Source organism: Muscardinus avellanarius (assembly GCF_963383645.1).
Source record: "Muscardinus avellanarius genome assembly, chromosome: 1".
Classification (NCBI taxonomy): domain Eukaryota; kingdom Metazoa; phylum Chordata; class Mammalia; order Rodentia; family Gliridae; genus Muscardinus; species Muscardinus avellanarius.
The window spans coordinates 228,233,050-228,305,138 of NC_137786.1; positions in this window are offsets into that span (position 1 = coordinate 228,233,050).

The window sequence follows — 72,089 nt, forward strand, 5'->3', positions numbered from 1 at the left end:
CGCACGCTTGTAATGCCAGCATTGTGGAGGCTGAGACAGGAGGACCTCGGTTTACAGCCAGCCTCAGCTACGGTTTACAGCCAGCCTCAGCTACTTAGTGAGGCCCTTTGCAACTCGGCGGCGAGACCCTGTTTCAAAATAAAGAATAAAAAATAGGGCCGGGAATGTAGCTAGGAGGTAGAATGCCCCTGGGTTCCATCACTAGTACCAAAAAAAAAAACAAACCAGGAAGGACTCATGCTATGGAAGCCACGGAGGGAGCATCTGAGAAGACAGAGAGATGAAAGCGGGGTGTGTGTGCTTGGGCCTGCTCGCCACCTTTTGGGAACCCTGGGTGTCAGAACTACCATCTCCAAGCTTCTAGATTCTTCTGAAGATGTGGCTCGGTCTTTGAACCTTTGTTGACCAGGCTTCTGGCTCCCCGCCCCCTCCAGTCCCAGCTCCTCGTGACTGTGAGGAGGAGGACTTGGCTGGCTTCCCAGAAACGCGGCCTCCCCAGGGCCGGAGGGAGGAGGGCGGAGGCAGGGACCGCGGGCCAGTTGTTTCTGGGGGGTTGCAGCTCTCTCCTGAGGGGAGGGGGCCGGCTTTGTGGTGACTCAGCAGTCTGCTCTTCGGGAAGGTTGGGCTCAAAAGTGCCTTGTCATGGAGGGGAAGGGAAGTCGGAAGGCTTGGAGGGCTGTGGTTCCTCTGTGAGGAGGAGAGAGAGAGCCATTTTCTAATGGGTCAAAGGCCAGAGAAGGAACAAAACTTCTTCTTCATCACCCAGCCAGGCCTCCTGGGGTGTTTTTGCCAGAATGGGGGTGTCCCTTTTCCTGCCTCAGTGCCCCTCTTTGTAAGTTCTCGGCGGCTGTTGGGTTTCTTTCTCTTGTAGAGCGCGCTGCTCCGCAGATTAAATCGAGGGCTCCGCAGCAGAGCATCCACAGGCATTTGGAATATTAGGGTTTGGAGGGACTTTAAGGGTTTCCAGATCTCATTTTCCGGATAAGGGGATAAAACCCAAAGAAGGCAAGGTGTGCTCAAGGCCATAGAGTCAAGCCGAAAATGCAGGTAGGACGAGCACAGGATGGAACTTGGTGTGACCTTTATATTTTTTACTTTTTTCTTTTTGTTTATTTATTTATTTTTTTTCCCCCTCGGTGTGATCTTTAAGCAGGATAAACACGCTGCCGGAAGTATAGATGGAATAATATTATGGAAAACATCAGAGCCCCCAGTAGTTGCCCAGTTTCAATGAAGAAAAACCGTGGCTGCTGGTGGTATAGATGAGGTTTGAATGAACATGGGTCGAGGGCTATTTTAACCGAAAAGCCAATTTTGTAAAAGTTTGGGGATTCCAGTGAAGAAGTGTGTAGGAAGTTACCATTTGGAAATTCAGGAATTGCAGAAAGAAAGAAAAAGAAAGGAAAAAAGGAAACCCCACCACTTGGTCAGATTCGGGTACATTTCTGGATGATGCAATCAGCTGATTCAGATAGCTTATTCTTTTATTTCTTTTCCTTTTTTTTTTTTTGTGTGTGGTACTGGGGATTGAACCCAGGGCCATTCTACCTCCGAGCTACATCCCCAGCCCTGTTTTTTAATTCTTTGTTTTGAAACAGGGCCTCACTGAGTTGCAGGGGTGGGGGGCTCACTAGCTGAGGTTGGCTGCACACTGCATCCTCAGGTCTCAGCCTCCCAAGTACCGGGATTACAAGCCTGCGCCACCACGCCGGGCTATTAAATCATTTCTTAAGAGCCCTTGAGGCCAGGTAGACACCAAGTTTAGGGACTCAGAAGCCTCCTGTTTCACAATATCAAAGAGTCAGGCTCTAGAACCTCAGAGAACAACTGCGTATGAAGGCAACCCAGGCCTTGCTGCCTGGGGGGGCTTTGTGGATTCTGATGGGAAAGCAGGTGCTCCAGGCCTTGCTGCCTGGGCAGGCTTTGCGGATTCTGATGGGAAAGCAGGTGCTCCAGGCCTTGCTGCCTGGGCAGGCTTTGCGGATTCTGATGGGAAAGCAGGTGCTCCAGGCCTTGCTGCCTGGGCAGGCTTTGCGGATTCTGATGGGAAAGCAGGTGCTCCAGGCCTTGCTGCCTGGGCAGGCTTTGCGGATTCTGATGGGAAAGCAGGTGCTCCAGGCCTTTGCCAGTGACTGTATCTCCTGGGTCCTGGGTGTTTGTTTTCTCCTCTGCCCTCCCTCTGGACTTTGAGCTCTATTATTTATTTATTTGTTTATTTATTAATTTATTTTTGCGGTACTGGGGATGGAACCCTGGGAACAGGAGGAATTAAAGCAGCCCCCTGCATCCCCCTTTCGGTGAGGTTGGGGAGGTGAGCAGGAAGGTAAGAGACTGATGGGGTGCCAGGGAGCCAGGGCCCTGACCGGCCCAGAGATGATCATTCAAATTAAGTGTACCAGTATTGGGAATGGCCTAGGAAGATTTGAGAAAGCTATGACTATTAATCTATTCCAAAAATTGGGTGAGGGGCAAGTCTGTGCAAGGACTTGGTTTCTGCCTAGAAGTAGGCAATTATTCCAATGTAAATTAACCTAGCTAAAGGTAATTAGCAAGTCTATAGGAGAGGGGAACTAGGACTTCCTCATTCTAAAGACAGGTTTACATAATAATTGGTTAATCTAGCTGGGATGGGAGGAGGGGTCGACCTTCCTGAAAGGAGACACCTTGCCACACCTTGCTGGGGAAGGAACCTTACAGGGACGTTTACTATGTCAGAATTACGTAAGCAAGATGGAGGTCATGGGTATAAATAACCCGGTCCACATGTTGTATCTTTGGTGGGGCATTCATTTGAACCACTCCCCCATGCCATTCTGGCATGGGGCTGTAACTATCTTCTGTATTTCTTTCTTTTTAATAAACTTCTTTAAATCTTCAGCAGAGTCCGGGCTAATGTGTATTTATCCTTAGCTCAGGACAAGAACCCATGTGTTTTTTTTCTGTTTTTTTGGGGTTTGTTGTGGTTTGACAGAAATTGTGTCCGGGACCCTAACGGGGATCCCCGGGGACAGTTTTCCCAAAACCATAACATTCCCAAACCATAACATTAAGGATTGAAACTGCAAAAGTCATTGGTTCCCCAAACCCAATTCTGACCAATCATAAAAGAAGAGAGAGAAAAGTTCAAAAAGGTTTAGAAGCCCATTCCCCAAGGGCGTCAAGGCCACTCTCTTTCTGGGATCCTCCCTTTCGTGTGTGGTTTCTTTGTCATCAGGCTTTCCATAACTTAAAACTTTACCCTTCTCTGGGCCTTGGGCTTTATGCATCAAGATCCACTGGACAGGCACCCTAATAAGAGGCGACATCCTGTTTCAACAGGACCCTGGAGGTCACAGATCCTGCATGTGCTGGTTCCCATGACCCCCTGCGTATCAGTCCACATCCTAGAAGCTTCTAAGGGGACAACTGACCTCTCTATGCTTTGCTTCCTGTATTTATCCACAGTATCTGGAGACCCCCTTCCCCTTTGGGTGTGCTCTTTACCATCTGCTGGGGCCCAGCCACATAGCTTGTCCACATCATAGACATTTGGAATATTAGGGTCCAGCCACACCCATGCCAGGCCCAGGTGCGCCCGCCATGGCCAAGTCAGGAAGGGGGCAGGTGGGACGTCTCGGAGGGAGTGAAAGAGAAAAGTGATTGCAGGCGTTGGCAGGGCCTGGGCAGCTGGCCTGGGCATCCTCTTCATGGAAATGGGGACTCTGGGCCTTTCCCCATGTAGACACTTACTTCACCTACACCCAAGGGAGGCTGAGCAAGCCCAGTGCCTTGAATGCTAGTGAAGGAGAAGATTGAGTTAGGTCTGGCCGCACAGCATCGGAACCTTCAGCCTTCCTTGCAGCAAAGTGCGGGGCAGAGAGGAGGAGACACAGATGCTGGAAGGAGCCAGGCATGGTGATGCCTGCTGGTAATCCTAGTACTTGGGAGGCTGAGACGGGAGGGTTGTAGGTTCACAGCCTGCCTAGGCAACATAGCGAGGCTCTCAGTGACCTACTGAGACTCTATGTTTCCAGATAAGAAAGGAAACCGGGCTGGTGGTGTAGCTTGGAGGTACAGTGTCTCTGGGTTCAATCCCTAGTGTGCCGGGATTGGGAAATGGCTTCAAAATGTTTTTGAAAATAACTTTGGTATTATTGTGCTGGTATTGGAAAATGGTTTCAAAATGTATTTGAAAATAACTTGGATATTAAAAGCCAGAGCTTAGAGACAGAGCAGGCACGCAGACAGGGAAAGAGACCTGCAGAATTCCAGGCACCAAGGGTGACTAGCAAGAAAATAGAGGAAGCCCCTCCCCTTTTTTTTTTTTTTTTTTGGTGGTTCCTGGAAGCCCTTCTACCTCTGGGCTACACTCCCAGACCTATTTTATACTTTTTTATATTTGGAAACAGGGTCTCTTAAGCCAGCGTGGCTGGCTTCAAACCTGCGGGATCCTCCTGTCTCCGTCTCCCAAGTGTCGGGATTACAAGCCTGCGCCACCAGGCTTTGGGGTCTGTACTGGAGACAGAGCAGGCCTACAGGAAGGAATCCCACATCAAAAGACCTGCCCCGGAGAAGGGGCAGATCTAGTCGGGTCAGAAGATTCATTGGTAGAGCAAGATGAAGGACCATGTATCTATAAAAACTTCTCCATCCAGAAACCTTTGGTGACTTCTTTTTAAGTCGCCCCACTATGTCACCCTCTATGGCACAGTGCTTTAAGTTCTGTCCCATCTTTCCATCTTTGTAATAATAAAATGGCTTAAGCGTTACAGAATTCTTTTCTTTTTTCTCTTTTGGTGGTACTGGGGTTCCTAGAAGCCCTTCTACCTCTGGGATACACTCCCACAGGCTACACTCCCAGACCTATTTTTTTACCTTTTTATGTGGAAACAGGGTCTCTTAAGCCAGCGTGATCCTCCTGTCTCCGCCTCCCAAGCACGGGGATTACAAGCGTGCGCCACCACGCCCGGCAAAGGGGTATTCTTTTCTACAAATAGTTCAGAACAAGTACCCACAGCTACATCTCATTGTTACGGTTTGGGAGCCCAACAGGGCCCCCATAACAGTCTCACCGTAACACCTAGTTCAGGAAGAAGAGGAGGAGGAGGAGGAGGAGAAGGAAGAGGAGGAGGAGAAGCGGTGGCGGCAGAAGCAGAAACAGAAGCAGTGGCGGAGGAGGAATCTAGAGGTTGACAGCCTGGGGCAGAGGGGTCAAAAGCAAAGGGCAGACTTGGGTGGCCAAGTGGGAGGTCAGGAGAACGAGGCAACTGGTGTGAGCAGCCAGGCAACATTCCTTCCAAAAATAAAGACTTCTTTGGTACAGTTCAGGCCAATGGCATGTCTAGTTGGGCCAGCAGATGAGACTTAATGGTCCCCAGAGAGGAATCTTGAGTGTCCTGTGAGGTGATCAGGACCCCAAAGACCTCACCATAAGCAACGGGAGAGGCCTCAGCCAACCTGGGGCAGCTACCAGTATCCAGGTGACTCAGTTCTGAGGTCTTGCACTGTACTAGCCTCATGAAATGCAAAGATAAACTTTCTGCTTCTCTGATTAAAATCCTGCAAGCTCGCCCTCCCCTCCCTTCCCTCCCTGACATAGGGTCACAGTTGTAACTCCCCAGTGTAGCCCAAGGCCCACCCTCTTAGCTGGCCACTTCTCCCCCCACCCCTGGGGCTTTTCTGCAGCCTCACGTGTCCCCTCACACCTTGGGACTTGGCACAGCTTGCTGTGCCCAGACTTCCTGCCCCAACTTCTCAGTCTGAAGATCTATCCAATCTTCAATACCCAGCTCAAATATCCTGGTGGGGTTTCTCTCACTCCCCAAAGACTTGAGGATTTCCATTCTGCGGGGTCCGGGACACGACTCCACTGTCCCTGCCGCCCTACAGTGGTGACCTGACACATACTCACCTCCCCTGCTGGAAGGGAGCTCCTGCTCGCTTCATCTTGACGATGTCTTTCTTATCCTCATCTCAAAAGCTACCAAAGTGCCAGCCTCATATTACCGAGAAACCTGGGTTGTATTTACCTTGGCTTTAGCCCCTGGCCTAGCGCTTACTCACCCTTCCTGTTATTGAGGGATAGGACACCCCCACCCCCACTCCTTGCCTCATAGGTTTGGATTTTCCATTTTTCCTTAAGTAAGACAAACTCTTCCTCCTAACCTCGTACAAAACACAGAAAATAATTTAGGCTTGAGAATTACACCCCCTCAGAGACCCCAGGATCCTACCAGGCAGAGGAGTTGGGACCAGATGGGTCTTAGGGGGTAGTGACAGCGGGTCATGGGCTCTGTTGCTCTGACAGCCAGTTCCTTTGCCTGCTTTGTGACCACCAAGTGCTTCCTCAACTGGAGGAATTCGTGAGTGGTCACAGGGGCGCAGGGAGGAAGCGAAGAAGGGTTGGTGTGACGACGAGCTCACTGCTAGAAAAAAACCCACGCACTTCCTGCCGCCGCCCTAGAGTATTCTGGTGTTGTTCCAGAAGTAGACCAGCCTTTGGGCTCCACGCCAGAGTTTATACAAGTGAGTTGACACCTTTGTGGTTGAAACTGTCAACACCTTTGTGGAGGGGTCAGATGGGTCACCTGTGCAGAAACAGTCCCTTCAGATGGGGAAGTATAAGGTCAGAGTGGCTGAGTGCGTGCCTGGCTAAGGTTGTGCGGCTGGAAAAAGACTGGAGTCCTGCCGGGGCGGGGGTGGGGGGGTTTCTCAGTCAGTGCCCCGACACAGCCATGGTGGCCACATCCTGAAACTCAGGACCCTTCGGCCAGAGGCGTGGAGGAGGAGGACCCCTCAGATTTCACGTAGCTGGGCCTGGTGGCACACACTTGTCATCCCAGTACTTGGGAAGCTAAGACAGGAGGTTTGTAGGTTCGAGGACAGCCTCAGCTACTAAGTGAGGCCCTTTGCTACTCAGTGAGACTGTCATCAACCTAGAGACCCTGTTTCAAAATAAAAATAAGCTGGGCATGATGACACACGCTTGTCATCCCAGCATTCAGGAGGCTGAGACAGGAGGATCACAGTTCTCAGACAGCCTCAGCTACTTAGTGAGGCCTTTTGCAACTCAGTGAGACCCTGTTTCAAAAAAATAAAGAATAAAAAAAAAAAAAAAACCAACCCTGGGTTCCATCCCTAGTACTAAAAAATAAATAAATGAAAATAAAAATAGGTCTGGGGGATGTAGCTTGGAGGTAGAATGCCCCTGGGTTCAATTCCAAGTACCACAATTAAAAATAAAAAAAGATTTCTTTTTTTTTTATTGTCTGGAGACTTCCGAAATACAGTTGTCTCTTAGTGTTCACAGAGGAGAAATGCCAGGACCCCTGTGGATTCCCAATTCCTTGGATTCCTGTCTCTTATACAAAATGTCCTAGTCATGTGGCAGAGACGGGAGAATCACAGGTTCGAGGCCAGCCTCAGTGATTTAGCAAGGCCTTTTGCAACTCAGACCTTGTTTTAAAACAAAATAAAATAGGTCTGAGGGTATAGATCAGAGGCAGAATGTTCCTGGGTTCAATCTCTAGTACCAAAACAAACAACAAATCCTGGGGCCAAGGGAGGGACGGGGACAAGCATAGGGTTAACGGAAAGTTGGTGATGGAGCCAAGGAGCAGAACCTAGGCCTTCTGGCCCCCAAGCAAGACTTCTGTTGTTAAGCTCCTTTGCCTCCTCTGATTAAATTTTTATGGCAGTGTTTACATAAGGTTAGGCAGGCGTGGTGAAAAATCACGGGGTAGCCTATGCCAAGCAGTTGCCTTTGATTTTCTGGGCAAAGCCAAAGTGAGGAAGGTTGCAGAGGAAAGTAGAGAAGAGAAGGAGTAAGGGCAATGTCATGACTTGAATTTGGAACATTGTCCCTCCCTCCACCCCCAAACCCCTCATGCATTGAAAGCATGTCCTCCATGCAGCAAGGTTCAGGGTGGGGCTGGCTGGAGGGGGAGTGGCTGGGATGGCCTGGCCTGGACGTCCATGTCTGTCCCTGGTTCCCTCCTCTAGCTCTCTTTGCTTTGCTATACTCCCAGACCTATTTTCTATTTTATTTGGAAACAGGGTCTCACTAAGTTGCCGAGAGCCTCACTAAGTAGCCGAGGCTGGCTTCGAACCCGTGGGATCCTCCCGTCTCAGCCTCCCAAGCGCGGGAATTACAAGCGTGCGCCACCACGCCCGGCTTGAACATCTCTTTTCTGTCAAGCCCTGCCGCCGTTCTGCCTTGGAGCTGGCCCGTGGACGAGCCTCTAAAACATGAGTCCAAATGTACTATCCCAGGCCAGGCGTGGTGGCGCGCGCTCGTAATCCCAGCATTCGAGCTGAGGCAGGAGGATCTGGGTTCACGGACAGCCTCAGTTACCTTGTGAGGCCCTTTGCAACTCAGTTGAGACCCTGTTTCCAAATAAAGAATAAAAATAGGGCTGGGGGTAGAGCTTGGAGGCAGATGCCTCTTTGTTCCATCCCCAGTACTGCAAACAAAACAAAACAAAACAAACCCACCACCACCAACACCATCTTTTCTAAACTGTTCTTGTCGGTCTTGTGATTACAGTGATGAAAAAGCTGGTTAAAACAGCAAAACTGTGGGATATGTACACAATGGAATTTTACTCGGCCATAAAGAAAAACACAATTACGTCATTTTCAGGGAAATGGATGGAACTGGAGGACATTATGCTGAGTGAGATTAGTCAGTCCCAAAAAATAAGAAATCGGATGCTTTCCCTAATATGTGAGAGTTAGGGAGAAATGGGTAACTGGAGGAACTCTAGATGAAGAAGGAGAAACCACAGGTGAGCAAATAAGGCGACCTAACTGAGGGGATGGAGGGGGAAGAGGGACACTCTAAAGCACATGATGTACTTAAACTTATCAAAGTCAATCGCTGAGCCAAACATGGGAAGGAGGGAAGGGGAGGGAGTGGGGCGGGGGTCGGGTAAGGGCTAACTGGGTGATGGTTGCACGTATGTCTCCACCATCTTTTATCCCATCAAGATGTATGACTACAACGCACCAATAAAAAAAGTTAAAAAATAAATATTTATAAAATTAAAAATAAATAGGAGGTAAGGATAAAAGTAGCAAGAAAAAAAAAAACATATGAAAAATCGCGTGCCCTTATCGCGAAATAAATCCTCCAGAAATCACGCTCCGCACGAAGATATTTTGGTCAGCAAACAACTGTAGCTGTGACAGTGGTCCCAGGAGATTAAAATGAAGCTGAAAAATTTCTCTCTCAGAGTGAGGCCACAGGGAAAAGTCATTACTTACGTGTTTGTGGCAATGCTGGTGTCAGCAACCCTGCCGCACGGGCAGCCCGAAAGTATAGCTTGTACAGTTGTGCATGGTACGTAATGCTTGATGGTAATAATTGGCTATGCTATGGTTTACATATTTATTTCTTTATTTTATTTTTATTTATTTATTTATTTATTTATTTATTTATTTATTTATTTTTTGGCGGTACTGGGGATGGAACCCAGGGGCATTCTACCTCCGAGTGACATCCCCAGCCCTATTTTTTATTCTTTATTTTGAAACAGGGTCTCACTGAGTTGCAGAGGGCCTCACCAAGTAGCTGAGGCTGTCACGAACCTGCGATCCTCCTGTCTCAGCCTCTCGAATGCTGGGATGATAAGCGTGCGCCACCACGCCTGGCTGGGTATTTAATATACCATACTTTTCACCTTTCTTTTAGGGTGTACTCTTTCTGGTCCTCAAAAAAACAAAGCTTATTGTGAAACAGTAGGCCAGGTCATGCTGGCAGCAGGTTGAGTGATGGCCCTCGACCATCCGGGTGTGTGTAGACACACTCTGACACGCACAACCGCGAAACCCGCTGACGACTCCCTTCTCAGAGCATAGACGGTCGTTAAACTGCGCCGGTCTGTGTATATACATGAGAACCACACGCGCAGCGTCCCTGGCGCATGAAGGGAAGGTCTGAGTGGAAGAACTGAACAATATATTCATTCAACAGGTATCTAGAGAGTAGCCTGCGCTGGGCCCTGGGGTCAGGCCTTGGCGACACCGTGATGGGTAAGATTCTATGCTGCCCTCAGGAGCTAGCACACATTCCTGGTAAATGGTTTTAATAACTACCTTCCGGCCACACCTGCTTGCTGGCAAGGCTGGACTGGGCCCAGACGTCTAGCTCCACTCTGGGGCCTCTGAGAGGGCAGACAGCCACGGCCAGCAGAGCCCGGCGGAACGCCGTGCACTGATCAGAAAACACTCCAGGTGCCCAGCCTCGCTCCCCGGCATCCCTCCTTCGGGCTCCATTAGCTCACTGCTTCATGCACACCAGTCCCTGGTGAGACAGAGGGGACTGGCTGAGCCTTACTTACTAAATTGGTTCATTCATTCATTCAGGGGTGTGTGTGTGTGTGTGTGTGTGTGTGTGTTACTGGGGATGGAACCCAGGGACATTCTACCTCTGAGATATACCCCTAGCCCTAATTTTTATTCTTTATTTTGAAACAGGGTCTCACTGAGTTGCAAAGGGCCTCACTAAGTAGCTGAGGCTGTCTGTGAACCGCGATCCTCCTGTCTCAGCCTCCCGAATGCTGGGATTACAAGCGTGCGCCACCATGCCCAGCTCATTCGTTCATGAAACTGGGGATTGAACCCAGGGGGTAGTCTTTCTCTGTGCTTCACCCCCAGTCCATATATATATATATATATTACAGTTCAAACAATTTCAAATTATATATATATATAATATATATATATATACATATATACATATTCTTATATATATTGTTTTGAAACAAGGTCTCACTAGGTTGCTAAGTACATTGCTGAGGCTGACTTCTAACCTGCGATCCTCTTGTCTCGGCCTCCCAGGTACTGGGATTGCAGGCATGCACCCTATGCCCAACTTTGCTCTAGAGCTAAGCAAACCCAGTTTATTGGGATCCATTTCACACTGGTCAACTGCCCATTCTAAGCCGAGCTCAGCAGAAAAGACAGCGCTTGCTAAGCCAGGATCTCCGTATCCACAGTGGCCCGGGGAGGCTGACTTGGCAGTAGCAGGGACAGGTGTGGTGGGATTCAATGAGCCAGCTGAGAGCTTGAGAGGTCCGTGGAAGAGTGGAACAGTGGACGTGTCTATTTTTTTTTTTTTTTTTTACTAAGAAAAGTGGAATAGCCAAACCGGGTCAAGCCATTAGCAATAATCCAGGGTGAGCAGAGGTGCAAGGGCCAGGGCCGCGGCGGCCCTGTGAGCCCCGGTGTGGCGACTCCCTGCTTTCTGGGGTCGCCCATGGCCCTTTCCCAACACACTGAGGCATGAGGTCTCCCTGCCACAGGCACTGGCTGCAGCCGGGTGCACACGGCCGGCCTTTGACAGGTCATCAGCCAGGATTGCTCTGCATGGGAAAGGTTGGGATAAGTAGCCAGAGGAGGAACCTCAGCCTCTTTATTACAAGGATCACTTAACTGAAACAATATCTGGGGGTCAAGAGCAGCTGTGCACTTCTGTCGTTCTAGCACCTGGGAGGCTGAAACAGGAGGATCGTAGGTTCAAGACCAGCCTCAGTAACTTAGTGAGACTCTCTGCAGCCTAATGAGATCCTGTTTCAAAATAAAAAAAATAAAATAGGACAGGGGGAGTAGCTTGGAGGTAGAATGCCCCTGGGTTCCATCCCTAGTACCACACACATACACAAAAGAAGCAGGGTCTCTCTAAGTGAACATATTCTAGCCTCGACTCTACCATCCTCCCATTTTAGCCTTCCAACTACTGGGATTACAGGTGTGTGCAACCATGCCCGACAGGAGTCACTTTATTTTTATTTTTATATGTATTTATTTATTTATTTTTGGTGGTACTGGGGTTGGAGCCCAGGGGCTTTCTACCTCTGGTCTATACTCCCAGACCCATTTTATATTTAATTGGAAACAGGGTCTCACTGAGTTGCCGAGAGCCTCACTAAGTAGCTGAGGCTGGCTTCGAACCTGCGTGATCCTCCTGTCTCACCCTCCCAAGCGCGGGGATTACAAGCGTGCGCCACCACGCCTGGCTGTCACTTGATTTTTAAAAACCCTTTTACAGCTGGGCGTGGTGGCACACACTTGTAATCCCAGCATTTGTGAGGCTGAGACAGGAGGATCGCGCAGGTTCGAAGCCAGCCTCAGCTACTTACTGAGGCTCTCAGCAGCATAGTGAGACCCTGTTTCCAAATAATAATAATAATAATAATAATAAATAATAATAACAATAATAATAATAAAAAATAGGTCTGGGAGTGTAGCCTGGAGGTGGAAGGCCCCGGGTTCCATCCCTAGTACCACACACACAAAAAAAAAAAAAAGAAAAGAAAAGAAAGAAAAGAAAAGGAGAAAAAATGAAAAAACAAAAATAAAAGCCCTTTTACTATTAAGAATTTCCAATAACTTGCCAAAATAGCACCGCACAGTGAATTCCCATATATCTGTGGTGCATCTTCAACATTGCCCACCCACAGCCACCCCTACTTACGTATACCCTCACCCACTTCCCACTGCCCGCGCCACAGTATTTTGGAGCCAATCTCAGACATTTTACCATCCCATCTGTTAATAGCTCAGTGTGCATCTCTAGAAGGGAGTGAGTCTGCTTTTGAAACATAACCACAGGTAATATCAATTCAGCTCAATAGTCACGTTTCCCTACAAATGTCTTTCTAAAAAATTAAGTGCCTGTTTGAATCAGGATCTAAACAAGACTTGCGATGAACCAAATATGCATTTTTCAAATCTTTTGGTAGATTTCTTTACGTATTGTCTTTTTCCCTTCTTGCTCCTCCCTCCGTCTGTCCCCCTCTCTCTCCCTCTCCTTGTGCTGGTGATGAAAATTAGAGCTTTTAAGGGGGGGCGGGCCGCCCCCACTGAGCCCGCACCTCCCAGCCCTCTCCATGTCCTCTCTTGATTCCCATCCCCAGGCAGCACAGCCCCAGCCAGGATCTTGACTTTGTGGAATTATTTAACATAATGATCCCCCATCTCCTGCATTTCATGTAAATTGGTGGTTAAATCCAGAGACCTGATCAGATATTTTGAACGTAGTTCTTGGCAAAATTACATCTCAGATGCCATTTTGTCCTTCTGTCAGGAGGCGCGTGATGTCTGCCTCTCTACTTGCTTGTAGCTGTTTATCTACTAACTTAGGATGTGCAAAGGATGATATTCAAATCGACTTCCCCTTCTTTATTTATTATGCAGAATATTTCTTTTTTCTTTTTCGTTTGGTACTAGGAATTGAACCCAGAGGGTGTTCTGCCACTGAGCTACACCCCCAGGCCTTTTAACTTTTTTTTTTTTTTTGAAATAGGGCCTCGTTAAGTTACCCTGAATTGGCCTGAAAACTGTGATCCTTCTGGCTCAGCCTCCCACGTATCCGGATCACAGGCGTGTGCCACTGTGCCCAGCTGTGTGGAATATGTCTATGGAGAGAACTTCCCTTTATGAGCTAACTGGTTACCTTGTAATATAGTTCTGTAGTTCCCAAGAAGGCAGAATAAATGTTTGATTTTTCTCCCTCTATTTTCCAAATAATAAATTAGGTTTTCAGCCAGGTGTGGTGGCATGCACCTATAATCCCAGCATTTGGGGGGCTGAGACGGGAAGATCACAGGTTCAAAGACAGCCTCAGCAACTTAGTGAGGCCTTCAGCAACTTAGCAAGACTCTCTTAGCGAGTTTCAAAATTTAAACAAACAAACAAACAAACCGACAAATAAAAAGGGCTGAGTGTTTGGCTGAGAGGTAGAATGCCCCTCGGTTTAATCCCCAGTACCTCAAAGAGAAAAAAAAAAAAAAAGTATCCACTGTAGCTGTCAGCTTCCCTTTATTATAATGAAATTCCTGAGACAATTAGCTTATGAGGAAAAAAGGTTTATTCTGTCTTGTGGTGCTGGCGCTTACAGTCTAAGAAGGCGTATGGCCCCGGCGCTCGCGAGTCCGGTGAGGGTACACGTGATGCAGGGGTGTATGGCTGAGCCAATCACTCCCCTGTGAGCCGGGAAGCAGGGAGAGGCAGGGCGAGGAAGAAACTGGAGCCCACGGTCCCCTTTGAGGCCATGTCTAGGGATCTAAGGACTTTCCACTGTGCCCCATCTCCTGAAGGCTCCTCGCCCAAAGCAGCACCCCGTGGACCACGATTTTCACTCGTGGACTTTAGAGGGGGGCACGTGCCCAAACCAAATAATCAAAGGTGATCAATTAATTTGTTTTTCCAGTACTGGAGATAGAACTCAGGGGGCATTCTACCTCCAAGCAACAGACCCCCGCCCTATTTTTTATTCCTTATTTTGAAACAAGGTCTCACTGAGTAGCAAAGGGCCTCACTAAGTAGTAGCTGGGGCTGTCTGCGAGCCATGATCCTCCTTGTCCCAGCCTCCCAAATGCTGGAATTACAAGCGTGCGCCACCACACCTGGCTAGATTTGATATATTTCAACTAACTCCAGTTATTATCCGTACTGATTGTCAGATGGTCTGGTTTCGGGTCCAGGGCAGCCCGTTTGCTTTGACCCCAGAGTCCTTCTGGCCCAACCCCTACATTAGTGATATCTCTCAGTTCTTGGCGGGCGTGGTGCACCGGTCTACAGTCCCAGCTCCTGGGGCTGAGACGGGAGGACTGCAGGACAGCCTCAGCCAGTTCCTTCCTCTCTGGTGTGACAAGCTGTCACCGGCTCAGTCTTACAGTCAGCCACGCCTCCAGGGAGCCCTGGTTCTGCGCAGTGGACAGTGGTTGGAGAGGCCGCTGTCAGGAGACTAGAGGTGATCATTGTTTTTGTGGTTTTCAATGCTGCTTGGACTTGGCCAGGCGTGGTGGCGCACGCTTGTCATCCCAGTGCTTGGGAGGCTGAGACAGGAGGATCCAGGTTCATGGCCAGCCTCAGCTACTTAGTGAGGCCCTCTGCAACTTAGTGAGACCTTGTTTTAAGATAAAGAATAATAAAAAAAATAAGGCTGGAGGTATAGCTTGGAGGTAGAATGCCCGAGTTCCATTCCCAGTGCCATAAAAAAAAATGATAAGACTTTTTAGAAATAAAGTATTATTTCTAGAAGAAATAAGCGTTTATATAGCACTTTCTATTCAAATTCAGTATTCTGGGGCAGAGGAGGCTTGATTAATCTTATAGCCTTATCTCTGAATTGCCTTTTTATCATTCCACAAAACTCATTTCTCAAGGACACCTACAGAATCATTTATTTATATTTTATTCCACTTATACAATGCTACACTAAGTAATCATTACTGAAAACAACTAACTATATTTTAGTAAATTTCTTGTCTTTTTTTGTGTGTACTGAGCATTGAACCCAGGACTACTCTACTTCTGAGCTACTCAGACTTTTCTTTAGTTTTTATTTGAAACAGGTTTTTTATTAAGTTGTTGAGGCTGGCCTCCAACCCAGTGTCCTCCTGTCTCAGCCTCCCAAGTAGTGGGATTACAGGTGTGCGTTATGTAGTTTTAGTCTCAGGGTAACTCCCACTAGGAACATGTGGTTAAATGAACACTTGTTAACATTGTTAGAATAGTCCTCTGTCATTATGCTGCCAATTCATTAAACATAAGGGGCATTTAATTTTGTTTTCAATTTATTTTTCTTTTTTCAGTATTAGGGATTGATCTCAGGGTCATTCTTCCTCTCAACTACACTCCCAGCCCTTTTTGTTTTATATTTATTTATTTATTTATTTATTTATTTATTTATTTATTTATGGTACTGGGGGTGGAACCCAGGGGCTTTCCTACCTCTGGGCTATACTCCCAGACCCTTTTTTAAAAAAAAATTTATTTGGAAACAGGGTCTCACTAAGTAGCTGAGGCTGGCTTCGAACCCGTGCGATCCTCCTGTCTCAGCCTCCCAAGCGCGGGAATTACAAGCGTGCGCCACCACGCCCGGCTATTTTATTTTATTTTTAAGCAAGGTCTCACTGGGTTGAGGAGAGTCTTGCTGTGTTGCTGAGGCTGGTTTTGAACTTGTGATCCTCCTGTTTTAGCCTTCCAAGTCCTGGGCTTACAGGCATGTGCCACTACACCTAAGTCATTTTGCTTTTAATTTTAGGAGATATTTTGTCTGTCTGCCTGCCTGCCTGCCTCCCTCCCTCCCTTCCTCCCTTCCTCCCTTCCTTCCTTTTTCTTTTCCTTTTACTTCTTCTCTTTTTCTTTTTTGGGTACCGGGAATCAAACTCCAGGTTTTGTCAATGTGAAATGTGTGCTGTACTTCCTGAGCTGTACTACTAGCCTAGGAACTGCTTTGAGAAAATTTCTGTGTGAGTGGTGCTGGAGATTAAACCCAGGGGCATTCTACCTCCAAGCTACATTTCCAGTTCTACTTATTTTTATTTTTATTTTATTTTTTTGTTTAGAGACAGGGTCTTGCTAAGTTGCTGACAGCCTCCCTAAGTTGCCGAGGCTGGCTTCGAACCTGCGATCCCCCTGTTTCAGCCTCCCAAGTACTGAGATCAGAGGCCTGGGCCACCACGCCCGGCTTGCTTTTTGAAATTTAATTTAGCAGTGTAAATATTCAAATCTCAAAAACTAAGATATATTTGAGAGACTCTAGTGTCCATTCTTTGCTCCCTACCCTATTCTTTCTTTTAAACTATCAATGTTAATTTTATTATTATTTTTATTTTATTTTATTTTTTGGTGGTACTGGGGGTGGAACCCAGAGGCTGTCTACCTCCGGGCTATACTCCCAGACCTATTTTATATTTTATTTGGAAACAGGGTCTCACTTAGTTGCCGAGAGCCTCACTAAGTAGCTGAGGCTGGCTTCGAACCCGTGCGATCCTCCTGTCTCAGCCTCCCGAGCACCGCGGGGATTACAAGCGTGCGCCACCACGCCTGGCTCTTATTATTATTTTAAAATTTTTGTGACAGTGGGGATCGAACCCAGGGGAATTCTACCCGTGAGCTACACCCTGGCCTTATTTTTATTTTTATTTGCAAACAGGGTCTGGCTAGGTTGATGAGATCAAAGTTTATTTTTAGTTATGAGAACATAAGTATTTACTCTTTACAGTGTATATTTTCATCTTCCCTGCTTAGGGGCGTAATTGTTTCTGAGCACTGTGACACCCATTTTTCTCTACTGCTGTTATTTTTTCTGGTAACAAGGTGTCATGAGGCTCCCTTCTCATTGGTTGGCAGAGATCTTCCTTGTTCTTTTTCTTGGCAGCCGCCTAGCCCATTCTGTGGATGTACTATTGTTTATTTCTCCAGGCTGTGCTGATGGACACCTGGCTTCTTTCCAGGCTTTGGGTATTACAAAGCTTCAACAAATGGCCTGGTCCCCGCGTCTCTTTGCAGTGTGTGCCCTGAATCTTTACGGTAGATTCCTAGAAGTGGGGCTGCAGCATCAAAGGGCAAATACGGGAGGAGCTTTGCTAGAAGCTGCCAAGTTCCCTTCACAGGAGGGGTACCATTTCGCATTCCCACCAGCAATGTGTGAGAAAGGGGTTTTTCTCACAGTCGGGACAAGAGAGTATTTTGTTACATTTTTGGATTTTGGCCAATCTGATCAGTGAGAAAGGTTTTTTTTTTTTTTTTTTTTTGGACAGTTTGCTTTTCTTCGATTGACTGTTTTTTCATACTTTTTTTTTTTTTTTTTTTGCGGGTCTGGGGATGGAACCCAGGGGCATTCGACCTCAGAGCTACACCCCCTGCCCTATTTTTTATTCTTTATTTTGAAACAGGGTCTCACTAAGTTGCCGAGGGCCTCACTAAGTAGCTGAGGCTGTCCGCAAACCATGATCCTCCTATCTCATCCTTTATTTATTTATTTATTTATTTAATTTAATTTTTTTTTTTTTTTGCGGGTTTGGGGATGGAACCCAGGGGCATTTGACCTCTGAGCCACACCCCCTGCCCTACTTTTTATTCTTTATTTTGAAGCCGGGTCTCACTGAGTTGCAGAGGGCCTCACTAAGTAGCTGAGGCTGTCCGCAAACCGTGATCCTCCAGGTCTCAGCCTCCCGAACGCTGGGATTACAAGCGTGCGCCACCACGCCCGGCTTCTCATCTCTATTTAAATTTTATTTGAAGATATTTTGCCATTCAAGATGCAATTCCTTGGAACATCTTTCCCTTTATTGTTTCTAGACGTTGAGTAAGAATTAAGAAAGTTTCCCCCACTCCCAAAGGAAAACTTGGTACCCAGCGGGGATGAGGAAAACCTTCAGCGTTTTCTTTTTTTTCTTTCTTTCTTTTTTTTTTTTTTTTCTTTTGTGGTACTGGGGGTGGAACCCAGGGGCTTTCTACCTCTGGACTATACCTCCAGACCTATTTAATATTTTATTTGGTTGGAAACAGGGTCTCACTAAGTTGCTGAGAGCCTCACGAAGTAGCTGAGGCTGGCTTCGAACTTATGCGATCCTCCTGTCTCAGCCTCCCAAGCACAGGGATTACCAGCGTGCGCCACCGAGCCCGACTTCAGCATTTTCTGAATCCACATGGCTCTCCCACCATCCTGGCCCATCTTTAACCTCCTCCACATCCCTTTCTCCTGCCTGCGATGCTGTCTTGACCATGCATCAGCTTTGTACACGCAGTGTGAGATCCCTCTGGATTTTAGACTCTGTTCTAAAAGCAGTCTCTTTGTTTCATTCACCGCTGCTCAGGACCCTGCCTACTAAAGTGATCACGGTCTTTCCAGATAATATGGCGCCGGGAAGAGAATCCTCAGCGGCTGGCTTTTGGGCTGGGGAAGCCTCCTACCTGCATGACATCCAAGTTCTTTGTTCCAAGTTCAGAGCAAGATTTGGGAGCAAATAGTTTGGAAAATTCTGGCTGCAATCTCCAAATCGACGGTAACCCATGCTCCACAGACAGGGAGGCGTTCCTGGAGAATCACCCTGGGCAGGGAGGAGGGCTCTCTGGCCCGTGCTGTGGGAAGACACAGGGGAGGGCGAACGGTCTGAGCTTACGGCCCTTACGGCCCGTGCTGGGGTACATGGAGGACCAAGTCCTGGCGAGCGGTGGCCCTTGCAGGGCCGTTTCTCTGTAAGCAAGAACAAACCTTGATCCAGCTGCTCAGCCGTCCACTTACCGTATATGTATTGATTCATATTTAATCCACTTCAGAGCACACACAGAGCTTACGTGTGGGGGAAGGAGGTCGACACGTTGCCTCTGCCCCTCATCTAGGGGGATGAGAGTGGAAGCCCTGTGGCTCAGAGAGCTGAGAGCATCCTAAAAGAGCCTGGGCTGTGGCCACGGATGTGCATAAATGAATTAGGGCTTTTGGGCTTTGACTCTGCTGTCTAGGAGGAGGAGGAGGAGGGAGGAAAGGCCTGGAGAACAGACAGCCTGGGACAGATCTTAGTGACAGATCTGCTCATCTTTTTCTTTGATTGTGTGTGTGTGTGTGTGTGTGTGTGTGTGTGTGTGTGTGTGTATGTGTGTGTGTTTTGCGTAGTACTGGGGATGGAACCCAGGGGCATTCAACCTCCAAACTATACGCTCAGCCCTATTTTATTTATTTTTTTAATTTTGTTTTTTATTTTTTGCAGTACTGGGATGGAACCCAGGGGCATTCTACCTCCAAGCTATACCCCAGCCCTATTTATATTTTATTTTATTTTATTTATTTTATTTTATTTTATTTTTGCGGGTCTGGGGACGGAACCCAGGGGCATTTGACCTCCGAGCTACACACCCTGCCTTTTTTTTTATTCTTTATTTTGAAACAGGGTCTCACTAAGTTAAAGAGGGCCTCACTAAGTAGCTGAGGCTGTCTGCGAACTGTGATCCTCCAGTTTCAGCCTCCTGAATGCTGGGATTACAAGTGTGCACCATCACGCCCGGCTATTTATTTTTTTATTTTTTATTTTTACTTTTTGCGGGTCTGGGGATGGAACCCAGGGGCATTTGACCTCTGAGCTACACCCCCTATCCTATTTTTTATTCTTTATTTTGAAACCGGGTCTCACTGAATAGAAGAGGGCCTCACTTAACAGCTGAGGCTGTCCACGAACCGCGATCCTCCAGTCTCAGCCTCCCGAATGCTGGAATTAAAAGTGTGCACCACCACGCCCGGGTTATTTTTTATTTTGAAACAGGGTCTCACTGAATTGCAAAGGGCCTGACTAAGTAGCTGAGACTGGCTGCGAACCTGCGGATCCTCCTTTCTCAGCCTCCCAAAGGCTGGAATTCCAAGCGTGTGCCACCACGCCCGGCCCTATTTTATTTTTATTTGAAAACAGGGCCTCACTGGGTTGCTGAGAATCTCATTACTTGCTGAGGCTGTTCTCAAATCTGTAGTCTTTCTCTCTCAGCCTCCCAAGCACTGGGATTACAAGCGCGTGCCATCTTGTCCGGTTCAGTCATCGTTTCTTATATAAACAAATAACGCTCAGGGTGAAGGAGGAAAACTCATTTTCAGACCAGGGTGACTTTGAGTGGGTCGGTTTTGAGCCAGATGTTTTTCAGGGCGTTGGCCTGTTTGCAGTGTGAGCTGTGGATATCGAGGGCATCCTTTAGAGGGGTCATGGCTCCCACACAGTCCCAGCATGGGAAAGACAAGCGCAGAGCAGGGCAGGAGCACAGGGAGGGGAGGCCCGCCCTGTTCCCCTCTCTGGACTTGCATTCCTATGATGCAGTGCTTGCTCTGCTCACCTCCTGGGTTATTATGAGAACCAGTGTCTTGCCGGGCGTGGTGGCGCACGCTTGTCATCCCAGCATTCGGGAGGCTGAGACAGGAGGATCGCGGTTCGCAGACAGCCTCAGCTACTTAATGAGGCCCTTTGCAACTCAGTGAGACCCTGTTTCAAAATAAAGAGTAAAAAATAGAGCTGGAGATAGAGTTCAGAGGTAGAATGTCCCTGGGTTCCATCCAAAGTACTGGAAAATAAATAACATTTAAAAAGTAAAAAAAAAAAAAAAAAAAAAAAAAAAAACAGGGCTGGGGGTGTAGCTTGGAGCTAGAATGCCCCTGGGTACTGCAAAACAAAAAATAAAACAACAAGAACAACAAAAATCAATGTTTGTGATGTCCACTTTATTTATTTACGGTAGTACTATTGGTTGAACCCATGTGCATTCTGCCTCTGAGCCACACCTACAGCCACCCCCATTTAAAAACTTATTTTATTATTTTATTCTATGTGTGGTACTGGGGATGAAACAGAGGGGTGCTATACCTCTGAGCTATAACCCTAAGCCCTATTTTTTTTTTTTTAATTTTGAAACAAGGTCTCATTAAGTTGCTGAGGACGGACCTATGTTGCTGAGGCTGGCCTCAAACCTACAATCCTCCTGTCTCAGCTGTCCAGGTACTGAGGTCATAGGCATGCACCACCACACCAGGACCTTTTTTATTTTTTATTTTGAAACAGGGTCTTGCTAGGTTGGTGAGAGTCTCATTATTTCCTTGATCCTAAAATCCTTCTGTCTCAACCTCCCAAGTACTGGAATTACCAGTGTGCACCACCATACCTGGTCCCTCCTCCTCCCTCTCCTCCTCCTCCCCCTCCTCCCCCTCCTCCCCCTCCTCCCCTCCTCCTCCCTCCTCCCTCCTCCTCCTCCCCCTCCTCCCCCTCCTCCTCCTCCCCCTCCTCCTCCTCCTCCCCCTCCTCCCCCCCCTCCTCCCCCTCCTCCTCCTCCTCCTCCTCTTCCTCCTCCCCCCCCCTCCTCCTCCTCCTCCTCCTCCTCCTTGCAGTACTGGGGATGGAACCCAGGGGTGTTCTACCTCTGAGCTATACCCCCAGCCCTATTTTTTTATTCTTTATTTTGAAACGGTCTCACTGAGTTGCAAAGGACCTCACTAAGTAGCTGAGGCTGGCCGTGAACCGTGATCCTCCTGTCTCAGCCTCCTGATGCTGGGATTACAAGCCTGCGCCACCACACCCAGCTTTCCTTCTTCTTCTTTATACTGGGGGTCAGACTCAGAGCCTCACACATGCTAAGCAAACACTTTACCACTGAGCTACCATACCATCCCTTTTTTTTCCTTTTTTTTTTTTTGCGGTAGTGAGGATGGACCCCAGGGGCATTGTACCTCTGAGTGACACTCCAGCCCAGGATCATTCTACTTCTGAGCTACACCCCAGCCCTATTATTTTTATTCTTTATTTTGAAACAGGGTCTCACTAAGTTGCAGAGGGCCCCACTAAGTAGCTGAGGCTGGTCTTGAACCCATGATCCTCCTGTCTCAGCCTCCCAAGTCCTAGAATTACAAGTGTGCGCCATCACGCTCGGCTAGGATGAATTCTTTCTAAGTCAGTCACTGGGTTTCAGGATGTCTCAGGCTTCTGGGTGTTTGCCTTGCTGGGATTGTAACCTTTGCCTTCCTGGGCTGGGAAAGTCTTAACTTTGTGTGTAATTTTCCTGAGGTTGACCCACAGTGGGACACCTTTGAACCCCAATTCCCTGGGCACTGAGAATAGGGACACAGCGCAGCAGCCTGGGAGGTCACATGTGGGGAATTTTCAGAGGAAGCGAAAGCTTGACTTCAGCAGCAGCTGGGCCACGCAGACCAGCTGGCCAGAGCTCTGCCCTGGAGCCCAGAACCAGCTCACGCTCCTTGAGCCGAAGCTCAAGTGTGGCCAGCTGGCCACAGAGCCGGGCTACCTGTCGCCATGACCGCCACGGTCGGTCCCCCATTCTCAGATGACAGTCAAGAGGCAGGAAAGACATCCCCAGGACAGCTTGGCAGGCAGCGCTGTCTCCCTGTTCTCTGTCGGTATGAAGAAAGGACAGGTCCAGGGGCAGGAATTTTGAACAGATGCCAAGGCATCAATTTGTTGGTTTGATGCCCCTAAACCGATCTGAAGGAAGAGAATAAGGCAGAGAGATGTCACTGGAGTCAGGCGTGGTGGCACAGGCCTGCAATCCCAGTGCTTGAGAGGCTGAGACAAGAGGACGTCGGGTTCCAGACCAGCTTCAGCGACTTAGAGACATCCCCAGCAACTTAGACCCTATTTCCAAGAATAAAATAAAATACAGCAAATAAACATAAAGATGAAAAGGGCTGGGGGTGGAGCTCAGAAGTAGAATGTTTCTGGGTTCAATTCCTGCTACCATGGGGGAGGAAGAAAGATATCATTCAGGGCCATAAACAGCCTCCCTCCTCTGCCCACTTTCCTCTTTCTGAAATTCTTCTTTCCACCCACAAACAACAGCTTTTTCTATCCCGTGATAGGTGTGTGGGGGGAATGAAAACCTCTTTTATATACTCAAATCCTAGCCAGCTGGCTGCAAACTGTAGGCCGTGGAGCACCGGGAGATTCAGCCTCAGAGTAATGACTCCAGATACCGAATGACAGCTCTTGGTGGCTGTCATTTACCCAGGGACCAAGGCGTCTTCTCTTTGTCCAAACCATACAGTTGGCCATGCTGGTGGTGTAGCTCAGAGAGAGGTAGAATGTCCTGAGTTTAATTCCCAGTACCACAAAAGCAAAGCAAAACAAAACAAAAACCATACAATTGGACTTGGAGCTTTCCCTCCCTCCCTCCCTCCCTCCCTCCCTCCCTCCCTCCCTCCTTTCTTTCTTTCTTTCTTTCCTTTCTCCTCTTTCCTTTATTTTGGTATTGGTTTACTCCAACCCTTTTAATTTTTCTATTTTGAAACAGAGTCTTACTAAGTTGCTGAGGGCCTCCTTAAGTTGCTCAGGCTGACCTTGAACCTGCGGTCCTCTTGTCTCAGCCTTCCAAGTGCTAGGATTACAGATGTGTACCATCATCCCCTGCTGGTTATAGATTTTTAGGTATGTAACCAAAAACATAAGCAAGCAACAAAAGAAAAACAGTAGATAAGCCAAATGTGGGGTCCATGCCTATAATTCCAGTACTTGGGAGGCTGACAGGAAGATCGTAGGTTTCAGATTAGCCTCAGCAGTTTAGCAAGACCCTGTTTCCAAATTCTTCTTCTCCTTCTCCTTCTCCTTCTCCTTCTCCTTCTCCTTCTCCTTCTCTTCCTCCTTCTTCTTCGTAGTACTGGGGATGAAACCCAGGGGCATTCTACCTTCACCCTACACCCCCAGCTCTATTTTTTATTCTTTATTTTGAAACAGGGTCTGAGTTGCAGAGGGCCTCACTAAGTAGCTGAGGCTGTCTGCGAACCATGATCCTCCTGTCTCAGCCTCCTAGATGCTGGGATTACAAGTGTGTGCCACCATGCCCAGCGACCCTGTTTCTAAATTAAAAAAAAAAAAAGAAAGAAAATATAGGGCTAGCGTGTAGCTCAGAGGTAGAATGCCCTTGGGTTCAATTCCTAGCACTGGAAGGAAGGAAGGAAGGAGAAAGAAGCAGTTAAGATTAATTTCATCAAAATTTAAAACTTACACATTAAAGACCATTATTCATATATATAAGTATATGAATATATATATATATTTTTTTCTTTCTATTCTTTCTTTTGCTGTATGATGCCTGAGCCATTGGGACTCTATTAACAAGAGGGCCATCACAGCTGTGGTCCCCAGATCTTGCATCTCCAGAATCCTGCACTCTACAAATGTCTTTTCTTTATAAAGTTGAGAGAGAGAGAGAGAGAGAGAGAGAGAGAGAGAGAGAGAGAATATCACTATCATGAAAATGAAGAGGCAGCCCAGCAAATAGGAAAAATATTTGCAAGTCATATATCTAATAGGTGTCTAGAATCTAGAATGTATAGACTTTCTTACAACTCAATAATAAAAAGAAATCCAATCAAATATGAACAGTGGATGTGAACAGAAATTTCTCCAGCCGGGCGTGGTGGCACACGCTTGTAATCCCCGCGCTTGGGAGGCGGAGACAGGAGGATGATGCAGGTTCGAAGCCAGCCGCGCTGGCTTAAGAGACCCTGTTTCCAAAAATAAAAAAAAAGCATAAAATAGGTCTGGGAGTGTAGCCCGGAGGTAGAAGGGCTTCCAGGAACCCCAGTACCACCAAAATAATAATAATAATAATAATAATAATAATAATAATAATAATAAAAAACAAGAAATTTCTCCAGAGAGATATATAAAGGGTAAATAAGTGAATGGTGCTCAACATCACAAATCATTAGGAAAATGCAAACTGAAAAATATATAGTGAGGTAGTGTTTCCCCGCCATTAGGCTGGCTGTAACCAAAAATACAGACGACACCAATGTTTGCAAGGATGTGGAGAAATCACAACCCCTATGCCTTGTGGGTTGGATTATAAAATGGCTCGGTCATTGTAGGAAACTAACAATTCCACTCCCAGTAATATACTCAACAGAATGCAAAACAAGTGCTTAAACAAAATCCTACATATGAGGGATTATAGTAGCATTAATTACAATAGCTGAAGAGTTGAAACAACCCAAATCTCTACTAACTGGCGAATGGATAAACAAAATGTGGTATATCCCTACCAGGGAACGTTATTCAGCCATACAAAGTAGCGAAGTATTGTCTAGGCCAGGAGTGGCCTTTCCTGGTCTGTTGTTAGGCTTCCCAGGGCCGTGTTTACCCCTCCCCACGCTCCATGGATCTCATGGGAAATTTGGCCAGAGCGCCTTTGCTGATAATGTCATCAGATCAGAGCCTTTTATAACCCCTTGTTCAAGGACCCCTCTCTTGGGGTATCTTCTCAGGCTAGCTTGGCATTTCAATACTAACACCTCCTTCTGGTTTTTTGAGGGGGGCTTGGGATTGGATTTGGGGATACTCTACCAGGTTCCCCTGCCTGAGGATTGAGCTGGGCATGGAGGTGGAACCTCAGTGCAGTCTTGGGGTAAGACCAATGACTTGTTTCGGATGCAGCAGAGCCCGGGGGCTTTCCCAGCCCTAGTCCTGGGATCTTGGCCACATGAAGAATCAAAGCTGCCTCTCCTGGACCGAGTGCCAGGGAGTTTCCTCTGACACTGATGTGGGCAGGGGTAGGAGATGGCCACAGCCATGAGTAGTGAGTCAAATCAGGGGCCTGAGCTGCGGGCCCGGCTCTGCCACTAGTTGCCCGTGTGTCCCAGCTTCTCAACCAGCTCCCCGAGGGCAAGTGGTCTGAGCCCTCATCTGTGAACAGGATGCTTGCTTTCTTTCTTTTCCTTTCTTTCTTTCTTTCTTTCTTTCTTTCTTTCTTTCTTTCTTTCTTTCTTTCTCTCCTCTCTCTCCTCTCTCTCCTCTCTCTCCTCTCTCTCCTCTCTCCTCTCTCTCCTCTCTCTCCTCTCTCTCCTCTCTCTCCTCTCTCTCCTCTCTCTCTCTCTCTCTCTCTCTCTCTCTCTCTCTCTCTCTCTCTCTCTCTCTCTCTCTCTCTCTTTCTTTGCAGTACTGGGGATAGAACCCAGGGGCATTAAACCTTCGAGCTACACCCCCAGCCCTATTTTTTAGTCTTTTTATTTTTCTTTGAAATAGGGTCTCACTGAGTCGCCAAGGGCCTTGCTAGGTAGCTGAGGCTGTCTGCGAACTGTGATCCTCTGGTCTCAGCCTCCCGAATGCTGGGATTACAAGTGTGTGTCACGAGACTTCCGGGAAGATGGCGACCGAGAAAAGCGGGGCTTAAGAGTCCCGCTAACAACCAATCTCCATTACCACAAAAAGAGCGCCTTTCATAGCCAGAAAACACCATCACCAGAAAAACAAAAAAAACCACCAGGCTCCAGAGAGAAAGCGGACTGAGAACAGAGCTCAGGGCCACAGAGGAGACACACGCGCCCGAGGACGCGGCAGCAGCGCCATACTGCCGGCAGCAGCGGCGAACTCAACAGACGGCTACAGCAAGCCAGGTGAGCCGCTGCGGAACAGCCAGGCGGGATCTTTCGGCGCAGACAGCATTTAAAGCTCCCAGTGGCTGAGCTCAGCACACGCTGCAGGGATTCAGAGTGGAAAACGAAACCAGAGAAGAAAAAATACGCCAGCCTCATGGCCAAGGGCGTGGCAGAGGCGCCATATTGCCACCGGCGGCGGCAGCAGCAGTGAATTCACCGAGTCCAGTACAGCTACATCTGCGTACTCAAGAACAGTGAGTCAAATTGCGGGCCACAGAGGAGAAATCGCAGTATTGTGCCTCCTGGGACTTGACCCAGTGAGGGAGTGGTGGTGGCAGAGATATCACACCATAGGAGAACGTGCAACCTGGCACCCCCCATAGTTTAAAGCAGCCTCTATCGACTCCCTGGGTCGGAGACTCTGTGATACAACACAGTAAAGAAGTAGTGGGGTCTGAGATAATACAGACTCGAGATCCAGAGCACCTTAAGTGAAGCCATAGTGACCCAAGGGAAGAACCCAGAGAAGGCACAAATCTCCGAAATCATGGGAAAGAGGAATAACACTGGAGTAATGAATGTGCACAACCCCACAACATCAGAACCTGATAAAACAGAAAATCAGAGATTTCTAGAAGATCAAATCAGGAAAATAACTGTAGAAATAATAGAGGTGCTTCGAAAAGAACTCAGAGAGAGCCAAAAAGAGATAAAGGATGCAATTAATGAAGTAAAGGCCTCAATTCAAAGCACAAACAACCGATTAGACCACATGGAGAACAGAATCTCGCTCTTAGAAGATGAGCAATCCAAAAATGAATGCATAGTTTCTAATCTAGAAAAAAATTTCCAACAGCAGGAATCTGACATTGAAGAAATATGGGCCCATCTTAAGAGAGCTAACCTAAGAATAATTGGAATAGAGGAGGGAAAAGAAAGTGATACCAAAGGGATCAACAATCTCTCCAAGGAAGTAATAGCAGAAAAATTTCCAAATATAGAGCAAGAGGTTGATACACAGATCCAGGAAACTTATAGAACTCCCTTTAGACAGGATCGGAGAAGAGGATCCCCACGCCATATAATTGTCAAAATGACCAATGTGGGAGCCAAGCAGAGAATCTTAAAGGCAACAAAAACAAAGGGCCAACTGACATTCAGAGGCAAACCAATTAGAACCACTCCAGACTTCCCAAACCAAGTCATGAGAGCCAGAAGGGCTTGGAGTAACATATTCCAAACTCTGAAAGAAAACAACTTCCAGCCAAAAATTTCCTATCCAGCAAAACTTTCTATCAAATTAGATGGAGAAATAAGAAGCTTCCATGACAAACAGAAACTGAAGGAATTTATGTCTACAAAACCAGCGCTAGAGAAAATACTCAAAGAGATTAACTACAAAGAAGAAATAGGTAACACTCACCAGAATCAGAGAAACAAGAGTTTCCATCCAACAGACAACTAAGATTGGTTATCTGTGGAGATTCATTATTTATGTTAGTCTTTTACCTATCTCTAAGTTGTATTGTTTGCCTTTATTGTTGTTAATTTTTAGGATTTCTAGTTGGAATATTAATATACCTTCAGATACAGCAATTGGAAATATTTTATCCCATTCTATTAGTAACTTTTAACTCTGTTTACATTGTCTTTGGATATACAATATTTTTTTTTATTTATTTTTTAGGGAGTTTGTATATTCTTCTGTTGCCTGTGCCATTGAAATCATATCCAAGAAATCACTGCCAATTTCAATGTTGTGAGGTTTTATGACCCGGATTTTCTCCTAAAAGTTTATAGTCTTAAGATTTATATTTAGGTCTTTTATCTATTTTGAGTTAATACTTGTATGTGGGATTAGGTAAAGGTCCAATTTTATTCTTTTCCATGTAATTATTATTTTTCAACAATATTTAGTTAAAAGATTATTATTTCCACCAGCAAATGTTCGTGGAAACCTTGTCAAAAATAACTTGATAATATAGGGAAGAATTTAGCTCTAGGCTTGTATTTAACTCTAATGGTCTATATATCTGCCTTTAGAACAGTACTACACTGTTTCAATTATTGTAGCTTTATATGGTTTGAAATCAGAAAATATATATCTGCTAGCTTTGTTCTTTTTCAAGATCGTTTTGGGTATCTAGAATTCATACTCCATATTAGGATAGATTTTTTTCTGAAAAATAAATATATAAATATATGATAGTTTCACCTAAAAAAGAAACAGAAAAAAATATGCTCTAGTAAGAAAGAAAGCAAAAAGAAATATTGAAATGCTATCTTTAAATCATCAAACGCTTGGTATCAGACAAATGAAACTGTTATGTGAGATTATCATTTTTAATTTTGGATAAATTGCTATAATACTAGATGTCAACCACTAAGCCAAGCATGGGAAGGAGGGATGGGGAGAGAATGGGGTGGGGATCGGGTGGGATCGGGTGGGGGCTGACTGGGCGATATGTGCATGTATGTCTACAAAAGTTTGTATCCCACTATGATGTATGAATACAGTGCACCAATAAAATAAAATTAAAAAAAAAAAAAAAAAAAAAACAAGTGTGTGTCACTATGCCAGGCTCAGAATGCTCTATGTTCACAGGGAACCCACTACCCCAGGTCCCCTGGCCTCTGAGACTCTCCTCAGAAGCACAAACAACCTGGCAGGTGAGGGGCCTGGGGCCAGCAACAAATGGTCTTGCCTTACACCCAGCAGTTAGCAAGCGCCTATTCTGTAGGCATCCAACTTAGTATCCAACTTAGCCCTCCAAAGTCTTGTGACCGCCTAGGGGCTGGGTCCAGTGTGTGCACAGGGGTTGGGAGTGGAAGGCAGAGATGACTCAGAGAAGAATCTGCCCTTCGCAATGCAGAATAAAGAAAGGATCCAAGTTCTGAGACGTGGAGTCGCTGCCAGCCCCCTTTGGCAGCTCTCTGCTCTGAGCGTGGATGGGAGCTGGGCTCGGTGCTGCGGGAGGGATCCCAGAAAGCGGGGAATCCTGGCCTCTGGAAAGGCATCACGGCTTTCTCTGTGGCTCCAAGGGGGGCTGAGCTGCTGGGAAATACCCACCATCGCCCCGGGCTTCCAGCTTTCCCGGAACCTTCTGTAGAGCGAGCCAAGAAAAGATCTACCCACAGCCCCTGGGGCTACAGCCTCTCCCTCTTCCGGGTACCTGGGCTGAACCAGGCAAAAACACTCCTGCTCTCCCCCCGGGTGAACGCTTTCTTTCTTTCTGTGATACCGGCACCATTTTTTATTTATTATTATTATTAGCTTCTCGATCATCGGGGGGAAAAAAACATTCTGAAGTAACATCATCAGAAACAGGTCCAATGACAGGGTCAGTACTACGTGTCACAAAGCAGGTCCGAAAGAGCTTACATCATCCATGCCGTCGTGGGTATGCTACAGTACTGACCCGTCTCTAGTTCACAGAGCTGGGCGAGTGCGTTCAATAACAAAAATAACAGACAGGAGGAGTGTCATTTAGTGAATGCTTTCAGTGTTCCAGGCATTTTTTTGTTTTTGTTTTTACATCTATCACTCCTTTAGTTTTTTGTTTTGTTTTCTTTTCTTTTTTTTGGTGGTACTGGGGGTGGAACCCAGAGGCTTTCTACCTCCGGGCTATACTCCCAGACCCATTTTCTATTTTATTTGGACACAGGGTCTCACTAAGTTGCTGAGAGCCTCACTCAGTAGCTGAGGCTGGCTTCGAACCCGCGCAATCCTCCTGTCTCAGCCTCCCAAGCGCGGGGATTACAAGCCATGTCCGGCTTCCTTTACTTATTTCAACGAGTCAAAGAGTTGTTATGTTGATTTTGCAGCTGGGCAGACAGGATCACAGAGGCTGTGTAATGGCCCAGCGGTGTCTCAATGGCAGAATTCCCTTTCTGGCTTATTGGCCTAAACCCTTACTTCAGACTGACGGTCCCCATCACCTACAGAGTAAAATCCAGCGCACAGGGCCCTACAGGGTCTGGCTCCTACCCGGTCTCATCTTTTTCCAATCAGTCAGCCAGTGCGCATGGTCCAGACCATCCTTTGTGTACGCTGTTCCCTCTGCCAGGAAAGCCCTTGTCACCCGCTGCCTCCTTCCGCTCTTCTTGGCCAAGTACTGTCAGGGTCTCGAGGCTCTTTTCCTTTCTATGGGCCTGCATGGATTAAGTTCCAGAGTGAGGGGGTAAAGTGAAAACCCCTTGTGGGAGGCACTGGATTATCTATCGTGCCTTCACAAAACCAACTCAGTCAGAGTTTCCTCCAGCATTGCAAGCAGTGGCCCATTCTTCTGCCAAGCGGATGCCTGGCATTTAGGGGCGATATTATGTATGAGTTAAAATTATTCTCGGAGCCGGGCATGATGGCACACTCCTGTAATCTCAGTACTTGGGAGGCTTGGACAGGGGGCTCATAGGTACAAGGCCAGCCTCAGCGATGTAAAGAGACCTTCGGTCCTCAGCAACTTAGTGAAACCCTGTTTAAAAAAAGAAAAAAAAAAAAATCTGGGCATGGTGGCACATGCCTGTCATCTCAGTACGTGGGAGGCTGTGATAGGAGGATCATAGGTTTGAGGCTAGCCTTAGCAACTTAGTGAGGCTCTCAGCAACTTAATGAGACTCTGTTTCAAAAATAAAAAAAGATAATAGGGCTGGGGATGGAGTTCAGAGGTAGACTGCTCCTGGATTCAATCCCCAGTAACACACACACACACACACACACACACACACACACACACACACACACAGTTGAGGTCCTTATCCCAGAATCAGTGAATGTGTTTTCTTATGTGGCAGATGGGACTTTACAGATGTAATTAGGACTTCTGAGATGGAGTGATTATTCTGGATTATTCTGGATTACCTGCAATGGACCCAATGTAACCACAAAGGTCATTATGAGAAAGAAGCCTGAGGGTCAGACCTCAAAGGACTGGTGCAGATGGAAGCAGAGGCTGGCCTGGTGTGGTCCGCGGTCCGTGAACACGGGTACCTTCTAGAAGCTGAAAAGGGCAGGCAGTAGATTCTCCCCAGAGCTTCCAGAAAGCTCTCCCGCGCGTAGCCCTGCTGACATCTTGTTTGTGGTTCCTGAGGATTCACTTCAGACTCTGACCTCCAGCCCCAAAAGATAATCAAGTGCTATTGCTTTAAACCACCGTGCTTGTGGCAATTTGCCATGGCAACAACAGGAAGTGAATTGGGCATGGTAGGCAGCTATGGCTGCCGGTGGTGACATTTCTTAAAGGGGAACAAGAGGCCCCGGGAGGACGCGGCCCTGAGCTAGGATGCTAGACTGGTCTCCCGAGTCCTCGACGCTTGGTCCTGTGCGTCAACTAGAGTCCAGTGAGCTCCAACTTCAGGAGGAAGCCTAGGATGTAAGAGGCGCACAGACCAGGACTCGGGCCCGCACAGTCAACACCCGTGCCTCTCATGGGCCTCCAACACCTAATTCTTCCAGAATCTCCCATGGCCAAGATGCGAGGCGCCCCGCCCGGGCTTGAACTCCCTAGGCTTCCTCTCTTGGAGCCTGCAGCTAGCTGTAAAGGCTGATTTCCAGCAGGTGGGCACCCAAGAGCTTCCGATCCTTCACTCCAGCCTTTTAAGGTCCTTATTCTCCCGCTGCCTAGACTTCTGATCGCTGAGCCAATCAAACGGCTTTGCTGAGTACCCACTCTGCCATGGCACCAGGTTCTGGGAGGACGAGGCAAGGTCCTTTTGGAGATGTCATGCGCCGCTCTGTTTAGGGGCTTACAGTCTTGGGTGGGGGAGCGCAACGCAGACGCTGCCAGCCATGGAACAGGGAGGCGAGGAGCAGCAGTGGGTGGGAGGCACCCAGGGGCGGTGGCGGGTGTGTTGATACAGGGCTCCAAACGAATTTGCCTGCCTCGACTCTAAAACACCGAAAATGTGGGTCTTTGTCTTGAAGGAGCAAACACTCTTACTAGACAGGCAAAGACACAGATACAGCCTGTCCCAGCCATATCCGATGGAATTGGTAAGGGTGTCCAGGCGCTGCCGAGATGGCTGTCGGGAGTTAGGAGAGCGAGCGGCGGAAGCTTTTCCAGGGAGGTGAGATTCAAGCTGGAAGACCCTCAGAAAGGCCTGGAGACATTCTCAGCTGTGTATGTGTGCGTGTGTGTGTGTGCGCACGTGTGTATGTGTATACACAGCTGGAGATTTGAAGAGGACAAGGACAATAAGAGGTGAGTGTGAAGCCCAAACTTTTTGAAGTATCTCCAGAATCAAAGGGTTTATCGAGCCGGGCGTGAAGGCGCACGCTTGTAATCCCAGTACTTGGGAGGCAGAGACAGGAGGATTGCAGGTTCATGGCCCCCCTCTGCTACTTAGGGAGACCATGGTTCAAAATAAAAGAATAAAAGGAGGCTGGGAGTGTAGCTCAGAGGTCGAATGCCCCGGGGTTCTATCCCTAGTGCCACACACACACACACACACACACACACACACACACACACAATGGTGGGGGGAGGGAAAATAAGAGTTTTTACATGAAGTCTATGTTTGCTATAGATAAGAGAAGTGGGCTCACATGGAAGGGGAGGAAGCTTTGGGACAGGATGCAGGATGGCAGTACTTGTTGCTTCTGGACTGTATGGGGTTAACAGTCCGGGAAGTTTCTGCTTGAACAGGGCTGGTACCCCTGGTGGTCAGCTGTGAGAGACTTAAGTCAAGGTTTCAACATACATTTAAGAATGTGAAAAAGTCTTTTATGGTTTTTCCTGAAATTGTTAACTGATTAACTTCCCGTATCTCCTTGCCTCTCTATTCTCTGGCCCTTGGGGTTAAATTTTGGACCTTTCAGCCGGGCGTGGTGGCGCACGCTTGTAATCCCCGCGCTTGGATTACAGGAGACAGGAGGATCGCGCAGGTTCGAAGCCAGCCGCGCGCGCTCGCTTAGGAGACCCTGTTTCCAAAATAAAAATTAAAAGAAAGTAAAAATAGGTCTGGGAGTGTAGCCCGGAGGTAGAAGGGCTTCCAGGAACCCCAGTACCACCAAAAAAAAAAAAAAAAAAAAAAAAAAATTTGGACCTTTCAAAAGTTTTTTTTTTTTTTTTTTTTTTTTTTTTACTAAAAGATATGCTGGGTGCAGTTGTGCACACCTATAATTCCAGTACTTGCGAGGCTGAGACAGGAAGATTGCAGGTTTGAGTTCAGCCTCAGCAATTTATGACACTCTTAGTGACTTAGTGAGATCCTGTTTTAAAATGAGAAGAGAAGTCGGGCGCGGTGGCGCACGCTTGTCATCCCAGCATTCGGGAGGCTGAGACCGGAGGATCGCGGTTCGCGGACAGCCTCAGCCACTTAGTGAGGCCCTCTGCAACTCAGTGAGACCCGGTTTCAAAATAAAGAATAAAAAAAAAATAGGGCAGGGGGTGTAGCTCGGAGGTCGAATGCCCTTGGGTTCCATCCCCAGACCCGCAAAAATAAATAATAAATAAATAAATAAATAAATAAATAAATAAAATGAGAAGAGGGCTGGAGGTGTAGCTCAGAGACAGAATGCCTCTCAGTTCAATCCATGGTATCAAACAAAACGTCTCCAAAGGTACGAAGGCGATGGTGGTGCATGCCTGTAATCCCAGTGACTGGGAGGTGGAGGCAGGAGGATCACGAGTTCGAGACCAGCTGGGCAACTCTCTGAGCGAGACCCTGTCTCTAAATAAAAAATAAAATGATTGAGCTGTAGCTCAGTGGTCATGTTACTGGCGGCCTAGCCCAGGGAGCCTGGCGGGATCCTGATTGGTTGGATCTGGCCACTTGCTCACATAAATAGAGAAGCTATGGAAAAAGAAAAAATAATTTTTATGCACTGTGATTAAACTGAGAAGCAGCAGCTACAATGGATAAAAAAAAAAAAGCCAGGTGATATACGTATGTAAGATTAAGCGAGGCTGGGCTTAGCCGAGGATATAGAAGTCTTAATTTCTTGGGTGCCTGTTATCAGTAAGAGGAAATAAACGCAATAACCAGGAAGATGCTTTTCATTTCCGGGGGGGGGGGTCTGTTTCAGGAGAGCGCCCCTGGGTTCAATCCCCAGTTCCTGGCAAGGCGGGAGAAGGGGGTAAAGGTTCTGGGACCAAAAGTGTTTACGGTTTTGAGCAGTGAGGAGCGGCTGGGGCGGCTGTGTAGGGAGGTCGGGCTTTGAGCTAGGAAGTGGTCTGCGAGGGTCTCCGCACAACAAGATCAGGCGAACGTATTTCACAGGACAGGCCAGCCTTATAATTAAATATTCTCAAAGGCATGATGAAGACCGGAGGGAAGACTAATTAGAGGTCAAACAGGATGAGCTGAGGTGCTGAGGATTAACTGGAAGAGCTGAGTTAAGAAGATTATTCCCGGGAAATGAAAGAGATACCGACCGGATTCATGCCCATCACGGTCCCTGGAGAAGAGAAGTCGATGAGAATTCCAGTAAGCAGCAGCCAGAACTATTGCGTTGCTGGCATTCAAATGTCATCGAAGGACAAGTTAGGGCCACTGTCATGCGCCAGAGGAGGCTGTCCCCCTCCCTTAGTCTTCTGGGTCCCCAAAGTTAATGACACTGCCCCCCTGGAGAAAGGATGCTGAACTGGTGGGGGGTAGTAGGTGCAACTGGGGGTGCAAATAAAAATAAGGGGGCAGTGGAAGCGCATGGGGGGTGATTGAGGTTTTTTTTTTTAATTAGGGATTGAACCCAGAGGCCTCTAAGTTACATCCATGGCCCTATTTTATTATTATTATTATTATTATTATTATTATTATTAATTTTGCAGTACTGGGGATAGAACCCAGGGGCATTCTACCTCTGAGTGACACCCCAGCCCTATATTTTATTCTTTATTTTGAAACAGGTTCTCACTGAGTTGCAAAGGACCTCACTAAGTAGCTGTGAACCTCAATCCTCCTGTCTCATCCCAAGTGGATTACAAACATGTGCCACCATGCCGCCGCCGCCCTCCTCCTCCTCCTCCTCCTCCTCCTCCTCCTCCTCCTTCCTTTTCCTCTTCTTCTCTTTTGTGTGTGTATGTGTTACTGGAGATGGAACCCAAGGGCATTCTACCTCCGAGCCACACCCCAGCCTTATTATTTATCTATTTATTATTTTGTGGTATGGGGGGTACCTAGGGGCATTCTACCTTGGAGCTAGAACCCCAGCCCTATTTTTTATTCTTTATTTTGAAACAGAGTTTCACTGAGTTGCAGAGGGCCTCACTAAGTAGCTGAGGCTGTCCGCGAACCGCGATCCTCCTGTCTCAGCCTCCCAAAGGCTGGGATGACAAGCGTGGCCACCACGCTCAACTCTTATTATTATTTTTACTTATATATTTTTATGCAGTGCTGAGGACTGAACCCATGACCTAATGAAAGCTAGGCAAGCAGGCGTTACTACTGTAAGTACTGAGCTACATATCCAGCCTTTATTTTTTTTTTATTTTGAAACAGGTTCTCTTTGGGTTGCTGAAGTACTCACTAAGTTGCTGAGGCTGGCCTCAAGCCTGAGATCCTTCTGTCTCAGCCTCCCAAGTACTGGGATTGCTGGTAAGTGCTACCACGACGGGCAGTTTTTAAGGTGGAGCTAAGCCAATGAGTTTGGGAACCTCTGCCAAACAGTTGGTGAGAAGACAGAGCCAGGGAAGGATGCCCTTGGAGCAGCTGAGCCATGAGGGGATGGGAGGCCCCAGAGCCTGTGAAAAAGAACTTTCTAGAAGGAGAGGAATGGGGCGTTATATAAGAATGGGCCCCCACGGTGTGGCTGGGTGGAGAAGTGGGTCGCTGTGAAAACCAGAATATGGCCCTTGATAACTAGTGTGGACTCCCTGACGTGGGTGGGTGGGTGGATGGGCTGTTCAGGGGTCAGGTGTTCGGGGACTCCCGCTCCAGCAGGGGCTGCTGGGGATGGCTCAAGGGTCCATCGAGGAGATTCTGGAGGTCGGGATGTGAAATGGAAGTATTCACGCAGGAGGAGACAGAGCCCAGTTCAGTGGCCTGTATTTTATGGAAAATCAGTAGTACTTGTTCTGGGTTGAGGTGAATGGACCTTTAAGGGCCAGCAGGGCACAGTGGTGTGAGTGCAGGCTTCGTGCGTGGGTGGTCGGGCCTCATATTCCCGCTCGGCGCCATACTGAGGTCAGATGAGAATCTGGGATAGCACCTCACTTTTACTACCTGCAGAATGGGTGCCATGATGACATCGTCTCATGGGGTTGTGCATTTTACATGAGAGACATTTTACATGAGCGCTAAGTGCTCAGAAGAGCGCCTAACACCCAGGCAGGGCTGGCTCCAAGTTAGTATAGGTGGTTACGATTTGTTGAAATTTGTGAACGGGAATATCAGGAAGTAAAAGGGGGAAGTAAAAGGGGGCCTCAAGTGGAAGGCAGAGAAGCTGATTTGCAGTAAGCTGTTTGGGTGGCTTGCATGGCGGGTGGTCAAAGACAGGAAGGGGCTTCTCATTGAAAGTGGGGTCTGGTCCTTCCTTCCCTTTTCTTTACTCTACTGGGGATTGAACTCAAGGGCATTCTACCTCCAAGCTACACCCCCAGTCCTTTTATTTTCTTATTTTTTATTTATTTATTTTTTTTGCAGTATTGAGGATGGAACCCAGCGGCATTCTACCTCCAAGCTACACCCCCAGTCCTTTTATTTTCTTATTTTTTATTTATTTATTTTTTTTGCAGTATTGAGGATGGAACCCAGCGGCATTCTACCTCCAAGCTACACCCCCAGTCCTAATATATATTCGGGTTTGGGGATGGAACCCAGGGGCATTTGACCTCCAAGTCACATCCCCTGCCCTATTTTTTATTCTTTATTTTGAAACAGGGTTCGCACTAAGTTGCAGAGGGCCTCACCATGTAGCTGAGGCTGTCCCCAAACTGCGATCCTCTGGTCTCAGCCTCCCAAATGCTGGGATGACCAGCGTGCGCCACCATGCCCGGCTTATTCTTTATATTTTGAAGCAGGGTCTCACCGAGTTGCAAAGGGCCTCGCTAAGTGGCTGAGTCTGGCCTCGAACCACAATCCTCCTGTCTCGGCTTCCCAAATGCTGGGATTACAAGCGTGCATCACCACGCCTGGCTAGTCCTTTTATTTTTTCAGTCAGGGTCTCACTAAATTGCCCAGGCTGGCTTTTATTTTGCAGTCCTCTTGCCCCAGCCTCCCGAGTAGCTGGGATTACAGGTATGTACCACCATACCTGGCTTCTCTCTGGCATTTCTGATTGAACTAAATGCAAGGGTCAACCCAGGAGCCTCTTGCCTTTACTGAGTAATTGATGATGCCCGCTGTGCTCCGGGGGACTCTGTGTGTGGTGGGCCTTGGGCGTTCTTGTTGCCGCCCCGGAGACCCGTGATATGGTCCAGGTATTTTACAGTTGAAGAAAAGAAATCAGAGTTGAGTTCTGCCACCCCCTAGCCTTTGGGCCGTCTTTGCTCTCAGCTTTTCTCTCTGCCCCAAAGAACAGTGATGGAGATTCAACGAGCGAACCAAGAAATGGAGAATGAAACTGGATCCCCCCTAAGAACCACTTACAAAGGGGAAATTTAGATGGACTGAAACTAAACTGGGAAATGCAAATGCTGACATGAATAGACTGTAAAATAATATCCTTATGGAGTAGAGGTTACGAAGGACATCTGGGGATCGAACCCAGGGGTGTGCTACCTCTGAGCTCTCTCTCAATATTTTAAAATAAAATCGAAATATATTTTATATACAATATAAAATATTAAAAATACATGTATTAGCCGGGCGTGGTGGCACACGCTTGTAATCTCGGTATTTGGGAGGCTGAGACCGGAGGATCGTGGTTTGCGGACAGCCTCAGCTACTTAGTGAGGCCCTCTGCAACTCAGTGAGACCCGGTTTCAAAATAAAGAATAATAAAAAAAAAAGAGGGCAGGGGCTGTAGCTCGGAGGTCAAATGTCCCTGGGTTCCATACCCAGACCCACACACACACACAAAAAAAAGTTTTGAAACAGGGTCTCACTAAGTTGCTTAGATTGGTGTTCTGTCTCAGCCTCCCAAGCACCACTGTGCCTCGCTAGGACTTTAAAACAAAGGACACAGTGGCCGAAGTTACAGCCAGATGGCAGATTAGGAGAAGATAGAGTATAATCTAAAGCCCAAAAGGACCTATAGCTACAAAACACAAGGAACTCCTCTAAACCAATATGAGAATCTAAAAAAAAAATGGGCGAAGAGTATGAAAAGAAAATTTTCAGAATAAGAAACTCAGGATATATATCTATATATATGATATATATGATATATATGATATATATGATATATATAAGATATATATATATATATATATATATATATATATATATATGAATGATGTTCATTGGTTATCATGTAATTCCAAATGAAGCCAACAATGAGATCTAATTTTGCGACTATTGGAGGAAAATTAAAAAGCTAGACGATGCCAAGGCAGGCAAGGCTAAGGGGCTATAAGCCCCCTGCAGCACTGGCGGGTGGGGAGGTGGTGGCCATTCTGTAGAGCACGCTGCCCGACTTAGCCTGGCTATCCAGACATGTACCTCATAATCAATAATATACTCCTGGGGTTTTTTTTCCCCCCTGAGGTCTCTCATTCAGAGGCCCGGGGACCCATGTGTGAAGACTGCCATCAAAGCAGAGGTCGTGTGCTATCACGAGGAATAGGTATTAGCAGAAGACTTGTGTGCTGTCATGAGGGATATGGATATGGAGTCTCTGCCTCCAGCTCCTGGTACAGAGTTCCTTACTCTTTTGGAATTTCCTGGATGATAGAAGTGTCTTTTGGTCTCATAATGTTGAGAGTCTTGCTACACTGCTGAGGCTGTCCTTGAACCTACGATCCTCCTGTCTCAGCCTCCCAAGAACTGGGATTACAGGCATGTACCACCATGCCTGGTGGGGACTAAGCTCTTAACCTGCAGAATCTATCTCAGGTAGTTAGTGTCAGAATTGAATTGAATTATAGGGCATCCAGCTGGTTTTGGAGAATTGGCTGGTGTGCGGCAAGCCAGGTGTTTTGATGACCAGAAGTATAATGAATATTGAGAATAGAGAGGAAAATATAGTTTAACTTTTGTTATTGCACAGCAGGGAACTTGGGGGAATTCAGGGAATCTTTCTCTGGGGGAATGGACGGATAAAATGTGGAGCATAAGGAAGGTCGATACAGCCACAGCAACACAGGTAGATATTTTATCTTATTTTACTTGATATTGTGGGTTTTATTTGGTACTGGGGTATTCTACCTCTGAGCCTTTTTATTTTATTTTTATTTTATTTTATTTTTGTAGTACTGGGGCTGGAACCCAGGGCCTTCTACCTCCAGGCTACACTCCCAGACCTATTTTATATTTTATTTGGAAACAGGGTCTCACTAAGTTGCTAAGAGCCTCATTAAGTAGCTGAGGCTGGCTTCAAACCTGCGCGATCCTCCTGTCTCAGCCTCCTAAGCGCGGAGATTACAAGCGTGCGCCACCACGCCCGGCTACCTTTTTATTTTTTATTTTGAAACAGGATCTCATTAAGTTGCTGAGGGCCTTGCTAAGTTGCAGAGGCTGGCCAGGAACCTGCGATCCTCCTGTCTCAGCCTCCTAAGTACTAGGATTACAGGCATGCGTTCCCATGCCTAGATAGGTAGATCTTATGAATGTAGCGCTAGAAGAAAAAAGTATAAGCACCCTCACTTATGTGAATTAGAACACATGCATGGAGAAGAGCACCCTAAACTGCGGAGGATGAGGCTAAAGATGTGCATTAAACACAGCAGGGCCACTGGTTGCAGGGTAGAAGGGAATGGTCTTGTGGTAAAGAAAGCAGCCATTAAAAAAAAAGAGAGAGAGAGAGGAGTGGAGCCGGGCGCGGTGGCGCACGCTTGTAACCCCAGCATTCGGGAGGCTGAGACAGGAGGATCGAGGTTCGCAGACAGCCTCAGCTACTTAGTGAGGCCCTCTGCAACTCAGTGAGACCCTGTTTCAAAATAAAGAATAAAAGTTAGGGCTAGGGTGTGGCTTGGAGTTAGAATGCCCCTGGGTTTCATACCCAGTACTGAAAAAAAAAAAAAAAAAAAAAAGGAGAGTAAACCAAAGGTTTAGCGCAGAAATTGGTGTGCTATAAGTACTGTACTCCCCAGGTGTTAGTTATTTCTAATTAATAATAAAAAAAAAATAACAGGCCGGGCGTGGTGGCGCACATTTGTAATCCCTGCGCTTGGGAGGCGGAGACAGGAGGATCGCGCAGGTTCGAAGCACACTGGCTTAGGAGTCCCTGTTTCCAAATAAAAAATGTAAAAATAGGTCTGGGAGTGGAGCCCGGAGGTAGAAGGGCTTCCAGGAACCCCAGTATCACCAAAACAAAAACAAAAACAAAAACAAAAAAACAGAAGACGCGCATGCTCTTCCTTGAGCGCAGAGCGTGGTCTGTTCCAGGAACAGGCAGGCCTTCCCTGTCTTCCCATCACCATTTATTCTTCAGAATCCTAGTGTTATGTTATCCTAGTGTTACGATGAAGTTAGCCAAAGGCCAAGTCACCCAGTAAAATACCCAGTGTTGCCTGGCAAGATGGCACACACCTAGACTCCCAGTGCTTGGGAAGCGGAGGCAGGAAGGATGACAGGTTTGAGGCTATGGCTAGCCTCAGCAATGGAGCAGTGAAGTCTGCAGTCCTGTTCTGAATAAAAAGGGCCAGGGAGGCGTAGCTCAGAAGTAGAATGCCCCTGAGTTCAATCCCCAGTACCAAAACAAACAAGCAAACCAAGTCCAACTCTTCTACAAAATCAGGGAAAATCATTCCGTTTTCTAATTTTTTTTTTTTTTTAGAGGAAACAATAACAGGTCCTGGTCATCTTCTCGAAGGTCTAAACTTGTGTTCATTAGAGAATTAACCACGTTTTGTATTTATGTTTCCCACCAAGATCTCAAGGCTGGAAAAGTCACATATTCGTGCATGGGAGTGCTGGCCTCAGCCGCAGTGGCAGAGCCCAAGCCGTCACTGGAGGCCACGGCCGTCAGGGAGCTCTGATCAGGCCCTCGGGCTGGAGCCGTCGGGGTTGCTGTGGAACCCAGCAGTGGGCTAAGGTGAGTGAGTCAGCGTCCGGCGGCGGCAGGCAGATTTCAGGACAGGACTGCAGACTTCACTGTGTGCAGACTCGCCTCCGAGGACTCGGTGGTTGCATCAGGAAGCTGGAGTCAGCAGGCGAGCTGTGTGGTCAGCAGACAAGCAGACGGCCACAGGATGGGACAGGGAGTGTTTGCACCCGCGCCCCTCCCAACAGTTTCAGGAAGAGCCTGAGTACACAGCCCAGACATCATGACTGGCAGAAAAATGACCTTGTGAGGCACCGTCATATGGAACACAGGCCCTATTTTCAATCCACAAGGCAGGGACTTTGTGTCATCGTCTGCGCAAGGACCAAGCCAGCGTCAGATGGCTCCTGACCGCGGGATCTAGACCATAATCTTTCCCCTTGAGATCATCCATTCCCAGGTGCCTGGGTTCCCACAGATGGTACGTTTCTCTGGGATGTTGGCCATGAATTCATCTTGGTGTAGGGAAAAAAAAAACAACCTAACCCTTCTGTTTATAGGCAGTGGTGATATCCTCTCTGGGTCTGAGGATAGAAGACATAAAAGGAATCGGTAGAAAGGAAATAAATATAAAGGAAGGAGAAGGAAAGAAATTTTATTTTATTTTTTTGCGGTACTGGGGATGGAACCCGGGGGCATTCTACCTCTGAGCTACACCCCCAGCCCTATTTTTTATTCTTTATTTTGAAATAGGATCTCACTGAATTGCAGAGGGCCTCGCTAAGTAGCTGAGGCTGTCTGTGAACCATGATCCTCCTGTCTCAGCCTCCCAACAACGCAGGGATTACAAGCGTGCACCACCCACCACACCTGGTATGAAATTTTAATTCAGAATTTCTACATACTTTTCCAAGCCTGTCACTCCCTGAGCCAGTCTCTTCCCAGGCCTAACGCTTCCGTTTTCCTGGGAAATCTGTAAATCTTAGCGTTAGGAAAACTCACCTAGGAACACTATTTATTTAAATATTTATTTACTTATTTATTTATTTATTTTGCGGGCCTGGGGATGGAACCCAGGGGCATTCGATCTCTGAGCTATACCCCTTGCCCTTGCGCTAATTTTTTTTTTTTAAAGTCTTTTCATTTTGAAACCGGGTCTCACTGAGTTGCAGAGGGCCTCACTAAGTAGCTGAGGCTGTCCGCGAACCACGATCCTCTGGTCTCAGCCTCCCGAATGCTGGGATTACAGGCGTGCGCCACCATGCCCGGCTACCTAGGAACACTATTAACTAGTTACCTTGATGAAGAAAGAGACGATATATTGAGGAAACTATTAACAGGGAACTTTCCCACATTATTTATTGATCAGGCAATGAAGATCCTGCCCTTGCTCCCCTTCAAGGATCTGGAAGATGATCAAACACCATAAACCGCCTTGTGATCACCAACCAATGCCATCCTCACAGACCTTCTCAGATTCACTCTTCACCAAGTGTCGTGTGTGTGTGTGTGTGTGTGTGTGTGTGTGTGTGTGTGTGTGTTAATGAGGATTCAACCCAGGGATGTTTTTATCTCCGAGCTACACCCCTAGCCCTTTTTATTTTTTGTTCTGAAAACTGTTGCAGGGGATAGGTTGGGGGGGGGGTGTGTGGTGTGAAATAATCCCCCACCACCACCAGACACACAGAGACAAACAGAAAAACCGTGGATTCTTGTCCTAAGCTAAGAATAAGTATTCATCGCTTGGACAGCTGCTGCAGATTTAAAGAAGTTTATTAAAAGGATAGAAATATAGAGATAGTCACAGCCCTGTGCCGGAGCAGACACAGGGGGGCAATTCGAACGAAAATGCCAACAAACTCCAGTTTCCTGAATTTTTATCCTGTCTAAGTCCAGCAGGTCCCTCTGATTTTGGAGATCATGTTACACCTTATCGCCCGCCCCGGCTCTGCTTCTGTTATCTCTCCAGCTGAATTTATGGCCTAAAGGGGGAGACATCTCTGTCTCCAAACACAGGCCCAGATTTATGGCCTGAGGGGGAGGCATCTCTGTCTCCAGACACAGGCTTTTACCTTTCGTCTTCTCCCCCAAAATGTGTTAAATTGTTCTTAGGAATGCAAGGACATGTTAGCTTAACCCTGGCTTTCTTAGTAAAGAAGACATATTTCAAGATTGGACATCTTTCCCAGTATTGACACATTAATACATTTTTAAACTCTCTTCCCAATACCAGTACAAAAACAGTCTCACTAAACCTATGATCCTACTGTCTCAGCTTCCCAAGTACTGAAATTATAGGTGTGTACCACCCTGTCTAGCACCAAATTTCCTTTAAAGGAAGAGCTAGGAATCCTCCAAATCTCTCTCTCTGTCTCTCTGTCTGGAGATGGCTGCTTTCTCCTTTGATTAGGGATTCCTTCCTTTCCCGAATAAATCTGAAACGTGCTGAAATTCTTTTCAAGGACCCTGCTGCCCCTTTCAAGTTTCCCCCTCTCTCTGGGAACTCCTTAGACCTTCTTCTGGAGATCTGTCTTCTCCCACAACAGGCCTAGTGGCCTTTCCTAGTTACCGCTTCTGTATCACTGTTTCATAACAATATGTCTTTAAAACAGAAGTGGAGGAGCGGGTCGTGGTGGCGCACACTTTTAATCCCTGCGCTTGGGAGGCTGAGACAGGAGGATCGCATAGGTTCAAAGCCAGCCTCAGCTACTTAGTGAGGCTCTCAGCAACTTAGTGAGACCCTGTTTCCAAATAAAGTATAAAATAGGTCTGGGAGTATAGCCTGGAGGTAGAAAAGCCCCTGGGTTCCACCCCCAGTACCACAGAAACAAAACAAAACAAAAAACCCCAAAAACCAAAACTGGAAGTGGAAGAAGGGGAGGATTTTTGGAAAGTCCCTCCTGATACTGATGACAGTGCGAAGTACTCATCTAATGGGCGGAGTGAAAGGACACGTTGAGAACCTTTGCTTGTAAGAAAAGCCCCATTTCAGCGGCCCTTGCCCGGACATACACAGCTGCCCCGATGCCTGTCTCTAAGGTGACGCCCCGAGGCAAAAGCCCAGCGTGTGGCTCGGCGCTCCGCAGCCCCATCCCATCTTCAACGCTGCCCGTCCTTAGCGCTCCTCCTGGCCCTCTGCCTGCTCTGTCCACATCTCCTGTCCCAGGTTATCTTCCCGAGCCAGGCTCAGGCTGCTGGCGCTCCTGTCTCAGCCGGGTACACAGTCCCCAGAACTCTCAGTGTCTTGGGCTTTGGCTGCCACCCGTGTGCAGAAGAGCCAAGCCTTGATGTGCATCTTTGATCTTTCCGAATGCCTGGTCAGAATCTCTGTCTTACTGGAAGCCCTAAAGTAGCTTTAATTATCTCCCTAACTAATGCTTTCTGGAGAGAAATATAATAACATTTTGGGTCCAAATCATTCACCCCTTTGGTTTGTCTCACTGCAGACAGAATACATTTCCTCACCTTTATTTTTTGGTGATGGTACTGGGGATTGAACTCAAGGGAATTTTATCTCCAAGCTACACCCCTAGGCCTTCTTATTTTTGTTTTTGTGGTACTGGGGATGGAACCCAGGGGAATTCTACCTCTGAGCTACACCTCCAGTCCTATTGTATTATTTTATTTTATCTTTTGTGGTACTGGGGTTTCTGGAAACCCTTCTACCTCCAGGCTACACTCCCAGACACCTATTTTTTATATTTTTATTTGGAAACAGGGTCTCTTAAGCCAGGGAGATTGGCTTCGAACCTGCACGATCCTCCTGTCTCCGCCTCCCAAGCGCGGGGATTACAAGCCTGTGCCACCACACCCGGCTGTGTTCTTTTATTTTAAAATAGGGTCTCACTAAGTTGCAGATGGCGTCCCTAGGTTGCTAAGGCTGGCCTCAAACCTGTGATCGTTCAGTCTCAGACTCCCGAGTACTGGGATGACAGGCGTGTCCCACAAAGCCTGGCTTTATTTTAAAACAGGGTCTTGCTAAGGTTGCTGAGAATCTTGCTAAATTGTGGAGGCTGGTCTCTAACATAAGATCTTCCTGTTTCATCCTCCCAAGGGCAGGGATTACAGGAGTGTGCCAGCCTGCCCGGCTTCCCTCTTTCTTGGCTTGGGGCTTGGCCATGACCTTTGGCCACTAACTTGAGGGCAGAAGTGGCAGCTGGTCGTAGGTTAGGCTCTGCAGCCTGCAGCATCTGCCTGCAGAACCAGCACCCGGGAGCAAAGCTGCCCGCCACCCTTCAGCAGCTTTGGTTTCTCCAGACTGGCCAGAGCCCCGGGCCAGCTGACCCCAGGCCATCCAGTGAAAGTGCGGTGTGGCTGTAGCAGTAGCTTACTGATACACTCTCACACCAAGATGACTGCATAAAACACAGGCAAACGCATCAAGATTATTTACACAGAGAAAACCTGCATCACCACCGCCAAGATCAAGAAATAAAACATAGCTGGGCGTGGTGGCCCACGCTTATAATCCCCGTGCTTGGGAGGCACAGACTGGAGGATCACGCAGGTTCGAAGCCAGCTGTGCTGGCTTAAGAGACCCTGTTTCCAAATTTTAAAAAAGTATAAATAGGTCTGGGAGTGTCGCCCAGAGGTAGAAGGGTTTCCAGGAACCCCAGTACCACCAAAAAAATGAAAAAACTAAAAAACAAACAAAAAACCCCCCAAAAAACATTGTTCAACAACCCCAGAAAACTCCATGTGCCCTTCCTGATGACCACCTCTACCCTCACCCCTGGAAGTCATCACAGGTGTTTTTTTTTTGTTTGTTTGTTTGTTTGTTTGTTTGAAGTACTGGGGATGGAACCCAGGGTACCTCCAAGTGACACCCCCAGCCCCATTTTTCATTCTTTACTTTGAAACAGGGTCTCACTGAGCTGCAAAGGGCCTCACTAAATAGCTGAGGCTTTCTTCGAACCGAGATCCTCCTGTCTCAGCCTCCCAAATGCTGGGATTACAAGTGTGTGTCACCACGCCCGGCGTCACAAGTATTTTTATTTGTTATTACTTTTACTTTTTGGTACTAAGGATTGAGCCCAGGGGCATGCAACCTGCAAGCTGCACTTTCAGCACTATTTATTTATTTATTTATTTATGCAATACTGCGGATTGAACCCAGGGGCATTCTACCTCCAAGATATACCCCCAGCCCTATTTTTCTATGGGTTCACTTTTTATTTATTTTTTATTTTTATTTTTTTTGGTGGTACTGGGGGTGGAACCCAGAGGCTTTATACCTCCGGGCTATACTCCCAGACCCATTTTATATTTATTTGGAAACAGGGTCTCACTAAGTTGCTGAGGCTGGCTTCGAACCTGCGATCCTCCTGTCTCAGCCTCCCAAGCGCGGGGATGACAAGCGTGCGCCACCACGCCCGGCTCACTTTTTATTTTTAAACATGGTATTTCTAAATCGCCGTGGGTCTTGCTAAGTCGCCGAGGCTGTTCTCAAACCTGCGATCCTCCTGTCTCCGCTCTCAACTGTTTGCTCTACAGGCCTCTGCCACCATGCCCGGCTTGGTGAATCTTTGTAGCTCCACCTCCCACTCATGAGCGGGCACTGAAGGCAAGAATAGGGAACTGAATCCGTTATCTGGCCACCACCCTGGAGGTGCACAGGGCAGATACCATCGTGACCTTAACGATTAGGAAACCGAAGGCCACAGATGAGCCCGCAGTGTGGGTCACGCTGACAGTAGCAGGCGTTGCTGTCAAGGAAGTTGCCAAGCCAGAGCTGGAGTCCAGAGGGTAGGGAAGAGTATGGCAGGCGAAGATGAGACGCAGTAGCTTTAGGTATAGCAGGCTTCGTGTTCCAGGGATTCTGCGGGAGGTGCCGGGGCCCCACCCTGCAATGGTTGTGGGAACACACCTTGCCCGGCTTAACAAATGCTAAGGGTCTCTTATCTCCCCTCCAGCCATGTTAACTGTGCCAGGGTGGTTATAACTGCTGCTACTGCAAGATATGAGCCGCTAGTCACTACTCCTACTCCCTGTGCGTTCTTGGCTTCGCTCCCATCTCCTCCCCGGAGAAATTGCAACACACAGGATAAATTAGCTCATAAAAAAAGACCAAGTCATCCAGTTAGCCTGCTATCAGGATTACAGGGAAAGTTAAAAAGGAATGATAGAGGGAGAAGATGAATTAGGGAAAGGAGAAATGCTATTTTTAAGGTGCAAACAAATTGTTGTATTATTTGTAACAGAGAATGTGTTTTATTAAAACATAGCAAATTAGCTGGACGTGGTGGCGCACACTTGTAATCCCAGTACTTGGGAGGCTGAGACAGAAGGATCCAGGTTTGCTGCCCACCTCAGCTACTTAGTGAGGCTCTCCGCAACTTAGACCCTATTTCAAAATAAAGAATAAAAAATCGAACTGGGTGTAGCTTGGAGATAGAATGCCACTGGGTTCAATCCCCAGCACCATACATGCACACACACAAAACCAAACAAAATCAAACCAAACCAACCAACCAAACAAACAAACAAAAAACCCACAGCAAATTATTTCAAGATGGGCTAGACCAGCTCCCAAGACAGGACTAAGAACTGTTTGTTACAAATGCAGAAGAGAAGTTAAGAGAAAGTCTTTGGAAAGTTTTATAGCAATTTCAGTAGCATAATTTTTGGTCTCTTGAATCTAAAACTGAAAATGGGATTTGTATTTTGCAAATCTTCAAAAAATTATTTTCCTGTAATTTCAACGCACTACATAGAAGAGCTGGCCGGTGTGCAACACATGGGCAGAAAACAAAACAGTCTGTGGTGCGTGGCTATCATTCTAGGACTTAGGAAGGTGAGGTAGGAGGATCGCATGTTTGAGGTCAGCCTGGGCCATTTAGCAAGATTCTGTCTCAAAATAAAAAATGGCTGGGGATGTAGCTCAGTGGTTGAGCACTCCTGGGTACGTTCAATCACCGGTAAAACACACTCACACGCACACACAGAAAAGAAAAGGAAGGAAAGAAAGAGAGAGAGAGAGAGAAAGAAAGAAAGAAAGAAAGAAAGAAAGAAAGAAAGAAAGAAAGAAGAGTAAAACAGCCTAATCCTAGGGATTTTGAGAAGCACTGAGCTGAGTTTGGGGAAGTTTCGGGTATGTGTGCAGGGAGGGAGGGGGAGTCAGAAAAACCATGTCCCCCGGGTAAGGCACTTCTGGATGCTTCTTCCTCCAGAAGGAACTTGGCAATGTTGGACGAATAAGGAGCCACAACCTCCTTCAAATGAGATGACTGTTATAAACACAAAGAACAGACCGCTTGTCACGGGCAGTCCCAAGGGGGCATTGGGTCTCCTTATCTTTGTCCTGATGGCAAAAGAATACAGACGTACTCTAATGGTGTGAGATGTAGCCGTGGGTTCTTATTCTTAGCTACTTTTAGAAAAGAACAGCCAGAACAGTTCTGCTATAAGCTTAAGCAATTTTATTATTACGAAGGTAGAAAGAAGGGACAGAAATTATAAAGCACCATGTCAGAGAGAGAGAGTGACATAGCGGAGTGCCTTGAAGATAAGACACTGAAGTTTCTGGATACAGAACAGTTTTTATAAAGATTTATTATCTTCTATCTCACCTAACCAATAGTCTTCCTGACCCAACGAGGTATGGGTGCACCCATTAACTCCAGGGCAAGCCTTTTGATGTGATTATGAGGATTCACTTACACCCTGTTGAGTCCTTCCATTTGCTCCTGACCTGACGCAGGTGTAGGCCTGCCCCTGTTTCCTGCGCAAGCCCAGGTCTTTCTTAAGACCCAAAATGTGTTACTCGATTAACAAAGTCAGGGGTCACATGGTATCTGGCCCCTTTGAGGAAGACCTGTACCATCCTCCTGCATCCTTGGGGAATTTTAGACTGTCTGCTAGAAGGTATTTATAATGCAAACTCGTCTTTAAAATAGGAAGGCGCTGGGCTACAACTCCTTTGTGTTCTTGCGAATCACTTTTGGTGCAGGAAGCTCTGCAGGGTGACAGCTGCCTCCCTTCCCTGCCTGAGTGCCTACACAGCACCCAAGCTCTGACTACTTTTTACATTTGAGATGAATCACCAGAACAATCTTTCAATATGTTTTGAAATTAATGCCAAAGCCATTTCCCAATACTGGCACATTCCCTATCACATACATGCATGCATGCATACATACATATATACATACATAAGCGTGAGAACAGAAGGAAAGAAAGTAGCTCACCCTCATGCTCACCTCAACCCTTCCTCTCTCCACCCTGCAATCCAGGCCACAGCTTTCTGGGCAAAGTTGAAGGATGGTTGAATAGAAGATATTTAAGTTCTTTTTTGTTTCATTTTGTTTTTGTTTTTGTGGTACTGGGGATGGAACCAGGAGCATTGTACCTCCGAGCTACACCACTGGCCCTATATTTTAGTCGTGTGTGTGTGTGTGTGTGTGTGTGTGTGTGTGTTTCTGAGGATGGAACCCAGGGGCTTTCTACCTGCGGGCTTTACTCCCAGACCTATTTTATATTTTATTTGGAAACAGGGTCTCACTAAATTGCTGAGAGCCTCACTAAGTAGCTGAGGTTGGCTTCGAACCTGTGCGATCCTCCTGTGTTAGCCTCCCAAGTACTGGGATTACAAGCGTGCGCCACCACGCCCGGCTTAGTCTTTTCATTTTTGAAACAGGGTCTCACTGAGTTGTGAAGAGCCTCGCTAAGTAGCTGAGGCTGTCTGGGAACCACACTTCTCCGGTCTCAGCTTTTACATATAAGTGACACCACGTATTTAGGACTTTTAGCATTTAAGAACTTCAATATTGCTGGGTGTGGTGGTGCATGCTTGTAATCCCTGCATTTGGGAGGCTGAGACAGGAAGATCGCGGGTCGTAGACTGCCTTAGCTACTTAGTAGGGCCTTTGCAACTCAGTGAGATCCTGTTTCAAAATAAAAATAAATAAAAAATAGAGCTGGGGTGTAGCTTGAAGGTAGAATGCCCTTGGGTCCCATCCTTAATACTGCAAAACAAACAAAAACTTATTATTATTATTATTATTATTAATTATTATTATTATTTTGGTGGTACTGGGGTTCCTGGAAGCCCTTCTACCTCCGGGCTACACTCCCAGACCTATTTTTACATTTTTATTTGGAAAGAGGGTCTCCTAAGCCAGCGTGGGACTGGCTTCGAACCTGTGCGATCCTCCTGTCTCTGCCTCCCAAGCGTGGGGATTACAAGCGTGCTCCACCACGCTCGGCCAAAAACTTATTTTTGGAAGCTAAAAAGTTGATCTCAGAGAGGTAAAGAACAGAATCGTTGTTATCGGGGCCTGGGAAGGCAGGATGGAGAGAGGATGGTTAATGGGTCCAAGGGGGGACAACTGGACAGGAGGAATCACAGTAGGATAACTACAACTGACATTTACTAGTTGAATGTTTAAAAATATCGAGAGGATTTAGAATGTTCCTATCATCTGGCTTTCATGGCCAAAAGAATTTCAACATGTGCCAGTCAGAGATAAAGGCAGAGGTTTTAATTTGAGCAGAGTAAGGATACATACTCAGAGGAAACCCGGGCCATCGGGAAAGCCACCCCAGGGTCTTTTGTAATCCCTCTTTATAAGGTATTTAGAAAGGGGCTGGCTGAGGGGTACAGGGTAGAACGGATGGCAGCCTCTTCTCTTTGAAGCTTTCTGGTTCACAAAAGATGATAAGTCAGGTCGGGCGTAGTGGCCCATGTTGTAATCCCAGCGCTTGGGAGGCTGAGACAGGAGGATCACACAGGTTCAAAGCCAGCCTCAGCTACTTACTGAGGCTCTCAGGAACTTAGTGAGACCCTGTTTCCAAATAAATATAAAATAGGTCGGGGGCATAGCCTGGAGGTAGAGGCCCCTGGGTACCATCCCCAGGAACACACACACACACACACACACACACACACACACACACACACACACGATGATAATTCTTTTGGGCCAGGGCTCCTCAGAGTCAGAGACAAGAAGTCAGGAGCAGAGATAGGGCTGTGGGGGTGTGGGGTTCTGTAAGTGTGACTTTTTGAGGATCTTCCTGGAGGAGAAGGAACTTTGACAAAAAAATATAATTGCCTCAGGAATTTCCTGAGCCATCCTATTTTAATCTACAAGTGTGGGCCTGCTTCTTAAGAATAACCAAGCTGTGTTCACTAAAGATTTCAGATTTTAAGACCTTATCTTCCTTCCATTCCCAATGTCTCTTTTCTTCCTAAAATTTTATTTTTTCTCTTCTACCTTATCACGACCACAAAGAAATGATACATGTCTGAGGTGATCAATATGCCAGTTACTCTGATCTGATCACTCCATATCACATACATGTATATAAATGGCACAATGTACCCCATAAATGTTCACAATTATTATATAGCAAATGAAAATAAAAATATCTTTTAAAAACTAAAAAACAACCAGGCATGGTGGTGCATGCCTGTAGTCCTGGTACTGGGGAGATTAAGGCTGGAGGATCGCAGGTTTGAGGCCAGCCTCAGCAATGTAACAAAACTCTCAGCAACTTAGCAAGACCCTGTTTCAAGACAAAAAATAAAAAGGGCTAGAGTGGAGCTTGGAGGTAAAATGCCCTTGAGTTCCGTCCTCAGTACTACAAAACCCCAAAACCAACATAAAACAGAATAAAGATTGCTAAAAATCTTTTTAAAGGTTTTTTTTTTTTTTTTTTGCAGGTTTGGGGATGGAACTCAGGGGCATTTGATCTCCAAGCTACACCCTCTGCCCTATTTTTTAATTCTTATTTTGAAAAAGGGTCTCACTGAGTTGCAGAGGGCCTCACTAAGTAGCTGAGGTTGTCCTCGAACCACGATCCTCCAGTCTCAGCCTCCCAAATGCTGGGATTACAAGCGTGCGCCACCACGCCCGGCTTTTTTAAAGGTCTTAATAGCTAAAATGAGGGTCTCAGAATGGATTCATCCTGGGGTCACATCACAAACATCACTGTTGAAATCTATCCAAAATGTCTTGGGTTATGCTGGGGAAACTCTTACCTGGGGCTTCCATCTTGTATTTGGGCAGTAGGTTGCCTGGGGCATGTGTCTCAGTGGCAGAGAGAGACCCTGGGTTCTGACCCCAGCACTGCAAAACAAAGAGATGACCAAGAAACTGGGTGAAGCTTTTCCTGCCTCGGTAGAAGAGTAGCAACCAGTCCTCAAAGAGCTTTGAACCCACTTGCGGGGGGGGGGGGCACCTAAAGCAGCCGAAATACAACAGGACAATAGATAATACACAGCAATGGCTTCTCAAAGTAGCACATTGAATTCCGACTGACAGGCGAGATTGCCGGGTAAATACAGACTTCTTTGAAGACCGCAAAATGGGTCCAGAAGGCGGGTTGAAGTTTAATAGACAGGGAGTCATGTGTTTGTTTTGCTTTTTGGCTAGAAGGCAAAGGAAAGAATGGAACAGCACTGGATGGGCCAGGATGCCAGAGGGCTTCTTGTCTCCTGAGAGGACACAAGTGACTAGGTCTCTATCTCAAGAGTTGTTTACACCACAGGGTTATAAAACCAGACTCCAACAGCACTCTTGGTGGCCCATTATTGCACCAGGAAAAGTTGCTTTGGAATTAACAAGGTCAGCCAACCAAGGCAAGAACATTCTTGGTTACAAATAGTGGAGGCTAAACAGGAAATTCCCCTCCCGGTATCCAAGGAGACGAGTTGTGTTTCTACACCCAAGTAACATACGCAGTTCCCTGCAGGGAGCTGAAACGCGCAGACGGGGCTGATCCCCGTCTTGGGCCCTCCTCAGGTCGGTGTGGCTTGCCCCAGAGTCCTTCCTTGGCTCGCTGGGGTAACTCCTGTCTCCTACATCATGCACCCTGAAGGTATTCCTGGAAACACATGGTGGACAGAGAATGTAGGTGACCGCAAGACTATGCTTTGTTCTTGTGCCCAGAGGTCTGCAGAGCAAGGGCCTGAAAAATGGAGCCATCTGCCTTGATGATTATGCTACCTAAACTTCTTTCTAGAACATTCACTGTGTCCTTCTGCTGAATATGCTAAATCTCTTAATTTTTTCTGAGAAAAAGATTGGTGCTTATATGTTGGTTTTCAGAAATGCTCCAGGGTCAAGGTGACCAAAAGAACTGAAGAACTGCTAGGTCGGTTTCTTTCTTTCTTTCTTTCTTTCTTTCTTTCTTTCTTTCTTTCTTTCTCTCTCTCTCTCTCTCTCTCTCTTCTTTCTTTCTTTCTTTCTTTCTTTCTTTATCTCTTTCTTTTTTATCTCTTTCTTTTTTTCTGGAGTTGCACATGAACTCAAGGACATTCTACCTCCAGGCTGCATCTCCAGCCTTATTTATTTATTTATTTATTTTTGGTGGTACTGGAGGTGGAACCTGATAAGTTGGGTTCCTCCCCATCCACACATGATCTTGCAGCAGGAACAGGAGGTGGAACCCCGGAAGCCAGAAGTGGAGATATCACGAGATTCCAGGTGCCCCGAGACATACTTGAGATCGTGAGACTACAGATGTCATGAGGGAATCGGCATGCCCGTAAAACATAGGTTTCAAGCTGGGCGTGGTCATCCCAGCATTCGGGAGACTGAGACTGGAGGGTCACGGTTCAGGGACAGCCTCAGCTACTTAGTAAGGCCCTCTGCAACTCAGTGAGACCTGGTTTCAAAATAAAGAATAAAAAGTAGGGCAGGGGGTGTAGTTCGGAAGTCAAATGCCCCTGGGTTCCATCCCCAGACCTGCAAAAAAAAAAAAAAAAAAAAAAAAAAAAGGTGCCTCCGATCCACCACATGACTCAGCTGGCCGATCAGGACTATGTGCAACTCTCCAGATGTGCGATCCGTCGGTCTCTCCCCCATAGCTGGCTGACTCCCCGGAGGGTGCCGGGCTGGGTCCAAATAAAGCAGCAGTCTCTGATAACCCGGTTAGTGGTTTTTTGTTGGTGGTGGTGGTGGTACTGAAACGGGGGTTTCTTGAGAGGAAACCCGAGTTCTTGTCTATGGTGAGCGAAGAATGACACCCGCAGACCTCAGGAAGGGGAGTAAAAGGTTTATTGGAAGCAGCAGGGAATGGGGGAAGGGTGGCTGAACACCCCAAAGGGGCTGGAACTCTGGGTCCAGCAGCTGTCTTCAGGACAATACTTGAGAGTAGCCCAAGCCGAACTGCCTTCAGGTGCAGGCTGCTTTCTTCCGGAGTCCACACCATCTGCCAGAAGGGAATAGAGAAAAGTGGCCGAACACCCCAAAGGGGCGTTCGGAACTCTGGGGTCCAGTAGCTGCCTTCAGGGTCACTACCCGAGTGTTGCCCGAGCCAAGTGCCCATCAGTTGCAAACTACTTTCTCCCAGAGTCCAAGCGATCTGCCAGAAAAGAGATGCAGGTCACCCCTAGGGGCCTGGTCAGCCATGATGTCCAGCAGAGGCCTTCAGGTCACTACTCGAGAGTCGCCCGAGCCACGTGCCCTCAGATGCACTCTGCCTTCTCTCGGGGCCAACACAACCTGCAAGAGAGGACAGCTCCCCAAAAGGGGAGGGGGTTCCCGAGTGGGAAAGTCCCCAGATTTGTCTTCTGGTCAGGCCTTGCCTGACCGCTTGCAAGTTCGCTTTTGGTTAGGGTGACTTTGGGATTCCAAGGAGAATTTGCATAGGACATTTGCAAGTCCTTTGAAGGGTCTCCTTTCAGGAATGCCAGACTTGCTCGGTGGGTTTGTTGATTAGGAAACTCAGGATGGCTTTGTGAAGCTCTGGCCTTCTTATCTCTGAGCCTTTGGAGTTTCAGGCATTTGTCGACCCTCAGGAAACTCAGGAAATTAACTTTTTTCTACCAAGGCCTTTTCCCTATCTGCCTATTTCCTTTCTATCTCCTCAGTACTGGGGTTTCTGGAAGCCCTTCTACCTCCAGGCTACACTCCCAGGCCTATTTTTTATATTTTTTATTTGGAAACAGGGTCTCTTAAGCCAGCGCGGCTGGCTTCGAACCTGCGCGATCCTCCTGTCTCCGCCTCCCATTCTCCTGTCTCCGCCTCCCATGCGCGGAGATTACAAGCCTGTGCCACCATGCCTGGCTTAAGCCGGTTGATGTTTTTGCCTCCCTCCTAAAGTCCCTATTTTCAACCTTCAGAATCCAGAGGGTTTTTCTATCTCTGTGCTATACTCCCAGATCTATTTTATACTTTATTTGGAAACAGGGTCTCACTAAGTTGCTGAAAGCCTCACTAAGTAGCTGAGGCTGGCTTTGAACCTGTGCAATTCTATCTCAGCCTCCCAAGTGCTGTGCTTACAAGAGTGAGCCACCACGCCTGGCTTCAGCCTTTTTTATTTTTTGCTTTGAAACAGGTTCTCACTAAGCTGCTGAGGGCCTCACTAAGTTGCTGAGGTTGGCTTCGAACCTGTGATCCTCCTGTCTTGACCTCCTAAATACTGGGATTACAGATATGCACCACCATGCCTGGCTCTTCTACAACTTCTCACATGCAAAATGTTGATAAATGATGGCACACACTTGTAATCTCAGTACTTGGGAGGCCGAAAAAGGAGAATTGTAGGTTCAAGCCTCAGTAACTCAGTGAGACCCTGTTTAAAAATAAGAAGCAGCCGGGCGTGGTGGCGCACGCTTGTAATCCCTGCGCTTGGGAGGCGGAGACAGGAGGATCACAGTAGGTTCTAAACCAGCCACGCTGGCTTAAGAGACCCTGTTTCCAAATAAAAATATAAAAATAGGTCTGGGAGTTTTGCCTGGAGGTAGAAGGGTTTCCAGGAACCCCAGTACCACCAAAAAAAAAAAAAAAAAAAAAAAAAGCAAAAAAGCAAATACAGGGCTGTGAGTAAAGGTCAGAGGTAGAATTCCCCTGGGTTCAATCCCCAGTAACACACACACACACACACACACACACACACACACACACACACACTGAAGGACGTGGATGCAGGAACGTGAAATCTCCGTATGTGATTCTTTCTTGAGAGAGAGTGTTTTCAGAATAGAAATTTCCATTTAGCAAGTGCTTAGTAAATAAAATTTCCCAAATCTGTGCCAGTATTGGGAAATATCTTTGATACTAATCTTAGAAGGTATTGATTTCAAATGCTTTGGCATTAATTTTAAAATAGTCAGAGCTTGGGTGTTGCTCAGGTACTCAGGCTGAGAAGGAACCCTGCAGAGTTCCTGGCACCTTGCAGAACAATAGAGGTAGCCCAGGGCCTTTTGCATTCTAAAGACAAGTTTTACATAATAGATCACTTCTTGGAGACAAGCTAAATTGGGAGGGTGCCACAAGCCCTGTCTCTGATAATCAAGTAATACATTTTGGGGCATAACAAAGGGCTTGGGAGACAAGGCAGGATTACAGGAAGGAATCCCACATCAAAAGTCTCGCCCTGGAGAAGGGGCAGATATAGTTGGATCGGAAGATTATTGGTTGAGCAAGATAAAGGATAAAGTATCTTTATAAAAACTGTTCTGCATCGCTGGGCGTGGTGGCACATGCTTGTCATCCCTGCGCTTGGAAGGCTGAGACAGATTCAAAGCCAGCCTCAGCTACTTAGGTGAGGCTCTCAGCAACTTAGTGAGACCCTGTTTCCAAATAAAATAGAGAATAGGTCTGGGAGTATAACTCAGAGGTAGAAATTCCCTGGGTTCTGCCCTCAGTACCACCAAATAAATAAATAAATAAATAAATAAATAAATAAATAAATACAGACTGTTCTGTATCCAAAAACTTCAGTAATTTTCAAGTTACTCCCCTACACTTTTCCCTCTTTCTAATGGTGCCATTCAAGGGTCCGAGAATCGCCCACCAACCCAAATAACAAAGGACTCACAAGAGATGTAAAACCAAGCAGGGTTTATTGTGCTGCAGCTCTCGCCAGCAAGACAGGGTCAAGTCTCCTTCACAAGCCTAACTGTCATTCAGAGGAATTGTCCAGCAGCTACCAGAGGAATGATTCCTTCTGGCCGGGCTAACATTCAGCCTCTTAGACAGTAAGCAAGTGGTCGGAGCCTGACACCGAGCCCAAAACAAACCTTACTTTTATAGTCCCAGAAGGGGCGTTCACATTGGGGTACAGCCAATAGGTTTACAAGTGCAGCCATCTTGTTCTTTGCAGCCAGCCAATAGTTTTACAGAGTAAACAAGTGTAGCCATCTTTTTCTCGGCAGCCATTTTGTTCTTTGCAGCCATCTTGTTCTTTGCAGCCAGCCAATAGTTTTACAGAGTAAACAAGTGCAGCCATCTTGTTCTTTGCAACATTCTTAACAGAAACACACTTTGGAAACATTCTTAACAAGTTTCAGACACTTTGGAAACATTCTTAACAGACAAAGACATTTTGGAAACATTCTTAACAGGAAAACGAATTCCAGACACTTTAACTTACTTCTATATTTAAATTTAATAAGGGGAATGGGATGGCCCTCTCAATACTCTTATATTAACTTAATAAGGGGAATGGGATGGCCCTCTCAATACTCTTACACCATAACAGTTACAACCTGTATTTATATCTTTGTAATAATAAATTCATTTAAGTCTTTAGCAAAGAGTCTGGACTAGTGGATATCTATCCTAAGTCTGGACAAGAACCTGTGTTTACGTTTACAGGTACAGCTTCCGGGAGCCTAACAGAGGTTTCCAGGGACAATTCCCCAAAACATAACAGTTTAAACCACAACAGCAAAGGAGACTCAAAGAGGGACACTATGCAGATCCACTCTGCAAATCCCAGGAAACTGCCTCCGGGACCCAGCTGGAGAGAAGACAAGCGTATGAACCCCCAGACCAGCCCTCTAAACGGCTTTCCATTCTGGGAAGCCCCCCTCCTGGGAGCATTCCTCTTCCACTCACAGGCTGCACTGGCCCTGAGAGAACGCGGTGTGTGGTTGAGGCACTCGGCCGGGCAGCTCCCGGGGAGTGACCGGAAGCCACCTGCTGGGCATCGAGGCCCCTAGGGGCGGCCTGCACCTCTCGTTGGTAGACCCGTGGACTTTGGAGAAAGCAGTTTGTAATTGACAATGCATGGCTTGGGCTCCTCCCAAGTGGTGTCCAGAGGCAGCTGCCGGCATGGTTCTCTTCACGATAAAATCCCACTTGCCTTTCTGCTGTGTGTGAATGTCATTCTTTACACTTTGTAGACAAGAACCCTGGTAAGGAAAACATCTGTTTCACCCACACAGCCACCAGCCAGTAGCACGGAGGTAGAATGCCCCTGGGTTTCATCCCGTGTACTGAAAAAAAAAAAAAAAAAAAAAGAAAAAAGAATGAAACATAGAAATACCAGATTGAATCCAGGGATATTCTACCTCCAATCTATGCCCCCAGCCATTTTTATTTTTTATTTTTGAGACAGGGTCTAAGTTGCTGAGGCTGGCTTTGAACCTGCGATCCTCCTACTCAGCCACCTAAGTACTGGGATTACAGACATGCACCACCATACCAGGCCCTTTTAAACTTTTTTTTAATTTTGAAACAAAATCTTGCAAAGTTGCTGAGGCTGGCCTCAAACCTACGCTCCTGCTGTCTCAGCCTCCATAGTACTGAAATTAACAGGCGTGCACCACCATGCCTGGCTGAATTTAAATGGTTTTGTCATCTTATCTGAACCTCAAAACAGCCCCAGGCGAGGCAGATCACATTGTAAAGTTATTTCACCCCGGGTGCTGTTGGCAAAGCAGAACCGGGGCATCCTTCCCTCTCACCCTCTCCCTAGAGGAAGAACGTGTGTCTAGTTCAAGTAAATGAACAACCTCATCCCCAATGACTCATTTGTCTGATGAAACAAGTTCAAATATGGCACATAGAGAGGCTGAGTGGCCTTGCAGGAAGGAGGAGAGAGGATGCGTATTTCAAAAATAGACTTGACATGCCACGTGTTTTGTTTTTGTTTGACTATGCAACACCATGTGACTGACTCTTTGTATGACTAACCCAAAGTTTACACAAGGGATCTGATCTGTTAAGGTGAAACTGTTACTGTTACCATGCCCGGGTGAGAAGTACCCATGGGTTCTTGTTCTTAGCTCTTTGTAGAAAACAATAGCCAGAACTCCTTTTTGCTGTAAACTTAAGCAATTTTATTATTACAAAGATGGAATGATAGAATGGGTTAAAATGCTAGACTGAAGGAATAAATGCAGTGGAGTGACTTGAAAATAAGTTACTGAAGTTTTTGGAAATCAAACAGTTTTATTTTATTATTTATTTATTTATTTATTTATTTATTTATTTATTTTGCGGGTCCGGGGATGAAACTCAGGCATTCGACCTCCGAGCTACACCCCCCTCTGCCCTGTTTTTTTTATTCTTTATTTTGAAACAGGGTCTCACTAAGTTATGGAGCGCCTCACTAAGTAGCTGAGGCTGTCCAAAAACTGCGATCCTTCAGTCTCAGCCTCCCAAATGCTGGGATTAGGAGCAGCACCACCACACCCGGCTCACAGTTTTATAAAGATACATTATCTTTTATCTTGCTCTACCAATAATCTTCTGACCCGACTAGATCTGCCCCTTCTCTGGGGCAGGTCTTTTGATGTGGGGATTCCTTCCCTGTAGGCCTGCCCTATCTCTGTACAGATCCCAATCCTTTTGTTATGCCCCAAAATGTGTTAACTGATTAGCGGAGTCAGAGATCTCTTGAAGACTTGTGGCATCCTCCATATCCTTGGGAAATTTTTGCTTGTCTTTAAAATTTAAAAGGCCCTGGGCTCCCTCTGTTTTCTTGCTAATTACCCTTGGTGCCAGGAACTCTGCAGGCTCCCTTCTCTGTCTGAGTGTCTGCCCGCACCCAAGCTCTGGATATCTAATACTGAAGCTATTTTCAAAAATATTTTGGAGCCGGGCGTGGTGGCGCACGCTTGTAATCCCCGCGCTTGGGAGGCTGAGACAGGAGGATCGCACAGGTTCGAAGCCAGCCTCAGCTACTTAGTGAGGCTCTCAGCTACTTAGTGAGGCTTTCAGCAACTTTGTGAGACCCTGTTCCCAAATACAAGTAGAAAATAGGTCTGGGAGTATAGCCCAGAGGTAGAAGGCCTCTGGGTTCCACCCCCAGTACCACCAAAAAAAAAAAAAAAATTTTTTTTTTTGAAGGGGCTGGGATGTAGCTCAGTGGCAAAGCGTCTGATTTGCAGGTGTGATGCTCTGGGTTCGATCCCCGGTTCTAAAAAGACAAAAAAAAAAAAAAAAAAAAGAATCCCTTTGAAAAATTTTTGAAGCCATTTCCCAATACTGGTACATGATCTGCCCAATGGCATTCACAATAACAACGTGAATCAGGTGTGGTGGTGAAAGGGAGCGTTTCCTCTACAGGGTTTTTGCCCAGTGGATTTTTTTTTTTTTTTTTTTTTGGTGGTACTGGGGTTCCTGGAAGCCCTTCTACCTCCAGGCTACACTCCCAGACCTCTTTTTTACATTTTCATTTTGGAAACAGGGTCTCCTAAGCCAGGGCGCGCGGCTGGCTTCGAACCTGCGCGATCCTCCTGTCTCTGCCTCCCAAGCGCGGGGTTTACAAGCGTGCGCCACCACGCCCGGCTGCCCAGTGGATTTTTATGAATAAAATCCAAAGACTAGCAAAGGGTAGAGAAATATGAAAGTTTATTTATATCAGGGAACAAAGAAGATAAAAGTAGTTCCTTCCCCCACGAGCAGGGAGGCATCCTCAAAAGAAATCGCTGAAGCTCTTGGGAGGTGGGCTTTTAAACCTGACTGAGGCTGGGTGTGGTGGTGCCTGCTTGTAATCCCAGCATTCAGGAGGCTGAAAGAGGAAGGTCTGGTTCGCGGCCAGCCTCAGCTACTTAGTGAGGCCCTTTGCTACTCATGAGACCCTGTTTCAAAACAAAGAATAAAAAATAGGGCTGGGGGTGTTGCTCAGAGGTATAACGCCCCTGCGTTCCATCCCCAGTACCGCAAAAAAAGAAAAAAAAAATACTGAGGTTCCTCATTTGTTCTTTTAGGGTCAGAATTGAGTTTTGGGGAACCAATGTCTTTTGGCCAATTTCATCCTTAATTTGAATTGTTATCTGGTTGGGCTGGTGGCCCCTGATCTCCTGGTGTCCACTGGTCTCCCACTTCCCTGCTCACCTCCCCACCTCACAGAAGGTGCTGTGGATGGCCTTTTTAAAACCCTTCTGTTGAGCTGATGCTTGTCATCCCAGCATTTGGGAGGCCAAGATAGGAGGATCGCGCAGGTTCGAAGCCAGCCTCGGCTACTTAGTGAGGCCCTCTGCAACTCAGTGAGACCCTGTTTCCAAATAAAGAATAAAAAGTGGGGCCAAGGGTGTAGCTTGGAGGTAGAATGCCCCTGGGTTCCATCCATAGTACTGCAAAAACAAAACAAAAAAACCCCCTCCTGTTCCCAGGTCCTCTGCTCTGCCTCAGTGGTGCATGGTTATAATCCCAGTACTGAGACAGGAGAATTGTGGGTTCAAGGATAGCTTCAGCAAATAATGAGAGTCTCGGCAACCTAGTGAGAACTTGTTTCAAATGCCTCTAAGACAGGAGGACTGCAGGTTTGAAGGCAGCCTTAGCAACTTAGCGAGACCTGTAGGTGTGCTGGAAAGCAGGCTGGAAGAAGTGCTTTCCTCCCCTATATTAGAAGTTAACTAGAGAAGTCTTCTCCCATATTAGGATTAGAAATAAGGTATTAAAACATAGTTAAGATAGAAGTAGGGTAGGATTGGAAATAAAATCAAGATCCATCCAAGGACGAGGGTAGGAGACCCACAAGGTCAAAGCCTCTAATCTCCAGCTTGCCGGCCAAGGTCTTTGTAAACGGGACCCCATCCCCATATCTCTGAGCTAGATCAGCAAACAAGGCCAGGCTAATCTGCTCTCCAGTGCAGAGATAATCTGTTCTTCAGTGCAGAGATAAGCCTGGCCCAGCCAAGGTGGGTGGGAAAGGCAGAGCAGGCTCTGACGTGTGTGGATGCATGTTTTAAAATTATTGGTTGTACTTGTTTGTCCTTGTATCTGATTGGTTGTATTCTAAGGTTGGCGGGCTCTGACTTGTGTAACCACTCCCTCCTAGGGTTATAAAATTCAGAGCGTGGAGTGGGGAGGGGTCGAACCTCGCCCATAGTGTCTTGGTCTCGACCCCTGGCTAGCCGGGACAATAAACCTCGCTTGCATTCTTACATCTCTTGTGAGTCCTTCGATATTTGGGTTGGTGGGCAATTCTTGGACCCTTCAGACCCTGTTTAAAAATAAAATAGAGCTGGAGGTGTAACTTGGAGGTAGAATCCCCCTGGGTTTAATTTCTAGCACACACCACACACACACACACACACACACACACACACACACACACGTTACAAAACAGACCTAAGGGTGATCTCTTGCATGAGAGCCCAGCTAGAATACAGTTCCTGTTATCCAGGAACTAGGCCCTCAGAGACACAACTGGGATCCGCCAGCACTTGGACTTCCCAGTCTCCAGGATTAAAATAAATGAATTCCTGTTGTTTATAAGTTACCCAGTCAATGGTATTTTGATATAAGACCTGGAATAGACTAAGACAGAAAATCAAAAGGAAGTGCCCTTCTCATGGAAACCTGCTAAGGAGAAAAACCACTGGCCCATCACCAGGAAAGGAGAGCTAAGCCATCTGCTTCCTTTCATCCTCATAATGGCCCTGGGAAAGGGGCCTACCATTTCTAGTTTATTTTGTGTGTGTGTGCATGTAGTTCTAAGGATTTAACCCCTGAGTAACATCCCCAGACTAATTTTATTTTTTATCTTGAAACAGGTTCTCACTGAGTTGCTGAGGCTGGCCTTGAACCTGCAATTCTCCTATCTCAGCCTCCCAAGGACTGGGATTATGGGCGTGTACCACCACATCCGGCTATCATTTCTAATTTTAAAGATAAAGAAACTAAAGCTCAGAGAGGTTAATGGAGGTATGTTATTTTATTTATTTGCTTATTTTGGTGGTACTAGGGATTGAACCCAGGAGCATTTTACACCCCAGCTCTTTTCATTTTTTTTTTTGTTCTAAAATAGGGTTTTTCTAGGTCGCTGAGTCTGGATGTGCGGCTGAGGTGGTCCTTGAACCTGCGATTCTCCTGTTTCAGCCTCCCGAGTACTGGTGTTATAGGCGTGCGCTGCCACCCAAATCCCCAGGCTGCTTTTGTGGTACTAAGATGTGGAGTCAGGTGTGTAGTTGTATTGGGTTCTATTCTTTACCTTCAGTGAGTTCCTGAGCAAGTTGCTGAAACTCCATGTGCCTCAGTGAGGCAGGGCAGAGGTCCTGGGAACAGGAGGAACGAAAGCAGACATTTACATCCCCCTTTCTGTTTTCTCTCTCTTCCCTCTTCCCTCTCCTCTTCCTCCTCCTCCTCCCCCTTCCTTCTCCTCCACCTCCTCCTTCTTCTTCTCCATCTCCTCCTCTTCCTCCTCCTCCTCCTTCTCTTCTTCTTCTTCTTCTTCTTCTTCTTCTTCTTCTTCTTCTTCTTCTTCTCCTCCTCCTCCTCCTCCTCCTCCTCCTCCCCTCCTCCTCCTCCTCCTCCTCCTCCTCCTCTTCTTCTTCTTCTTCTTCTTCTTCTTCTTCTTCTTCTTCTTCTTCTCCTCCTCCTCCTCCTCCTCCTCCTCTCTTCTTCTTCTTCTTCTTCTTCTTCTTCTTCTTCTTCTTCTTCTTCTTCTTCTTCTTCTTCTCCTCCTCCTCCTCCTCCTCCTCCTCCTCCTCTCCTCCTCCTCCTCCTCCTCCTCCTCCTCCTCCTCCCTCCCTCCCTTCCTCCTTCCCTCTCTTTCTCCAAGCTCAGGGGTGCCCAGCTACTAGGACCTAAAGGCTGAAGTTGAGGGACTGCAATTAGGTGTAGACAGGACCAAAACTTAAACCCACGCCTGTATTAGTGCTGAACTTTAATGGCAGGCACAGTTCTTTGGAGCTATCATTTCACCTGCATCATCGCTTTGCTTTTAACCACAGTCTGAGCCGCCAACGTGTTGCCTTTCCGCACTCTTTCTCCAACACCCAACCGCCGAGCGCCTGCTCAGACACCGGCACTCGGCCAACTGCTGTGGGCCACGCCAAGAGGTCAAGCAATCACACCCTCCTTTGGGAATCTGGTGGTGGGAATATAAAAACACACGGGAGATAATCACATACTGGTTTTGATGGTTAATTAGCGTGAAAGCAAACACATAGTTAATGCGGAAGGGTCTGAGACAAGGGGGATTGAGGGCATGTATGAAAGTCTTATGGCTGCAACAAATGACCACAAACCAGGGGCAGTGGACGGGGCTTCAAACAACAGAAATGGATTCTTTTGTAGTTTCCGGAGTTAAAAGTCTGAAATCACAGTGTGGGCAGGGCCAGGGAACCCCTGGAGCTCTGGGGAGAATCCTCCTGAAGTAGGATGCCTCAGATCCCGGGTGATCTCCTTGACATTCCACAGCTCCCAGCTGTATCCCTCCAGTTTCCAGCTCCACCTTCTCATGGCTGTTTTCCCTGTGTGTGCATCTGTTCAAGTCTTCCTCCTCCTATAAAGATATAGCCACAGGATAGTGGCCCAACCCAATACACTATAACCTTTTATTTTATTTTTTTGTGGCACTGAGGATTGAATCCAGGCGTTCTACCTCTGAGTTACATCCCCAGTTCTTCTATTTTATTTTATATTTTTTTGAAACAAGGTCTCGCTAGGTTGCTGAGAGTCGCAAGACTTGTCCTCAAACCTACAAAATGGAAAGAGAACTGGCCAAGTGAAGAAGGGACCAAGTCTGAGAGGTGGCCTCTAACAACCCACTCTTGTGAGAGGGCACTCCGTGAGACCACCATGAGTCCCTCCGTAGGGTGATGTGCCCTAGACACACATAGGTAACTTCCATTTGACTCCACTTCTTGAAGGTTCCATCACGTCCCCACATCGATGGAGACCAGGCTTCTAGCACGTGGTCCTCAGGGGACACATCAGCGCAGACTGTATCTAATCAGCAAGCTAGCAAACTAGTAAAGAGACCAGCACAAGAGACAGTTAATTGCTTTTCCCACCTTCCTGCTCTAAGGAGCTTAAAGAGTGCAAATTCCTGAATTAGTGCTCTGTTGCTGCTGTAACAAATTCCACACACTTGGTTGCTTACAACAATATATTTAAGCCGGGCGTGGTGGCGCACGCTTGTAATCCCAGCATTTGGGAGGCTGAGACCGGAAGATCGCGGTTCACGGACAGCCTCAGCTACTAAGTGAGGCCCTTTGCAACTCAGTGAGACTTGGTTTCAAAATAAAGAATAAAAAAAAATAGGGCAGGGGGTGTAGCTTGGAGGTTGAATGCCCCTGGGTTCCATCCCCAGACCACCCCCCCCCACACACACACACAAACAAAAAAACCCCACAACAATATGTTTATCATCTTATAGCTCTGTGGGTCCGGTGTCTCTTTGGGCTGAAGTCTGAGTGTCTGCAGAGCCACATTCCGTTCTGGAGGCTGTAGGGAGAATTTAGACACTAAGGAGGGAACACACACTTTCCTTGTGGTCTCTCCTTCATCTTCAAAGTCGGCAGTGGGGGCTGAGTTCTAAGATTCTCCTTTGGACTCTTCCACACTAATGGGACCTGTGATGACCCTGGGCTCACTGGGCAATCCAGGACAATCTCCTGTGCTAAGGTTAACTGATTAGTAGCCTTAATTCCCCGTTACTGCGTGTGGTAGCATATTTAATGATCCCAATGATTAGAAATGGACGTTTTTTCTCCACCTGAGTCCTGGAGATTGAGTTCAAGGCCATGAGCTTTCTAGGCAAGCACTCCACCTCTGACCTACATTCCTACCCCTTTTATTTATTTATTTGTTACCAGGGACTGAACACAGGGGCATCCTGCATCTGAGCTACACTCCCGTCCTTTATTGTTTATTTTGAGAAAAGAGCTTGCTAGATTGTTGAGAGTCTTGTGAAGTTGATTAGATTGGCCTTGAAACGGTGACCCACCTGCCTCAGCCTTCCAAGTACTGATTCTGTGTTCTACCATGTATGTTTCTGTATGTATGTATATACTTATTTATTTATTTTGTGGCACTGGGGATCGAATTTAGGGTCATTCTACCTCTGAGCTATACCCCGGACCTTTTTAATGCTGAATTGTTAGAGTGAGTTCCCAACTCAGGAACTCAGTATCTGCAAGGTCCTTGGCTAAAATGATGGAGAACAATTTCAGCACATGACAGTCAGAGATATGGATAGAGGTTTATTTGGGAAAAAGAAAGATATGCACATTCAGGAACAAATTTAGGCTACTTTAAGATGAAGTCATTTTGGGGAGTTCAGGACTCTTCTTTTTTCTTTTTCTTTTCTTTTCTTTTTTTTTTTTGCGGTACTGGGGCTGGAACCCAGGGGAGTTCTACCTTTGAGCAATACCCCCAGCTCAATTTTTCATTCTTTATTTTGAAACAGGGTCTCACTGAGATGCAAAGGGCCTCACTAAGTCGCTGAGGCTGGCTGCGAACCAAGATCCTCCTGTCTCAGCCTCCGGAATGGTAAGATTACAAGTGTGCGCCACCACGCCCGGCTCAAGACTCTTTTCTTATAAGGGACTTGCACGAGGGGTGGGCTAGAGGAGGTCTGTGAGGATGACCTCAGTCCGGTAGTCCCTGAGGTAGTTTATGGTGGTCTGGTCAGCTTTAGGGAGGATGATCTAGTCCGGTAGTCCCAAGGCGCTACCTGGCTGTCTGGTCAACCTTATGGTCCTCAGGCTGATTGCGGTCCTCATAAGCTGATTGACAGATAACTTGGAGAGTATCCTAAATTACACACTTCTCAAAATATCATACCTGTTTTGTTATCAATTGTAGTTTGTTTTGGCTAACTTTAGGGTCTACAGATTTCCCAGAAATTTGGGGGTCAGGCCTGGGAAAGAGAACTGGTTTGTGGTGTACAGGCTGAAGCACTTCAGCTCCAGGTTCTTATATTAAAGTTATATTTTACTTTTTCTTTCTGTTTGTCTCCTTACTACCTACTTATTTCTTCTATTCTTCATCAGAATCAGAGTCTCACTAACTGCTGGCCTAGAACCTGTGACCGTCCTGTCTCAGATTCTCAAGATATGGGATCATCACAGGTGTGACCTGGCTTTATTTATTGGCTTTATTTAGTTTTATTTTGGGACGGGATCTTACTAAGCTTTGAACTTGGGATCCTCTTGCCTGAGTCTCCCAAAGTAGCTAGAATTACAGGTGTGTGCTACTGTGGGAATTCTTCGCCACATTTCCTGAAAAAAAAAAAAAAAAGCAGAAATAAAGAAAATGTTTTATTTCTTAATTTTTTTTTTTTTTTACAGTACTGGGGATGGAACCCAGGGTATTCTACTTTTGAACTAATCCCCCACCCAGCCATATTTTTTCTTTATTTTGAAACAAGGCCTCACTAAATTGCAGAGGGCCTCACTAAGTAGCCGAGTCTGGCCTTGAACCTGTGATCCTCCTGTCTAAACCTCCCAGGTACTGGGATTACGAACGCCACTACACCTGGCTTATTTCTTATATTTAAATATGGATAATGTTACAGTTGTAAATGGTGCTATGGGTTCTTTTCCTTTATTCCACCCTAGTTTGTTGAACAGAAAAATTAAAACTAATAGGCAGCTTGGTGCAGCTTTAACAGATCTTTATTACAAAATCAATAGGAAATAGAGAAGAGCAGAACAGGAAAAAGCAGCATGCTGGCACGCATGCTGGAGAGGCCGAAAATGGAACTCTCCTCCTTCTGGAACCCCGACCCTTAAATAGATTTTGTATTGGTATCTCCTGATCAGTGTCACCAAACCAATGGGCTAGTAACTTATTCCTTAGCCAGGTGGCGCCTCTTTGTCTCCGGACAGTGCATTTACTAAGTGCGGGGTCAGTAATCTACCTGGCCTTTGCCTCTATTCTTCTGGGCAGTATTGGTTGCTCATCAGCTAGGGCTACTTTGAAGCAGCTCGTGGAGTTTACCTTTCCTACACCCAGGCCAGGTCACAGAGGGGAGGAGGTAAACAGAGGCCCTGATTGCCTCTCTATATTTTTAGGGCTAAAGGCTTTAATTATCTCAAAGGCTCCTGCTGTGGGTTAATCATTAGAATGAAGGGCAAAGAGTGAGGGGAGCTCTGCACTGTAACAGCTGCCGCCCTCCCCGCCTGAGCGCCTGAGCAGCACCCAGGCCCTGACTACTTTTTACATTTTGGAAATTAATACCGAAGCCATTTTTCTAATACCAGCAGAGATAATTGTAATGTAAGGACCCCCTCCCCAGTGTCAACACTCGATTTTTGTGGACAGGAAAATGTGGGATTATTTACACCAGATATTGGGAGGCAAAAGGCGGTTTTTAGCTCATTGACGTCTTACCTGGGCCTACCCGAAGCGTGAGCCCACGGGCCTCATTGATCTTTCATCTTGAGGTGGTTTTGTGTAAAGTCCTTGTCAAGAAGACGGACTTTATTTACCCTTCTCCTCCATGCCTTCTTTCTCTTTCCTGTTTGAATAATTTTAATATTTCTGTTTCTCCCTCGGGATGAACTTTGCGAGCCGGGAATGGGAAGATAATTTGATCCCGTTCCCTGTTCTAAAGGAAAGCAAGCACCGCAAAGGTTTAAACAGGCTGCTTCCTACTCCTCCCAGACTGGCCTTTGGACTTCTTCCGTCTCAAGCCTGCCGGGTCGGTACGGCACTGAAGAGAAGATGACGGCCAACACTATGAAAGGTATAAGCCTTAAAACTTAGAAGGCCGGGGGGCCTGGGAAGAGCTGGAAGAAATCAAAACAAAACAAAACATTATCCTCTCAAGTAGATGGTGGTATTGACAAAATATAGGCTACTGGCCTAGTAACTTAGCAACCCAGGTAAGGAAGACCAGATAGGGCGAAGTTTATTTAAGCTCCGAGGGTCTGGGGGGCAGCTTTCTGCTCCACTGCTTTCTCTCTTGCTTTTATAATACATCTTTTCTGCCCTGAACTAAATTCCAACTGCTTGTCCTGGCTCTTTATTTCCTGGCCCGTGATGTCTATCTGGGCCGAGGAAAAGAACTCACGGTGACCACCCAAACCGGAACATTTTGGGCAGAGGGGCTTCCCGCTCTTCTCCCCTTCTCTTTTTGGTTTTTTGTTTACTCGTACTGGAAAGTTGAATGAATGAAAAAAGAGTTAGGGGTTTTAGGAGGGAGGTAAAAATACCAACTGGGTTATCAGAGACTGCTGCTTTATTCGGACCCAACCCGGCACCCTCCGGGGAGTCAGCCGGCCGCGGGGGAAGAGACCAATGGAGAGTCGCGCATAGTCCCGATAGGCCGGCTGAGTCACGTGGCAGAGCGGAAGCACCGATGTTCTATAGGCAAGCCAATTCTCTCGTGACATCTGTAGTCTCACGACCTCTAGAGTCTGTCTCGCGATGTTTGGAGTCTCATGACACCTGGAGTCTCGCGATATCTCCTCTTCTGGCTTCCAGGGTTCCGCTTCCTGTCCCGCCGCGGGGTCACGTGGGGAAAGGGGAGAAGGGACCCGACCTATCAAAAGTATGGTAGGTAGGGAAGGTCCCTCTCTGTTCAGCAAGATTGCTCCCTGTGGAGTTTTCCAACACTTTTGTTTGGTCTTTCTCTTTTCATACTGTCACGAACAGCATGATTACTTCTGTGGGTTCTTGCCTTCTGTGGCAAAAAGAATTCCAACACACACCAGCCAGAGAAACTGCAGAATTGTTTAATTTTTTTTTTTTTCGGTACTAGGGATGGAACCCAGGGGCATTCTACCTCCAAGCTACACACCCAGCCCTGATTTTTATTCTTAATTTGAAGCAGGTTACACTGAGTTGCAAAGGGCCTCACTAAGTAGCTGAGGCTGGCCATGAACCGAGATCCTCCCTTCTCAGCCTCCCAAATGCTGGGATTACAAGCGTGCACCACCACACCCAGCTAAGGCTGAGGTTTTAATTTAAGCAAAGTAAGAATACACATTCAGGGGAAACACGCGGGCCATCTCAAGAGAATGCAAGAGCAGCCATGGGGTGAGAAGCCAAGAGCTCAAAATATTGCCCAGAGTGTCCACAAGCTGCCCCAAATGGCCCCAAATGGCAAAGAGCTCCTCAGAGCTGTACTTTCTTATAGGGCTTACTAGAGAGGGGAGTGGCCAGGGCCACATGGGATGGCAGGCTCCTTCTTTGAAGCTTTTTGGTTCACAAAAGGTGATATTTTCTTTATGCCAGGAGTCAGGAGCTGAAATAGGCCAATGGTGTGTGGATCTCTTTTAACAAAAAGTATGACTTTTGAGGATCTCCCTGGAGAGGAAGAGAACTTTGTCAAAGGGTGAAGCTCTCAGGTTTAATTAAATTAAATTAATTAATTTATTTATTTATTTTGGTGGTACTGGGGGTGGGACCCAGAGGCTTTCTACCTCCGGGATATACTCCCAGACCCATTTTATATTTTATTTGGAAACAGGGTCTCACTAAGTTCCTGAGAGCCTCACTCAGTAGCTGAGGCTGGCTTGGAACCTGTGTGATCCTCCTGTCTCAGCCTCCCAAGCGCGGGGATTACAAGCGTGTGCCACCACACCCGGTGGCTCTCAGGTTTTAATTGCCTCTTTTAATTTAAAAATATGAGCCTGAGCTGGGTGTGGTGGTGCATACTTGTAATCCCAGCATTTGGGAGGCTGGGACAGGAGAATTGTGGTTTGCAGCCAGCTTCAGCTATGTAGTGAGTCCCTTTGTGACTCAGTGAGACTCTGTTTCAAAATAAAGAATAAACAATAGGGCTGGGGGTGTGGCTTGGAGGTAGAATGCCCCTGGGTTCCATCCCTAGTATTGCAAATAAATAAATAAATAAATATATGGGCCTGCCTTCTTGAGAATAACCAAGCTCTGTTAACTGAATAGTTCAGATTTTAAAACCTTATCTTCCTTCTCAATTAGTCTCCTTTCTACCTAAAATTTTATTTCTTCTATTCTACCTTATCAATAGTTTTGTGTGTGTGTGTGTGTGTGTGTGTGTGTGTGTGTGTGTGTGTTATTGGAAATTGAATCCAGGGGCATTCTACCTTCAAGCTATACCCCCTGCCCTATTTTTTATTCTTTATTTTGAAACCAGGTCTCACTGAGTTGCAGAGGGCCTCACTAAGTAGTTGAGGCTGTCCGAAAACCGCCATCCTCTGGTCTCAGCATCCTGAATGCTGGGATTACAAGCGTGCGCCACCACGCCTGGCTTAGTCTTTTGTTTTTTGAATCAGGGAGCGTATCACTGAGTTGCGAGCGGCCTCTCTAAGTAGCTGAGGTTGTCCGTGAACCACGATCCTCTGGTCTCCGCATCTCGAATGCTGGGTAGGGCACCATGCCTGGCTTTGATGTTTATTTTGAAGCAGGGTCTTGCTAAATTAATGAGAATATCACTACTTGAATATCACTACTTGTCCTTGAACCTGTTATTCTACTGTCTCAGCCTCCCAAGTTGAGGGATTACAGGCCTGTGCCACTGCTGGTTTTTTTTCCCCCCACACTTATTAAGTGTCTTTTCTTTGTATTTTCTCAGCATGTACTATTTATGGTAGAGCTCGAT